Genomic DNA, 72,089 nt, shown 5'->3' with positions numbered 1-72,089 from the left:
TTTAAAAGACATTTTGGATAAGTACATGAAAGGTTTGGAGGGATATGGGGCAAATGGAGGTAGGCAGGACTGGTTTAGTTTGGGAACATGGTCGGTGTGGCATAGTTGGTCCAAGGTGTCTGTTTCCATGCTGTATGACTCGAGGTTAGTGAGCAAAATTAGGGCGCATGGTATTGGGGGCAAAGTACTAACTTGGATTGAAAGTTGGTTGGCTGACAGGAAACAAAGAATAGTGATAAACAGCTCCATTTCGGAATGGCAGGCAGTGACCAGTCGGGTACCGCAGGGATCAGTGCTGGGACCGCAGCTTTTTACAATATATATTAATGATATAGAAGATGGTATTAGTAATAGCATTAGCAAATTTGCTGATGATACTAAGCTAGGTGGCAGGGTGAAATGTGAGGAGGATGTTAGGAGATTACAGGGTGACCTGGACAGGTTAGGTGAGTGGTCAGATGCATGGCAGATGCAGTTTAATGTGGATAAATGTATGGTTATCCACTTTGGCTGCAAGAACAAGAAGGCAGAGTACTACCTAAATGGAATCAATTTAGGTAAAGGGGCAGTACAAAGAGATCTGGGTGTTCTTGTACACCAGTCAATGAAGGAAGGCATGCAGGTACAGCAGGTAGTGAAGAAGGCTAATAGCATGCTGGCCTTCATAACAAGAGGGATTGAGTATAGAAGCGAAGACGTTCTTCTGCAGGGCCCTGGTGAGACCACACCTGGAGTATTGTGTGCAGCTCTGGTCTCCAAATTTGAGGAAAGACATTCTTGCTATTGAAGGAGTGCAGCGTAGGTTCACGAGGTCAATTCCTGGAATGGCGGGACTACCTTACACTGAAAGACTGGAGTGACTGGGCTTGTATACCCTTGAGTTTAGAAGACTGAGAGGGGATCTGATTGAGACGTATAAGATTATTAAAGGATTGGACACTCTGGAGGCAGGAAACATGTTTCCGCTGATGGGTGAGTGCCGAACCAGAGGACACAGCTTAAAAATACGGGGTAGACCATTTAGGACAGAGATGAGGAGAAACTTCTTCACCCAGAGAGTGGTGGCTGTGTGGAATGCTCTGCCCCAGAGGGCAGTGGAGGCCCAGTCTCTGGATTCATTTAAGAAAGAGTTGGACAGAGCTCTCAAGGATAGTGGAATCAAGGGTTATGGAGATAAGGCAGGAACAGAATACTGATTAAGGATGATCAGCCATGATCATATTGAATGGTGGTGCAGGCTCGAAGATCAGAATAGCCTACTCCTGCACCTATTGTCTATTGTCTATTGATGCTGAAAGGTAACTGGTGATAGCCATGGGTCATACCTCACCAGGATAATGTGCATTAAATCAAACCCCACTATTCCTGGATTCATCACAAAAGTTAAAAACATTGTCAAGCTACATAAAGGCCTCAATTTATCTGTCTAATAGATGATCTTAAACAAAATTACAGGTCAAATTTCTGTGCTTAAAAAACACTACTATACATAGCAATAAATACATTCTTACCACAGGTAAACAACTATGAACTGTTAAGCAAACTTCATTGTCAAAATTCTAATACCTTCTACACCTTACCCCATATGCACACTTGAAACAAAGATTTGGAGATACCGGTGTTGGACTGGGGTGTACAAAGTTAAAAATCACACAACACCAGGTTATAGTCCAACAGGTTTAATTGGAAGCACACTTGCTTTCGGCACGACGCTCCTTCATCAGGACAATCACCTGATGAAGGAGCGTCGCTCCGAAAGCTAGTGTGCTTCCAATTAAACCTGTTGGACCAAAACCTGGTGTTGTGTGATTTTTAACTTTGAAACAAAGAAACATTGTTGTTGTGGAGAAAGGGAGAAAATTCTGTGGAAACAGTTCAATGCTACCAGATCTCAAGGTTTGATTAACAGAATCCTTTTGTTTCCCAACTCTTTTAGTTCTCCAAGCTTTTCCTTAAGATTTTTTCATTTTTTTACAGGAGGTACAGAGTGACTGTTTCACAAGTGATGAAGTCAGATTGCAGGTACTTTACTAGACACACACACACACACACTGATGATCTTTTGACATCACCACAAATCCATTCAGCAATCCGTTACCAGCTGAATCTCACTTTGTATGCAACCTTGGTACCTATGCCACGTCCTCTTATGCCTTCCTCCACTGCTTGCACGATGAGTTCTACTAATTGGTTTTTAAAACTCCAACAATTTCTCGTTCAGTCCTATGTTGTTGAATGGTCCTTTTCTCAATTCATTCCACAATCAAAAATAAAGTAAAATGTTTCGGTCTCCTACATACCAGTCTGACCAAGAAATTTAGTGCGAGAAAGGGGAACTTCACTGCTGTTTGAGTGTCTATAAGGATATTGTTTAGATAAAATGGATTAATCTTTCTCTCAGAGATTTGTAATTAGATTGTTCCAATTGTTCCTGTTTGATATAATTTGTGTGTTTTTGAAAAACAATCACACAGATTCATAGACACACAGTGCAGAGGAGGCCATTCAGCTCATCAAGTCTGTACCACCAAAAGTATGTTAAATCTACACAGATCACACTTTACAATGCTTGACCCGTAGCCTTGACACTTCAAGTGCTCATCCAAGTACCTTTTAAAGATTGTGAGGTTACTCACCTGTACTACCGTCCCAGACCACCAGCATCCTTTGGATGAAAAAAATATTTTCCTCTATTCCCTTCTAAGCTTCCTGCCTTTCATGTTAAAATTATTTTCCCTTATTACTGAACCTTCAGATGAGGTGTATAGTTGCTTTCTATATGACCTGAGTATGCATTTTATAATCTTAAACACCGAATCAAGATCTCCCGAAATGCTTTCTGCTCCAAAGAAATCAATCTGAGCTTATCAATAGTTCCAGAGTTCCCAAGTCACTTTTCATAGAAATCATAGCACAGTGTGTAATCATAGAATCCCTATAGTGTGAAAATAGGCCCTTCGTCCCAACCGACCCTCCAAAAAGTAACCCACCCACACCCTATATTTACGCCTGACCAAAACACCTAACCTACACATCCCTGAACACAGCAGGCAATTTAGCATGGCCAAGTCACCTAACCTGCACATCTTTGGACAGTGGGAAGAAACCCAGATAGGCGCAAGGAGAATGTGTAAACTCCACACAGTCACCTGAGGATGGAATTGAACCCAGGTCCCTGGTACTGTGAGGTAGCAGTGCTAACTAATGAGCCACCATACCACACTTCTGTTGACACAGATGAATTCCTCTTCTAATGTAAAAGCAAAATACTGATGATGGTGGAAAAAGACCATGTTGAATATACATTGTTATAATAAGTTATTCACCTGGGTGGGTGAGCAAGTTTGCGGATGATACGAAAGTCGGAGGAGTTGTAGACAGTGAGGAAGGATGTGGAGGTTACAGCGGGATATAGATAAGCTGCAGAACTGGGCAGAAAGGTGGCAAATGGAGTTCAATGTAGCTAAGTGTGAGGTGATTCACTTTGGTAAGAGTAATAAAAAGATGGGGTACTGGGCTAATGGTCGGATACTTGGTAGTGTGGATGAGCAGAGGGATCTTGGTGTCCATGTACACAGATCTTTGAAAGTTGCCACCCAGGTAAATAGTGCGGTGAAGAAGGCATATGGCGTACTGGCTTTTATTGGTAGAGGAATTGAGTTCCGGAGTACTGAGGTCATGTTGCAGTTGTATAAGACTCTGATGCGGCCGCATCTGGAGTATTGTGTGCAGTTTTGGTCGCCATACTATAGGAAGGATGTGGAGGCACTGGAACGGGTGCAGAGGAGGTTTACCAGGATGTTGCCTGGTATGGTAGAAAGATCGTATGAGGAAAGGCTGAGGCACTTGGGGTTGTTTTCATTGGAGAAAAGAAGGTTTAGGGGTGACTTGATAGAGGTGTACAAGATGATTAGGGGTTTAGATAGGGGCGACAGTGAGAATCTTTTTCCACGTATGGATTTAGCCATTACAAGGGGGCATAGCTTTAAATTAAGGGGGGGTAGGTATAGGACAGATGTTAGGGGTAGGTTCTTTACTCAGCGAGTCGTGAGTTCATGGAATGCCCTGCCAGTAGCAGTGATGGACTCTCCCTCATTATGGGCATTTAAGCGGGCATTGGATAGGCATATGGAGGATAGTGGGCTAGTGTAGGTTAGGTGGGCTTGGATCGGCACAACATCGAGGGCCGAAGGGCCTGTACTGCGCTGTATTCTTCTATGTTCTATGAAGTTTTTACTCCTCTTGTTCTTGTAGATTCTGCTCTGGAGAGTTTCTGAATTCTAGAAATCTCTATTTCCTCCTGAATTTTGTGTTTCTTTTCATAAATACTTAACTGTAAATTCTTCAAAGTCTTGCAACATATTGGGTATTTCTAGTTCAGAATCATTGGCCCTGATTTTGCGGTCAGTGGTGAATGAACAGCATTTGCTGCGATTCAGCTGGCTTACCCCTGCCCATATACCTATTGCAAGTCTTAATTTGTCAATTTCAGTTTCTGGGAATTTTTTATGGACAGCTACCTTTCAGAGAGCTATTTTGCTGGCAGTTGTTTTGCCCTTTAGTGTTCTCCCCCAACTTTCAAAATGTCCGATTATATATCCCAAAAATCAGATCGTTTCATTGGTTTGATGTCATCCCAAACTGTAAAATGCAAATTCGATTGAATTTTGGTATTTGGGACATAATTTAAACTGATTGACAGAATTTGAAATGTGTTTTTGTTCCATGGCAATGCAACTCCAGCTATTTTTTTTCAACCAAATGTTATATATTTAAATGGTTCAGTACACTGTGCTTTCTGTTCTTGCCAGCTTCCTCTCTCTCTTAAAGGTACAGTAACCTACACCTTCATAGCATATGTGATAATGCTCCATTGAAATAGCTTGGAATATTTTACTCCATTAAAAGTGCTATATTAATGCAAGTTTAAGTAGTTAAACATACTTATGTTTAATATAATACAGGTAAATATGGAATGCTATAAATTAAATCCAGACAGTAAGACAGGGAACAAGTTTAAACTTGTAACTGAAGTTTGCAAATGCATATTTAGGAAAGACACATTGAATAGACATCAACACTTCAATGTTCAGAGAGTGGATAATCACCCAGAAATCATTTAAGAAGTGGTAGACTTCACTCACATGAAGCGCTAGACATTAGCAAGATTTTCAACAAGGTTTTGCACCGTAAACTGGTTAGATCACATGGATTCCAGAGGGAGCTAACCAATTGGATACAATGTTGGCTTGAAAGTAGGAGACAGAGCTAAGTAGTAGAGAGTTGTTTTTCTGTTTGGAGGCCTGTGACCAGCAAAGTACTGCAAGGATGGGGGCTGGGTCCACTGATTTTCATCATTTATATAAATGATTTGGATACAAATATAGGAGGTATGGTTAATAAGTTTGTTGAGGACACCAAAATTGATGGTGTAGTGGACAATGAACAAAGTTATCTCAGAGTACAATGGAACCTTGATTAGGTGGGCCATGGGCTGAAGAGTGGCAAATGGATTTTAATTTAGATAAATGCGAGGTGTTGCATTTTGTTAAGGCAAACCAGGGCAGGATTTATACAGTAATGGTAGGACCTTGGGGAGTCTTGCCAAACAAAGAGAACTAGGGGCATGAGTGTGTTGTTGGGAAAGCACAGCAGGTCAGGCAACATCTGAGGAGCAGGAGAATCAATGAAATTCGATTCTTCTGCCCCTCAGATGCTGCCTGACCTGCTGTGCTTTCCCAGCAACACAATCTCAACTCTGATCTCCAGCATCTACAGTCCTCACTTTCTCCAAAGAGAACTAGGGGTGCAGGTTTATAGTTCCTTGAAAGTGGAGTTGCAGTTAGACAGGGTGGTGAAGAAGGTGTTTGGCACACTTGCCCTTGTTAGTTGGTGGACTGCATATAGGAGTTGGGAGGTAACGTTGCAGCTGTATGAGACATGGTTGAGGCCACTTTTAATATATTGCACTAATTTCTGGTTCCCCTGCTGTAGGAAAGATGTTGTGAAACTTGAAAGGGTACAAGAAAGATTTACAAGGATATTTTCGGGATTGGGGGGTTTTTAACTGTCGCGAGAGCTTAATAGACCGGAGTTTTTTTCCCTGGAACGTCGGAGGCTGAGGGGTGATCTACAGAGGTTTATAAAATTATGAGGGGCATGGATAGGGTGAGTAGCCAAGGTCTTTTCCCAAAGGGAGTCCAAACTAGAGGGCATAGGTTTAAAGTGAGCGGGGAAAGATTTGAAAGGAACCTGAGGATGCATGTATGGAATGAGCTGCCAGAGGTGGTGGAGGAGACAGGTACAAATACAACATTTAAAAGGCATCTGGATAGGTATACTCATTTGAGTACATGTCACAATGAAGCTAATTCTAATTATAATATGAATAGGAAGAGTTTAGAGGGATATGGGCCAAATGCTGGCAAATAGAACTAGATGAGTTCAGGATATCTGTTTGGTGCAGACAAGTTGGACAGAAGGGTTTGTTTTCATACTGTATAACTCTCTGATTCTAAGTGGTTCAATACAGTTATTGGGAGAGGGAGAGGGCCAGAGGAATATGTTGAGATAGATTGCCTTCATCTTCACATATCTTGGGAGCAGTAGCGAAAGCAAAGAGTAACAGGAATAACTTGGAAGAAATAGGTCAGAGCTCTCCTGCAAGATCATAAATGCTACCGTGATAAGTCACGGGCTTTTGTCTAACTGTGCCTTGAAGGTCCTTATCTTGGAGAATTACTTATGTAGCAGACTTCATGTGAAACTTCACCAAGATGTAGATGCAATGTGCCATAGACATTCTGATTATTTCATTTAAGTATATTCTCTTCTTAAAAGTCAGGGGACTCATCTTTCTGAAATAAAAGACTTGCATTTACATACTTGCTTTTCACAATGGCAAGCCATCCCAAAGTGCTGTAATGCATGAAACATATCAGCCTACTTGAATAAAAATTGCTACCAGAAACAGTAATGTTAAAATGACTGAGTGTGCTGATTTGGAGAAGATATAGAACATAGATCATTACAGCGCAGTACAGGCCCTTCGGCCCTCGAAGTTGCGCCGCCCTGTCATATTAATCTGAAGCCCATCCCACCTACACTATTTCATGTACATCCATATGCCTGTCCAATGACGACTTAAATGCACTTAAACTTGGCGAATGATGTTTGAGTGATAAACATCAGCCAGGTGACCACAGCCAATATCCCTGCTCTTCTTCGAAGTCATGCCACAGGAGGACGGACAGACATTTCAGTTTAACACTTTATGCAAAAGATTGCACCTTTGACAGATCAACATACCCTGAGTAATGGAGCGGAGTGTCAGCTTTGATTTTGTTTGGGCTCAGATGCGGGATTGGGACTTGAATGTGCAAATATCTAGGTTCTTCTGGGAATCATGTTGTCCACCATCTGATAAATTAATTTCATCATGATCGACCTCTCAGCTTTAATTTCCTCTGCCACTGAAGATGGGCAAAGATAATGTTCTCACCAATGCTTGTTAGTCTGCCTGTGAACATTGCATCACCAAAACTAATGCACCGATTCCAAAAAACAGAAATGGCAGAAAAGAAGAGCTGAATAGGTTTTGGTGAAGATTTGAATGCAAATCCATTAACAAATTGGGTATCTGACTTTTTTTTCAGATTGCTGTGACTTGTTTCATTCAGAATATTGTTGATTGTTTAGAATGTTGCGAATTGTCTTAGTAGTTGCAGTGGAATTTGTTATGACAGCCAAAACACTGTGGGGAGGTGATGGCCAAGTGGGATTATCACTGGACTGTTAATCTAGAAATGGATGTAATGCTCTGGGGATTGGGTTCAAATCGTGCCACAGCAGATGGTGGAATTTGAATTCAATAAATATCTGCAATTAAAAGTCTAATGGTGACCATGAATTCAATGTCAAGAAAAAAACCCATCTGATTTACTAAAAGTCCTTTAAGGAAGATAGCGTTTTCCTTCTTAGGGAAGAAAACTGCCACTGTTACATGGTCTGGCTGATATATAACTCCAGACCCACAACAATGTGGTTGACTCTTAACTGCCCTCTAGGCAATTAGGGATGGGCAATAAATACTAATCTAGATAGCAACACCCTCATCCTGTGAGATAATTTTTAGAAACAGAGTTTTCAGAACAGGTTAATGGATATAGATTAGCCTGAAACTTCCTATGTAACATGGAAGGTCTTAATCAAAATATGTGTTTTTCAGCTTCATATTCACAAGGCATTAGCTATGCAGGGGAAAGCTTCAAAAGCTATTTAATGATAATAATGTTGAGTTAACATAGGAAGGTAGAGGTTATGTACTCTACTGAGTGGTCATTGGTCTTGTCATAACACGAGGAAAATATTAGTTGTATCAAGAACAATGAAGGCTGCTGCGGTGAAATTTGTAGCAGAGATTTCAGTACGGATCGATGGATGTGGCTTGGCCTGAATCCCCCCAGTGAGATGGAAGCTGTTAATAATGATCTTTCTTTTTGGCAGCTTTGCATTTGCAAAGCACCAACCAGGTAGGGAAAAGCCTCAAGGAAGAACTGAGTAATTATAATTATGATAAGTTATCGCAGCAGAGATTATGCACTGTGTTGAGTGACATCTTCATTTGTACTATCATTGAATCAAGAAAAAGTTGGTTTAATTACAGGTAATGAAAGTATAAAGTGAAATGATGTTGTGCAATAGTATGAGCAATAACGCATACAGTAATTAGTAGGTTGGGCAGCATCTCTGGAAAGAACATAGAAGATAACATTGTCAAATGGTCCACAACCAAAACATAATCTTTATTTTCTCTTCAAGAGGTATTGCCTGATGCGCTGTATGTTTTCAACATTTTCTGTTTCAAATCTGTTTTTATTTTTCTTCTTTTTGCATGTATCGGGCACAGTGAAGAACAACAAGTGTGTAAATCTTCATTTATATTCCACAACCAGGAAGAAAAGAAACACCCGACAAGCAGTGCCCTTCTCAAAGGGCAATGCTGTGTGATCAAGCAGTGAAGGGGAGGGTGGAGTTAAATCAAAATAGAGTTGGACGGGGAAATAATACACTCCACTTCTTGCGGTGCCCACCTTTCCCTGAAAATCTCAAGAGTATTGGTGTCCTTCTCCCAGGCTCTGAGATAACCATGGAAGAGGGCAGGCAATTGGCCTAACGACCTCCTTTACGTCCCACTACCTGGACCTGTTTATGGTCAGTTTGGACAGTCCAGGAGTAGTCCCATGAGGAGGTCTACCCTCCACCCTCCGCACCGGGTACCCAAAAATCACAAGCATGGGACTGAAGTGCAACCAAAAACAGAGAAGGTTTTTAAGAAAATAAGAAAAGGAGTGTAGGGGCCCACACCCAATATATACATGGCGAAAGTGAGTATTGCAGATGCTGGAGATCAGAGCAAGATTACATTGGTGCTGGAAAAGCACAACAGGTCAGGCAGCATCCAAGGAGCAGACAAATCTATGTTTCGGACAAAAGCCCTTCATCAGGAATGATTCCCGATGAAGAGCTTTTGCCTGAAACATCGATTTTCCTGCTCCCCACTATATACATTGTCCATGGATTCCACAGCACCACAGAACAAGCAGTTGTGTTGGGAACAGTGCCCTTCACCCGACATCCCCAAGAGAAAGGGGGAGAACTCCCATGTAGAGAGCCCTCCACTGGGGATCCCCACTGCCCGCTGGCAACTGGACATGCCAAGGTAAAAACAATGACTGCAGATGCTGGAAACCAGAGTCCAGATTAGAGTGGTGCTGGAAAAGCACAGCAGTTCAGGCTGCATCCGAGGAACAGTAAAAGGTGTACGGGTGGTGGATGTGGGAAAAGAGGTGGATAGTGTGCAGTAGCGGTTGATATAGGGCATGCTGTTTTATGTCCCTAAAAGGAGTAAAACTAGTTTTAATTCTGCTGACACCCATCTGAAAGGTTGACTCAAAGAATTTCAAGTCCAATCCAACTGCTGGCCAGTTAATTTTATGTTGTAATTGATATTTATCTGACAACATAGCATGATGTCAAATAATCCACTTTAATTTTTGTGTCAATTATGCAATTAACAAGAAAACATTTGGGAAAAAGCATTGATCAAATCAATTGTACTCAATAAATGATGTATATCTCAGTACCAACATTTGTATCCAAAGAAATGGTGAGGACCATGTTTTTCAGAACAAAAGTTTTAGCATACTAAAATTTTAGTATGCTAAAATACAATTTTGAGTATCCAGTTGCACTGTGTAATTCAGTAATTTGCTACTCTACTGCTAGATACATCAGATCCTACCTTGGATACTAAGTCATTCAAATGTCAGTAGACAGTAGTTTGGGGTCAGTTTGTCAGTGAGCGAGAAAGGCTACAGAATGTGACATCTTGTTGCTGAAGTGCTGCTGATACCTGGCTCCATGCAGTTGGGACCAAGGACAGTCCATGGGCAGTAAAGGTCTGCTCGAAACAGCTCGAAAGCTGGAATTGTGTCAATGAATAGATGCAGCCTTGTGAAGCCCATTTGGATGCAGCATGGGAAGAAATATTGAATCACCAGGAGATTAAAAAGTGTTGGCTGCTGCATGGCTGAGAAGCTGGCACCATACCTGTGTTTAAGATGTGGGAGTACAGCCTGGTCAAAACAGTGTAAAGCAGACTCAAGAGCAGGAAGAAAGCCATGAATGTCTGGTGAGTTGCTGAGAATTCATGGGATGTGTCTTGACCGTATCTGCTATTTAATGTGCTCTGTTACCTCATAATTGTTCTACATGTTAGAGTATAAATTGTTTTTTATTCATTCATAGTATGAGGATATCACTGTTTAGGCCGGCATTTATTACCCATCCCTAATTATCCACAGGGCAATTTTGTTGTGTGTCTGCAGTTACATGTACGCCAGACCAGATAAAGATGGCAATTTCCTTCCCTACACAACATTAGTGTACCAGATGGGTTTTTCCGACAATCAATAATGGATTCATAATCATTGTTGCACTCCTAAATCCAAATTTTAAAAATTAAATTCAAATTCCACCATCTGCTCTGGTGGGATTTGAACCTGGGTCCCCAGAACATTATGTGGGTCTCTCTGGTTAACAGATAATACCACTCGACTGCCAGCTTCCCCAAAGTTGGATGCACATTGTAGATTGTTTTTCTTCGCTGACTTGATATAGTCAATTTTATTTTGTTTGTTCAAAACAGTAGAATCTCATAGCTAATTTATTTTAGGAAATATCTGGGGTTTCAAATTTTGTCTATCTTTAACCAAAACATTACTGTTTCTAACCAGTCACAACATAACTTTGGTGTTTTTGTCTGGGTTCATATTATTACAATGGAAGTTCTTTTTCCTTTATTTTGTTATTGGGATGAGGACATTGCTAGCTAGGCAGTATTTATTGCTCATCCCTAATTCTCCAGAGGGCAGTCAACCACATGACTGTGGGTCTGGAGTCACATGTAGGCCAGACCAGGAAATGATGGCAAAAACATGGAGGTCCTGGGCCTCCTTCCACATCCATCAAAGTTTTACCTGCACATCCACCAATATCATTTATTGTATCCGTTGCTCCTGATGCGGTCTCCTCTACACTGGGGAGACTGGGCGCCTCCTAGCAGAGCGCTTTAGGGAACATCTCTGGGACACCCGCACCAACCAACCACACCGCCGTGTGGTCCAACATTTCAACGCCCCCTCCCACTCTGCCGAGGACATGGAGGTCCTGCGCCTCCTTCACCACTGCTCCCTCACCACCAGACGCCTGGATGAAAAACACCTCATCTTCTGCGTCGGAACACTTCAACCCGAGGGCATCAATGTGGACTTCAACAGCTTCCTCATTTCCCCATTTCCCCTTCCCCCACCTCACCCCAGTTCCAAACTTCCAGCTCGGCACTGTCCCCATGACTTGTCCTACTGGCCTTCTTTTCCACATATCCACTCCACCCTCCCCCCCCCCCGACCTATCACCTTCATCCCCTCCCCCACTCACCTATTGTACTCTATGCTACTTTCTCCCCACCCCCACCCTCCTCTTACTTATCTCTCCACCCTTCAGGCTCTCTGCCTGTATTCCTGATGAAGGGCTTTTGCCCGAAACGTCGATTTTCCTGCTCCTCGGATGCTGCCTGAGCTGCTGTGCTTTTCCAGCACCACTCTAATCCAGGAAATGATGGCAGCTTCCTTCATAAAGGACATCAGGGAACCAGATGGGATTTTTCAACACTCGACAATGGGTTTATGGTCATCATTAGACTCCTAATTCCAGATTTTAAAAAATTGAATTCAAATTCAAATTCCACCTTATACCATAGCAGGACTTGAGCCTGGGTACCTCGAACATTATCTGGGTCTCTGGAGGAACAATCCAGGGATAACGCCACTAGGCCTTTGCCTCTCCTGCATTGTTGGAATGGGAGGAATATTTTTGTAATCACCTGTTTCAGATAGTAAAGAAGCCTATTTGAAATAATCCATGTAAGGAGTATACAAAGATTAATGTGGATGAGTGGGACGTTATCCATTTTGGTCAGAGGAATTGAAAAGCAACTTATTAGCTAAATAAACAGAAACATCAAAGTGCTTCGGTGAAGAGAGATCTAAGCGTCCTCATGCTTGAATCACAGAAAGCAAATGTGCAGGTACAACAGGTAATAAGGAAGGCAATATCATTTTGGCATTTAGGGCCAAAGGGAAAGAGTGTAAAAGTAGCAACACGTTACTCAATTGTGCAAGACATTAGTAACACTGCACCAGCAGTATTGCATACAATTTGGTCCCCTTACTTAAGAAGAAATGTAGTTGCATTGGAGGTAGTTCAGAGGACACTCACAAGATCTATTCCTGAGATAAGGAGTTTGCCTTATGAAAGGAGATTGATATACTCTCTGGAGTTGAGAAGAATGACAGGAGATCTAATTGAGAAAAGGGATTGAGATAGGGGATTGACAAAGTTGCCATCAAGAGGATGTTTCATCATGTGGGGCAAACCAGAAGGTCAAAATTTCAGGATAAGGGATCACAGATTTAAAGTAGAAATGTGGATAAAATACTTCTTTCAAAGGGTTGTGAATCTGTGGGAATTCACTACCCCAGAGTATAGTCGGTACCAGAACACTGAATAAATTTAAGAAGGAAATAGACAAAGCTTTAATGAGTAACGGGTTGAAGGGTTATGGAGAGGGGACAGAAAAGTGGGGTTGAGGGCAAGATAAGAGCAGCTATGATCATAATAAATGATGGAGTAGGCTTGAGGGGTTGAATTGTCTACTCCAGCTCTTAGCTCCTATGTTCTTCCATTATTTCTTTGAAATGTGCAAACTTAGCCTACAATTCCTGCCATCAGCGGCTGTCTGGGTTATTTCATTACTGAGCTTGATTTAGTGATTCAAAATATAAGAACAGGGGCCACTTAAGCCTGATACAACACTCAATTACATCATGGCTGACCATCTACTGCAATACCACTTTCCTGCACTATCTCCATATTCCCTGATGTTATTAATCTACATAAATCCATTCATTTCTGTGTTGAACATGCTCGATGATTATTCTTTCACAGCTCTCTGATGGAGAAAAATTCAAAGATTCACAATTCTCTCAGTGAAACAATCCCTCCTCACCTCAGTCTTGAATAACATACCCTTTCTCCTGAGATTATGTCCCCCAGTTTCAGACTCACCAGCCAGGGCAAAAGTCTTATATATATCTACCCTGTCAGAATTTTGTAAGTTTCAATGAAGTTACCCTTCATCCTTCAATACATTACGTAATACAGTCTCTTAAATCTCTCCTGAAAAAAATGATCCCACTAGCTCAAGGATTAATCTGGTGAACATCTGTTGCACTTCTCTATGACAAGTAATAACATTTTCTGATTCAGTATGTCGAGGTACCTACTAGAGAAGGTGCAAAGCTTGACCTACTCTTGGAAAATAAGGCAGGGCAGGTGACTGAGGTGTCAGTGGGGCAGCATTTTGAGGCCAGCAACCATAATTCTATTAGTTTTAAAACAGTGATGGAAAAGGATAGATTGAATATAAAAGTTGAAGTTCTAAATTGGAGGAAGGCTAATTTTGATGATATTGGGCAATATCTTTCAAAAGCTGATTGGGGGGGGCAGATGTTCACAGGTTGGAAAATAGGAAGCCTTCAAAAATGAGATAATGTGAGTTCAAATACAGTATACTTCTATTAGGGTGAAAGGAAAAGTTGGTAGGTGTAGGGAATGCTGGATGACTACAGAAATTGAGGGTTTAGTTAAGAACAAGAAGGAAGCACATGACAGGTATAATAGACAGGAGAGGCCGAGTGAACCTTACAAGAGTATAAAGGCAGTAGGAGTACACTTAAGAGGGAAATTAGGAGGGCAAAATGGGGACATGAGAGAGCTTTGGCAAATAGGGTTAAGGAGAATCCAAAGGTTTTTTGTAAATGCATTAAGGACAAAAGAGTAACTAGGGAGTGAATGGGGCCCCATTCGGTCCAACCCATCCATGCTGACCAGATATCCCAACCCAATCTAGTCCCACCTGCCAGCACCCAGCCCATATCCCTCCAAACCCTTCCTATTCATATACCCATCCAAATGCCTCTTAAATGTTGCAATTGTACCAGCCTCCACCACTTCCTCTAGCAGCTCATTCTATATATGTACCACCCTCTGCGTGAAAAAGTTGCCCCTTAGGTCTCTTTTATATCTTTCCCCTCTCACCCTAAACCTGTGCCCTCTAGTTCTGGACTCCCCAACCCCAGGGAAAAGACTTTATCTATTTATCCTATCCATGCCCCTCATAATTTTGTAAACCTCGATAAGGTCACCCCTCAGCCTCTGACCCTCCAGGGAAAACAGCCCCAGCCTGTTCATTCTCTCCCTATAGCTCAAAACCTCCAACCCTGGCAAATTTTTTCTGAACCCTTTCAGGTTTTACAACATCTTCCCAATAGGAAAGAGACCAGAATTGCACTCAATATTTCAACAGTCACCTAACCAATGTCCTTACAGCTGCAAAATGACCTCCCAACTCCTGTACTCAATAGTCTGACCAATAAAAGAAAGCATACCAAATGCCTTTGTCACTATCTTGTCTAACTGCAACTCCACTTTCAAGGAGCTATGAACCTGCCAGTCCACTTTCCCGATAAGTTCCAATCCAGGGGTTTGTGTTGTGCTGCTGGGAGATGTTTGGCCACTAGCCAGGGTCAGATAGGGGTGAGAAGCAGCGCTGGCGGGTCATATCACTCAAGGGAGTGGGTCATGTTGCCTTTGTTCTCAGGAGTTAAAGGGGCAAGGTGTCTGGGGCAGGGGTCGTTAGGCTAGTATGGTCACAAATACATGTTTTGGGTGATGATCAGGTAGGTGTGAAACATGTGGGGATGACAGAAAGGGTATCGACAAATGAGAGGGTTAGTTGCATAGAAAAGTAAAAATTCAGATCGAGAAAATATTTAGCCTTTCGAACCTGTTCCAACACTCAATAAAATCAATGCTGATCCTCTATATCAGTGCCAAATTCCTGGTTTCTCTCCTTTTCCGTAATGCCTGTAATAGCTAAAAACAATTATCAACCTCTTACTTGAATATACTGTGACCCAACCTCCACAGTCTTCTTTGGTAGTGAATTCCACAGGTTGACCACCCTCTAAGTGAAGAAATGTTTCCTCATCTCAGTCCTAAATGGACTACACCACATCTTGAAACTGTGGCTCCTGTTTCTAGCCTCCCCCAATCAGGGGAAGCAGGTTGCGTTAGGGGTCTCAGCAGCATGTTGACACTGAGGCTGAAAGCAGAAGAGCATTTGCTATCATTACAATCATGAAGCACATGCAATGTTGAGGAAAGCAACAGTCAACAGACTTGCAATGGGCAGGATCAGTGTGCCGACCTGTAAGAAAAGGGGCTACATCTGCAACTGGTCACTGGCTAATCACCATGAAACAACGCTGGCAGCAAACGTGTGGTACATTGGTCACATAAGTATGCAGGGTATCTACTCTCTGGCTGTCCGACAGCATTGAACCTCTCTGTGCATTGCAGCTCCTGTTGAGGATGTCCCTCAGGTGTTGACTCCTGTACATACAGATAGCAAACAGTAAGCAATATTGAAGGTGGGACCAGTGGGGGAAAACCGAAGGTGGCAGAATGAGCTGAAGCCATGTTGGTCCCACATAATGTACTTGTCACTCATTGTACACCCCAGACCATTGTGCCTTGTTAATGCCTAACGTGTGATACAGCATGGTATAATGGAACATCTAGAGCTGAAACAGAGACAAGGACACCAGATGAAGAGCATAAACCAAACATTCATGAAATTAAGTAACTACTTTTGCAATATTTTGTGGAAAGTAAGCTGCTTGCATAACATTGCTTGCCGTTAACTTCACATGTAGTACAATCTTCTCTTCCTCTGCTTCCTGCTGTGACACACTGAGCTTTCCAGTTCCACTGATGGGATGGAGGGAACCTGCTCCATGGGGGTCCCTGTCAGCCCTGGAGGTTTACTTGGACAACCATGGGGACTGAGTCTGGTCAGATCAGACATGCTGAAGGTCTTGATAGAGGCATTGACCATTCGTTGTTGGACATTCTACTGGTCGGAGAGAGGCAGGCAAGGTGAGGGTGCTGGGTCTGTCTTTCCATGGCAAATGCCAATTTGTCTATAGAGACAGACATATGGTTGCAGGATTGGCTGCATTACTGCAGAGTCTGTGCAATGACAAGCAGTGAACAGGTTGCATTGCTGCACCTTCTCCACTGTGAGGTCCAGTGCTCGTGTATATCCGCCTTCCACTGCTTCTTCTGCCCCCTGTGCATCTAGACAAAGTCTCGCATCACTAAGACCATGTGGTCTTCTCCTACATGTCGTCCTTCACCTGCCTGCAGCCTGGGGCATTTCGCCATCCACCTGCTGAGCTGTCAGTGTGTGGAATTCTTGGAGCATTGTGTGTGTGAGATCCCACACTGCGCGCCCTTGGGGAGCTCACTGAGATGTCCTCCTTGCGGCTGGAGGCAAGGTGGTGATCTAAGAGGTAGACTTGCCAAAGAGACCTGCGAATTCTTCCACATTCTCATCCTTGGAGGTTGCAGACATCCCATCTGTGTAGGAGGATGAGTGACCTATGAGACTCACAAGGCAGAAGGTATTATGGTCACTTGTTAGTTTGGCATTCGATGCATTGCAACAACCTCTTGGCTAACGAGCTGGTTGCCGTGAATGACAAGTTGCACTTAATCGGGTGTGGGACACAGATTTCTCCTCATCCACACGGGAGCAGTCCCTGTCTCCTCATCCACACTGGAGCAGTCCCAGCCTCCCCATCCACATGGGAGCAGTCCATGTCTCCGCATCCAAACGGGAGCAGTCCCTGTCTCCCCATCCACACGGGAGCAGTCCCTGTCTTCCCATTCCCATGGGCACATTCCCTGTCTCCCCATCCACACGAGAGCAGTCCCTGTCTCCTCATCCACACGGGAGCAGTCCCTGTCTCCCCATCCACACGGGAGCAGTCCCTGTCTTCCCATTCCCATGGGCACATTCCCTGTCTCCCCATCCACACGAGAGCAGTCCCTGTCTCCTCATCCACACGGGAGCAGTCCCTGTCTCCTCATCCACACGGGAGCAGTCCCTGTCTCCCCATTCCCATGGGAGCAGTCCCTGTCTCCCCATCCACACGGGAGCAGTCCCAGTCTCCCCATCCACACGGGAGCAGTCCCTGTCTCCCCATCCACATGGGAGCAGTCCCTGTCTCCTCATCCACATGGGAGCAGTCCCTGTCTCCCCATCCACATGGGAGCAGTCCCTGTCTCCCCATCCACATGGGAGCGGTCCCTGTCTCCCCAATCTCATGGGAGCGGTCCCTGTCTCCCCATCCACATGGGAGCGGTCCCTGTCTCCCCATCCACATGGGAGCAGTCCCTGTCTCCCCACCCACATGGGAGCAGTCCCTGTCTCCCCATCCACATGGGAGCGGTCCCTGTCTCCCCATCCACATGGGAGCGGTCCCTGTCTCCCCATCCACATGGGAGCAGTCCCTGTCTCCCCATCCACATGGGAGCAGTCCCTTTCTCCCCATCCACACGGGAGCAGTCCCTGTCTCCCCATTCCAATGGGAGCAGTCCCTGTCTCCGTATCCACATGGGAGCAGTCCCTATCTCCCCATCCACACGGGAGCGGTCCCTGTCTCCCCATTCCCACGGGAGCAGTCCCTTTCTCCCCGTCCACACGGGAGCAGTCCCTGTCTCCCCATTCCAATGGGAGCAGTCCCGATCTCCCCATCCACAAGGGAGCGGTCCCTGTCTCCCCATCCACAAGGGAGCGGTCCCTGTCTCCACATTCCCATGGGAGCAGTCCCTTTCTCCCCATCCACAATGGAGCGGTCCCTGTCTCCCCATTTCCATGGAAGCAGTCCCTTTCTCCCCATCCACACGGGAGCAGTCCCTGTCTCCCCATCCACATGGGAGCAGTCCCTATCTCCCCATCCACACGGGAGCAGTCCCTGTCTCCCCATCCACACAGGAGCGGTCGCTGTCTCCCCATCCACACGGGAGCGGTCCCTGTCTCCCCATTCCCATGGGAGCATCCCTGTCTCCCCATTCCCATGGGAGCGGTCCCTGTCTCCCCATTCCCAGGTGAGCAGTCCCTGTCTCCCCATTCCCATGGGAGCAGTCCCTGGCTCCCCATCCACACGGGAGCAGTCGCTGTCTCCCCATTCCCATGGGAGCGGTCCCTGTCTCCGCATCCACATGGGAGCAGTCCCTTTCTCCCCATCCACAAGGGAGCAGCCCCTATATCCCCATCCACATGGGAGCAGTCCCTGTCTCCCCATTCACATGGGAGCAGTCCCAGTCTCCCCATCCACATGGGAGCAGTCCCTGTCTCCCCATTCACATGGGAGCAGTCCCAGTCTCCCCATCCACATGGGAGCAGTCCCTGTCTCCTCATCCACATGGGAGCATTCCCTGTCTCCTCATCCACACAGGAGCAGTCCCAGTCTCCCCATCCACATGGGAGCATTCCCTGTCTCCTCATCCACACTGGAACAGTCCCTGTCTCCCCATTCCCATGGGAGCAGTCCCAGTCTCCCCATCCACATGGGAGCAGTCCCTGTCTCCTCATCCACATGGGAACGGTCTCTGTCTCCCCATTCCCATGGGAGCGGTCCCTGGCTCCTCATCCACACTGGAGCAGTCCCAGTCTCCCCATTCACATGGGAGCAGTCCCTGTCTCCTCATCCACATTGGAACGGTCCCTGTCTCCCCATCCACACGGGAGCAGTCCCTGTCTCCCCATTCCCATGGTAGCAGTCACAGTCTCCTCATCCACATGGGAGCAGTCCCTGTCTCCCCATCCACACGGGAGCAGTCCCTGTCTCCCCATCCACACGGAAGAAGTCCCTGTCTCCCCATCCACACGGGAGTGGTCCCTGTCTCCCCATTCCCATGGGAGCAGTCCCTGTCTCCTCATCCACATGGGGCACTCTCTGTCTCCTCATCCACACGGGAGCGGTCCCTGTCTCCCCATTCCCATGGGAGCAGTACCTGTCTCCCCATCCACACGGGAGCGGTCCCTGTCTCCCCATCCACACAGGAGCAGTCCCTGTCTCCCTATTCCCATGGGAGCGGTCCCTGTCTCTGCATCCACATGGGAGCAGTCCCTGTCTCCCCATCCCATGGGAGCAGTCGCTGTCTCCTCACCCACATGGGAGCAGTCCCTGTCTCTGCATCCACATGGGAGCGGTCCCTGTCTCCCCATTCCCATGGGAGCAGTCCCTGTATCCCCAATCACACAGGAGCGGTCCCTGTCTCCCCATTCCCGTGGGAGCGGTCTCTGTCTCCTCATCCACACGGGAGCAGTCCCTGTCTCCCCATTCCCATGGGAGCGATCCCTGGCTCCCCATCCACACGGGAGCGGTCTCTGTCTCCCCATTCCCATGGGAGCAGTCCCTGTCTCCGTATCCACATGGGAGCAGTTCCTGACTCCCCATTCCCACGGGAGCAGTTCCTGTCTCCCCATTCACACAGGAGCGGTCCCTGTCTCCCCCTCCACATGGGAGCGGTCCCTGTCTCCCCATCCACACGGCAGCAGTGCCTGAATCCGCATTCCCACGGAAAAAGTCCCTGTCTCCCCATCCACATGGGAGCAGTCCCTTTCTCCCCAACCACAAGGGAGCGGTCCCTGTCTCCCCATTCCCATGGGAGCAGTCCCTTTCTCCCCATCCACACGGGAGCATTCCCTGTCTCCTCATCCACACTGGAGCAGTCCCAGTCTCCCCATCCACATGGGAGCATTCCCTGTCTCCTCATCCACACTGGAGCAGTCCCAGTCTACCCATTCCCATGGGAGCAGTCCCAGTCTCCCCATTCCCATGGGAGCAGTCCCTGTCTCCCCATCCACATGGGAGCAGTCCCTGTCTCCTCATCCACACGGGAGCAGTCCCTGTCTCCCCACCCACATGGGAGCGGTCCCTATCTCCCCATCCACATGGGAGCAGTCCCTGTCTCCTCATCCACACGGAAGCGGTCGCTGTCTCCCCATCCACACGGGAGCGGTCCCTCTCTCCCCATTCCCATGGGAGCGGTCCCTGTCTCCGCATCCACATGGGAGCAGTCCCTGTCTCCTCATCCACATGGGAACAGTCCCTGTCTCCTCATCCACACTGGAGCAGTCCCAGTCTCCCCATTCCCATGGGAGCAGTCCCTGTCTCCCCATCCACATGGGAGCAGTCCCTGTCTCCTCATCCACATGGGAGCATTCCCTGTCTCCTCATCCACACTGGAGCAGTCCCAGTCTCCCCATCCACATGGGAGCATTCCCTATCTCCTCATCCACACTGGAGCAGTCCCAGTCTACCCATTCCCATGGGAGCAGTCCCAGTCTCCCCATTCCCATGGGAGCAGTCCCAGTCTCCCCATCCACATGGGAGCGGTCCCTGTCTCCCCATCCACATGGGAGCAGTCCCTGTCTCCCCATCCACACGGGAGCAGTCCCTGTCTCCCCATTCCCATGGTAGCAGTCCCTGTCTCCTCATTCCCATGGGAGCAGTCACTGTCTCCTCATCCACATGGGAGCAGTCCCAGTCTCCCCATCCACACTGGAGCAGTCCCTGTCTCCCCATTCCCATGGGAGCAGTCCCTGTCTCCTCATCCACAAGGGGCACTCTCTGTCTCCTCATCCACACGTGAGCGGTCCCTGTCTCCCCATTCCCATGGGAGCAGTCACTGTCTCCTCATCCACATGGGAGCGGTCCCTGTCTCCCCATCCACACGGGAGCAGTCCCTGTCTCCCCATCCACACGGAAGAAGTCCCTGTCTCCCCATCCACACGGGAGTGGTCCCTGTCTCCCCATTCCCATGGGAGCAGTCCCTGTCTCCTCATCCACATGGGGCACTCTCTGTCTCCTCATCCACACGGGAGCGGTCCCTGTCTCCCCATTCCCATGGGAGCAGTACCTGTCTCCCCATCCACACGGGAGCGGTCCCTGTCTCCCCATCAACACAGGAGCAGTCCCTGTCTCCCCATTCCCATGGGAGCGGTCCCTGTCTCTGCATCCACATGGGAGCAGTCCCTGTCTCCCATTCCCATGGGAGCAGTCCCTGTCTCCCCATTCCCATGGGAGCAGTCGCTGTCTCCTCACCCACATGGGAGCAGTCCCTGTCTCTGCATCCACATGGGAGCAGTCCCTGTCTCCCCATTCCCATGGGGGCAGTCGCTGTCTCCTCACCCACATGGGAGCAGTCCCTGTCTCTGCATCCACATGGGAGCAGTCCCTGTCTCCCCATTCCCATGGGAGCAGTCCCTGTATCCCCATCCACACAGGAGCGGTCCCTGTCTCCCCATTCCCGTGGGAGCGGTCTCTGTCTCCTCATCCACACGGGAGCAGTCCCTGTCTCCCCATTCCCATGGGAGCGATCCCTGGCTCCCCATCCACACGGGAGCGGTCTCTGTCTCCCCATTCCCATGGGAGCAGTCCCTGTCTCCGTATCCACATGGGAGCAGTTCCTGTCTCCCCATTCCCATGGGAGCAGTCCCTGTCTCCGTATCCACATGGGAGCAGTTCCTGTCTCCCCATTCACACAGGAGCGGTCCCTGTCTCCCCCTCCACATGGGAGCGGTCCCTGTCTCCCCATCCACATGGGAGCAGTCCCTGAATCCGCATTCCCACGGAAACAGTCCCTGTCTCCCCATCCACATGGGAGCGGTCCCTATCTCCCCATCCACATGGGAGCGGTCCCTATCTCCCCATCCACACGGGAGCAGTCCCTGTCTCCTCATCCACACGGGAGCGGTCGCTGTCTCCCCATCCACACGGGAGCGGTCCCTGTCTCCCCATTCCCATGGGAGCGGTCCCTGTCTCCGCATCCACATGGGAGCAGTCCCTGTCTCCTCATCCACATGGGAGCAGTCCCTGTGTCCTCATCCACACAGGTGCAGTCCCAGTCTCCCCATTCCCATGGGAGCAGTCCCAGTCTCCCCATCCACATGGGAGCAGTCCCTGTCTCCTCATCCACATGGGAGCATTCCCTGTCTCCTCATCCACACTGGAGCAGTCCCAGTCTCCCCATCCACATGGGAGCATTCCCTGTCTCCTCATCCACATGGGAGCAGTCCCAGTCTCCCCATCCACATGGGAGCAGTCCCTGTCTCCCCATCCACACGGGAGCAGTCCCTGTCTCCCCATTCCCATGGGAGCGGTCCCTGTCTCCTCATTCCCATGGGAGCAGTCACTGTCTCCTCATCCACATGGGAGCAGTCCCAGTCTCCCCATCCACACGGGAGCAGTCCCTGTCTGCCCATTCCCATGGGAGCAGTACCTGTCTCCCCATCCACACGGGAGCGGTCCCTGTCTCCCCATCCACACAGGAGCAGTCCATGTCTCCCCATTCCCATGGGAGCGGTCCCTGTCTCTGCATCCACATGGGAGCAGTCCCTGTCTCCCCATTCCCATGGGAGCAGTCCCTGTCTCCCCATTCCCATGGGAGCAGTCACTGTTTCCTCACCCACATGGGAGCAGTCCCTGTCTCTGCATCCACATGGGAGCAGTCCCTGTCTCCCCATTCCCATGGGAGCAGTCGCTGTCTCCTCACCCACATGGGAGCAGTCCCTGTCTCTGCATCCACATGGGAGCAGTCCCTGTCTCCCCATTCCCATGGGAGCAGTCCCTGTATCCCCATCCACACAGGAGCGGTCCCTGTCTCCCCATTCCTGTGGGAGCGGTCCCTGTCTCCTCATCCACACGGGAGCAGTCCCTGTCTCCCCATTCCCATGGGAGCGATCCCTGGCTCCCCATCCACACGGGAGCAGTCCCTGTCTCCCCATTCCCATGGGAGCGATCCCTGGCTCTCCATCCAAACGGGACAGTCCCTGTCTCCCCATTCCCATGGTAGCAGTCCCTGTCTCCGTATCCACATGGGAGCAGTTCCTGTCTCCCCATTCACACAGGAGCGGTCCCTGTCTCCCCCTCCACATGGGAGCAGTCCCTGTCTCCCCATCCACACGGGAGCAGTCCCTGTCTCTGCATTCCCACGGGAGCAGTACCTGTCTCCCCATCCACATGGAAGCAGTCCCTATCTCCTCATTCCCACGGAAGCAGTCCCTGTCTCCCCATCCACATGGGAGCAGTCCCTGTCTCCCCAACCACATGGGAGCAGTCCCTGTCTCCCCATTCCCATGGGAGCAGTCCTTGTCTCCCTATCCACATGGGAGCAGTCCCTGTCTCCCCATCCACATGGGAGCAGTCCCTGTCTCCCCAACCACATGGGAACGGTCCCTATCTCCTCATTCCCACGGGAGCAGTCCCTGTGTCCCCATTCCCACAGAAGCAGTCCCTGTCTCCTCATTCCCACAGGAGCGGTCCCTGTCTCCCATCCACACGGGAGCAGTCCCTGTCTCCCCATTCCCACGGGGGCAGTCCTTGTCTCCCCATTCCCATGGATGCAGTTCCTGTCTCCCCATTCCCACGGGCGCAGTCCCTGTATCCCTATCCACACTGGGGCACTCCCTATCTCCCCATCCACACGGGAGCAGTACCTGTCTCCCCATCCACACGGGAGCGGTCCCTGTCTCCCCATCCACACAGGAGCAGTCCATGTCTCCCCATTCCCATGGGAGCGGTCCCTGTCTCTGCATCCACATGGGAGCAGTCCCTGTCTCCCATTCCCATGGGAGCAGTCCCTGTCTCCCCATTCCCATGGGAGCAGTCGCTGTCTCCTCACCCACATGGGAGCAGTCCCTGTCTCCCCATTCCCATGGGAGCGATCCCTGGCTCCCCATCCACACGGGACAGTCCCTGTCTCCCCATTCCCGTGGGAGCAGTCCCTGTCTCCCATTCCCATGGGAGCAGTCCCTGTCTCCCCATTCCCATGGGAGCAGTCGCTGTCTCCTCACCCACATGGGAGCAGTCCCTGTCTCCCCATTCCCATGGGAGCGATCCCTGGCTCCCCATCCACACGGGACAGTCCCTGTCTCCCCATTCCCGTGGGAGCGGTCCCTGTCTCCTCATCCACATGGGAGCAGTCCCTGTCTCCCCATTCCCATGGGAGCGATCCCTGGCTCCCCATCCACACGGGACAGTCCCTGTCTCCCCATTCCCATGGGAGCAGTCCCTGTCTCCGTATCCACATGGGAGCAGTCCCTGAATCCTCATCCACATGGGAGCAGTCCTTGTCTCCCCATTCCCAGGAATCAGTCCCTGTCTTCCCATCCTGCTGAGAGCAGTCCCTGTCTTCTCCTGCGAGAGCAAGTTTCATTCCTTCACAATGGTTGGGTCCATGGTTATGTAGCAAAAGTGAGGATTGCAGATGATGGAAACCAGAATTTAGATCAGAGTGGTGCTGGAAAAGCTCAGCAGGTCAGACAGCATCTGAGGAGCAGGCAAATCGATGTTTTGGGCAAAAGCCCTTCATCAGGAAACATCTGGGGGGGGAGCTGGGGAGAAGGTAGCATAGAGTACAATAGGTGAATGGGGGTGGGGATGGTGGTGATAGGTCAGAGGGGAGGGTGGGGCAAGGTAGCAAAGAGTACAATAGGTGAATGGGGGTGGGGATGGAGACCTCTTCCCAAAGGTCCAGCAGAGGAGGACACCCCATCCGCCAGAACCCTCTCCAAGAAGCTTTCCCTTCTGTGACACCTCTCCTGACTTCTCCAAGATACAAGGGAAGCATGTTTACACTGTCGCAGTCCTTAGGGGTATAAATACACTGGGTGAAAGAGGTTCCAGTATTTTCACCCCAGTGGGTTCTATCTCTGCCCACATCGTGCCATTTTTACTCAGGGATGTGCACACTTCTGTTGCTTTTGGGGAACAGTGGAACGGCTGATTGTCATGTAGGACTTCAAGCCAGAGAAGCAGGTATATTAACATTGCACCACTCTGACCTCCAGCCAGAGGCTGACCATAGCAGGACTCAAAATTGTCAATAGAATGTCAGATAGTCTGTATAAACTACTGTGGTGAGATTGGGTAAGATAGCAGGTGGTTAGAGGAGACCTTTCTATATGTGATTTTTAATGACGGTGGTCAGTGATCATTGCTCAACACCATGCTACTGAGATTTATCCTTAAAGAATGACATGAGTGAAGGAAGGTCTTATCTAATTTAAATCTTATGGACCAAAGACCTCCTAGAGATCACTCTGCACGTTGTCATGATACTGGGTTTCATATCACACAATCTGTTCACATTCAGAGAAGTGAAGACCGGTGATGGGTCCTAGTTTGAAATATTTTGACGGACGTGATGCCATTCATCATGAATGATTTGGAGATGCCGGTGTTGGACTGGGCTGTACAAAGTTAAAAATCACACAGCACCAGGTTTTAATCCAACAGGGTTAATTGGAAGCACACTAGCTGGTGAACCACCTGATGAAGGAGCGGCGCTCCGAAAGCTAGTGTGCTTCCGATTAAACCTGTTGGACTATAGCCTGGTGTTGTGTGATTTTTAACTTCATTCATCATGAAGATAGTTTAGTCCGACTGGCAGAGATGGATAGCCCATGTTGCTAGATGTTAAGCAGCAGCCAGGGTGACAGATAGAAATGATTGAGTTTTTACAGCACACAAAGAGGCTATTTGGCTCATCATGTCTGTGCTAGTCAAACATCCACCTATTCTAATCCTGTTTTCCAGCAGCTGATCCTGTAGCCTTGTATGCTATAGCATTTCAAGTGTTCATTGAAATACTTCTTAAACGTTTTGAAGGTTCCTGCCTTGACACCTTTTTAGGCAGTGAGTTCCAGGTACCCATCCTCTGGGTGCAAAGTTCTTTCCTCAGATCGCCTCTCAACCTCCTGCTCCTTACATTAAAACTGAGACCCTTGGTTATTGACCTCCCTGCTAAGAGGAAAATTTTCTCCCACCTATCTATGCCCCTCAGAATTTTATACACTTCAAACAGGTCTCCCCTCAGCCTTTTCTGCTCTAAGGAAAACAACTGCAGCCTATTTGGTCTCTCCTCACAGCTGAATTGCTTCAGCCCAGTCAACATTGTTGTGATCCACCCTCTCTCGCGCACTCACTACTTCCCAACACTGTAGTGACCAGAACTGCCTACAGTCCCCCGCCTATGATTTAACTCATGTTCCGTACAGTTCCACAGCAGATGCGGCTCCAGCTGTTCTCTTAGGAAAGAGAAGAATCTATTGATGAATTTACTCTTCCCAAACGGATGAATGTGCATCACAAGTGAGTCAATCAGGACCATGATTCTTGGATCCCTTATACAGCTTCAACATTACAGCATCAATGTCCGTTCAAAACTCTCTGTGAAACCCTGTGAATCAACAACTGATGCAAGCAATAGATCAGAGTCTTCAGTTCCTAGTCAACGGGTTCGTAACAAAATCTCATCTGTGACATAAACAGTAATCTGAACTTTAAAGAACATATTCTGTAACTTTCTGGACAAAACAAACTCTGGCTTTGTTTAGGTTTTTTTATTTGTGCATTCAAATGTGACTGAATTTTTCAGCTTCCTCTTCAAAGTTTGTGTGAAGATTTGTAGCTCGGGTGCTCGTTGTTGTGGTTCTGTTCGCTGAGCTGGAAGTTTTTGTTGCAAACGTTTCGTCCCCTGGCTAGGCGACATCATCAGTGCTTAGGAGCCTCCTGTGAAGTGCTTCTTTGATGTTTCCTCCGGTGTTTATAGTGGTCTGTCCCTGCCGCTTCTGGTTGTCAGTTTCAGCTGCCGGAGCTGAAAACCACTACAGCGGACAGCTGAAACTGACAACCGGAAGCGGCAGGGACAGACCACTATAAACACCGGAGGAAACATCAAAGAAGCGCTTCGCAGGAGGCTCCCAAGCACTGATGATGTCGCCTAGCCAGGGGACGAAACGTTTGCAACAAAAACTTCCAGCTCGGCGAACAGAACCACAAAAGCTTCCTCTTTCTGTCATCAACTGACTGTGCTTTGGCAGCCTCATGAGACATTGGTTTGCCTCTTCAAGTTCAACTCTGTGTTAAACATTGCCTGGTATGGCTCAGTGTAGCCACTGCTCTACCTCAGCAATCTGCAATGTTTGTTGCAGAAGAAGACAGAGCGTTTGGAAGGTGAAGCATTCACTGACCTGTTTTCTCTGCACTCTCTCCTCAGCCAACTAACCTTGGAATACAGGGAGAACTAGCCATTTGGATACAAAACTGGCTCAAAGGTGGAAGACAGAGGGTGGTGATAGACAGTTGCTTTTCAGACTGGAGGCCTGTGACCACTGGAGTGCCACAAGGATCGGTACTGGGTCCACCACTTTTCGTCATTTATATAAATTATTTGGATGTGAGCTTAAGAGGTATAGTTCGTAAGTTTGTAGATGACACCAAAATTGGAGGTGTAGTGGACAGTGAAGAAGCTAACCTTGGATTACAACAGGACCTTGGTCAGTTGAGCCAATCGGCTGACAAGTGGCAGATGGAGTTTAATTCAGATAAATGCAAGGTGCTGCATTTTGGGAAAGCAAATCTTAGCAGGATCTGTACACTAAATGGTAAGGTCCTAGTGAGTGTTGCTTAACAAAGAGACCTTGGAGCGCAGGTTCATAGCTCCTTGAAAGTGGAATTGCAGGTAGATAGGATAGTGAAGAAGGCGTTTGATATGCTTTCCTTTATTGGTCAGAGTACTGAGTACAGGAGTTGGGAGGTCATGTTGCGGCTGTACAGGATATTAGTTAGGCCACTTTTGGAATATTGCGTGCAATTCTGGTCTCCTTCCTATCAGAAGGATGTTGTGAAACTTGAAAGGGTTCAGAAAATGTTTACAAGGATGTTGCCAGGGTTGGAGGATTTGAGCTAGAGGAAGAGGTTGAATGGGCTGGGGCTGTTTTCCCTGGAGTGTTGGAGGCTGAGGGGTGACCTTATACAGGTTTATAGAGTCATGAGGATAAGGAAAATAGACAAAGCTTGAGCTGGGGGAGTCCAGAACTAGAGGTCGTAGGTTTAGGGTGAGAGGGGCAACTTTTTCACACAGAGGATGGTACGTGTATGGAATGAGCTGCCAGAGGAAGTGGTGGAGGCGAGTACAATTACAACATTTAAAAGCCATCTGGATGGGTATATGAATAGGAAGGGTTTGGAGGGATATGGGTCAGGTGCTGGCAAGTGGGACTAGACTGGGTTGGGATATCTGGTCGGCATGGACGAGTTGGACCGAAGGGTCTGCTTCCATGCTGTACATCTCTATGACTCTATTTCTCCTCACTTCTATTCCTAGCGTGTGGGGTAAAACTTTATCCCTCATCAGCACCTCAAAAGTTTTGCCTGTCTATATCATTTTGCTGTTTGTGATAGTTGATACCTGTACAAGTTGGGAATCTCATTAACCAGTTACAACAGTAACTGCACTGCAAAGGTTCTGTACTGGTCGTTCTGCTATAAAGCAACAGTTGTTTTCCTCTGCAACCTCGAGCTATAGAAAACTGTGCTGTGGAAAACTGTAGAAAATCATGCTGTAGAAGGTCGCTAATACAAAATTGCAATGCCTGTTCAGCAGAAAGTTTGTGTTATCCAAACAATGCTCACAAATCATAAATCACATTATAGCAAATTTGCATTGACGAAACGTGCATTATAGCAGAGTGACCTGTGCATACGTTGTTTTGGAATGACTTCGAAGTGCCAGTGTTGGATTGGGATGGACAAAGTTAAAAATCACACAACACAAGTTATAGTGCAACAGGTTTATTTGGAAGCACTAGCTTTCGGAGTGCCACTCCTTCATCAGGTATTTTGGAGGTTAAGATCATGCTCACAGAATTTATAGCCAATGGAGTCCAGTGTCATGGAGATGTGATACTGTAAACAATTTTAATTTAAAACTTTCATCTTTTATAATGGGATATGCTGGCTTCTGTTCTTTGATAGGTAAATCCCAGCCTTCTTTTAAATTACACTCGCAAGATTAAAAATAACACAACACCAGGTTATAGTCCTACAGGTTTAATTGGAAGCTTTCAGAGTGTCGCTCCTTCATCAGATGATAGTGGAGGACTCAATCCTAAAACACAGAATTTATAGCAAAAATTTACAGTGTGATGTAACTGAAATTATACATTGAAAAATACCTTTATTGTCTGTTGAGTCTTTCATCTGTTAGAATACCATGACAGTTTCACTCCTTTCATGTGTAAATCACAAAACCTTTCTCTAAAAAGTTACATTCTCAGGTTAGCTGCTAACAATGGTTATAGCTAGATAATATGTTGAAGGTGTTAGCCCCCTGTGTTCTCTGTCTATGCCATGATGTTTAGATTGATTCTAATCCAAAAAGTGAGATAACAGAGTTTTACATGAATTCTTGCAGTTTTTGAGCAAAGTACAATGTAACTCTGCAAGTACAAATTCACCCCACAACGATGTATCTGGATTTGGTGGGGTGGTAGGTGAGGACCAGTGGGGTTCTGTCCTGGTGGCGATTGGAGGGGCGGGGTTCAAGAGCGGAGGAGTGGGAAGTGGAGGAGATACGGTGGAGAGCATCGTCAACCACGTCTGAGGGGAAATTGCGGTCTTTGAAGAAGGAGGTCATCTGGGTTATTTGGTATTGGAATTGGTTCTCCTGGGACCAGATGCGGCGGAGGTGAAGGAATTGGGAATATGGGATGGCGTTTTTACAGAGGGCAGGGTGGGAGGAGGTGTAATCTAGGTAGCTGTGGGAGTCAGTCAGTTTATAGTAAATGTCCGTGTTGAGTCGGTCGTCTGAGATAGAAATGGAGAGGTCTAGGAAGGGGAGGGAGGAGTCTGAGACGGTCCAGGTAAATTTGAGATCGGGGTGGAAGGTGTTAGTAAAGTGGATGAACTGTTCAACTTCCTCGTGGGAGCACAAGGTAGCGCCGATACAGTCATCGATGTAGCGGAGGAAAAGGTGGGGGTTGGTGCCAGTGTAGCTGCGGAAGGTGGACTGTTCCACATATCCGACGAAGAGGCAGGCATAGCTGGGGCCCATGCGGGTGCCCATGGCTACTCCTTTGGTTTGGAGGAAGTGGGTGGATTGGAAAGAGAAGTTGTTCAGAGTGAGGACCAGTTCAGTCAGTCGAAGGAGGGTGTCAGTGGAAGGGTACTGGTTGGTACGGCGGGAAAGAAAGAAGCGGAGGGCTTTGAGGCCTTCGTGATGGGGGATGGAGGTGTATAGGGACTGGATGTCCATGGTTAAGATAAGGCATTGGGGGCCAGGGAAGCAAAAATCATGGAGGAGGTGGAGGGCGTCGGTGGTGTCCCGAACGTTAGGTGGGGAGTTCTTGGACTAAGGGGGACAGGACCGTGTCGAGGTATGCAGAGATGAGTTCGGTGGGGCAGGAGCAGGCTGAGACAATGGGTTGGCCGGGGCAGTAAGGTTTGTGGATTTTGGGCAGGAGGTAGAAGCGGGCGGTGCGGGGTTGTGGGACTATGAGGTTGGATGCGGTGGATGGGAGATCCCCTGAGGTGATGAGGTTATGGATGGGTCTGGGAGATGATGGTTTGGTGGTGGGAGGTGGGGTCATGGTCAAGGGGGCAGTAGGAGGTGGTGTCCGCGAGCTAGCGTTTAGCCTCAGCGGTGTAAACATTGGTGCGCCAAACTACCACCACACCTCCCTTGTCTGCTGGTTTGATAGTGAGGTTGGGGTTGGAGCAGAGTGAGTGGAGGGCTGCACGTTGCGAGGGTGAGAGGTTGGAGTGGGTGAGTGGGGTGGACAGGTTGAGGCGGTCAGTGTCGCAGCGGCAGTTGGCCATGAAGAGATCGAGGGCGGGTAAGAGGCCAGCACGGGGTGTCCAGGTGGATGAGGTGTGTTGGAGGCGGGAGAAGGGGTCGCCAGAGGGTGGGTGAGAATCCTGGTTGAAGAAGTAGGCATGGAGGCGAAGGTGGCGGAAGAATTGTTCGATGTGTTGCCGCGTGTTGAACATCGTGTTTAACATCCCCTATGCTCCCGGATTAACCACGCGGCCGCTGCAGCAACTGTCGCCGCGAACCATGACGTCACTTCTGCCCCCACTGATCATGCAGCCTCCGTGATCACTGCCCAGACAACCGCCTCCACGATCGCCAGGAAGACCATCGCCGACAGATTCGTGGCCTCCGCGGGGTCCACAACCTCCAGGAACAACACCGTTTCTGCCGTCACCACAGCCACTTCCTCCCCGGGGTTGCCGTCGCCGCATCTACTTCCGCCCCCAGTGACGTCACTCACCTGCATAACGACCACGCCGCATGCGTCTCCGCCTCCACGCCGATCTCCGCCCCCACACCTAACCCCGACCCCACTCCCAGCTCCAGCCCCACACCAGGTCCTAGCTCCCAGCCCTGCCATATTTTCACCATCCCTCCAGACCTCCCCCTCTCTGAGGATGAAAGGTCAGTCCTTAGCAGAGGCCTCACCTTCATCCCCCTACGCTCCCGGATTAACGAGTTCAATCTCAGTCCCAACCCTCGGTCTCAGCACCGCCTTCTTGACCTGCAATCTTCTTCCCGACCTCTCCGCCCTCACCCCCTCTCAGGCCTATCACCCTCACCTTAACCTCCTTCCACCTATCGCATTCCCAACGCCCCTCCCCCTTACCTTTTATCTTAGCCTGCTTGGCACACCCTCCTCATTCCTGAAGAAGGGCTTATGCCCGAAACATTGATTCTCCTGCTCCTTGGATGTTGCCTGACCTGCTGCGCTTTTCCAGCAACTCATTTTTCAGCTCTGATCTCCAGCATCTGCAGTCCTCACTTTCTCCTCCTATTCCATGTACATCCATATGCATGTCCAATGACGACTTAAATGTGCTTAAAGTTGGCAAATCTAGAATCTAGTTTTAGGATATAAGACTTTTTTTTTAAATCTGAGAAGAGGTTTGGCATGGAAATTATTATTGGATAATTATCCAAAAAGAATTGTATGTTGCTGGGGAAAAGGGCAGAAAAATGGGACAAGCTAATTATATGATAGGGTAAACTTTCATTTTGTACCGAATCTGTATTTATCATCATCATCATCATCATTACTGGAACATATACGAACACAGGGATCACTGCTGCCTGATAAACCAATGCCTTAGTCATGGATCAGATATCCATACTGCAAGACTCTATGATGCTTTGTTATATTAGACTTTAAGGCTGCCCACATACTATGGGCAAGGTGTAGCTCCTGGCAGCTGGAAGTTGAGAAGTTGGCAGTGAGATGTTGCCTCCTGGAATATTTGAAGCCTTTGATGTTGATCCTTCAATAATTCTTAACCTGGATTTCAGTAAGCAATGTACTGACCTATTTCAGACATTGCAACACTAGAGTCTGTTCGGGCCTGTATCTATGGGAGGATGGAGACTTGATGGACAAGTAAGGAATGCACACCCAATGGAATCCTGCTCCAGATAAAATATCAAGACATAACCATCCATAATCCTCCGTTTAGTGGTGCTGGAAAAGCACAGCAGCTCATGCAGCAGCCAAGGTATAGGAAAATCGACGTTTCGAACAAAAGCCCTTCATCAGGAATAATCCTCCACTGAAGACCACATGAAAACACTCATGGTGTAAACACTGGCATCTGGTCAATACATACTCATGCCATGTGAGGCACCAATAAGTGTTGGAATTATCAGTTCATTATCCTATCTGGTATCTCCATCTGCTGGGCCCCAAACTGCAAAGGCAACAGCTGGCAGAAATGCTGAGATAAACAAAACTTTAAAGACCTTTGGGTGAGTACAACTATCCAAAATGCTCTACTAGAAAAATGGGATTTGCAATTCAAACAAAGTTCTTAAGATAAAAACAGAACCTTCAATAATAAAAAGTATGAACTGAACCTTCACAAGCAGCATCCCAGCTGCCTCCCCTATTGACCTACCAGGCCATTATTGTGCCACCTATTGGTCATGACTTGTACAGCACGGATGGCCGGCCCCTCCTGAAGACATTCGGAAACAGCGCCATCTGCTGATGCCTGGTTCCCGTCCCAAACGGCGCCACCTGGCGATCATTATTCGCTACCACAATTTGTTCCTCCCGAGACAGCGCCGCCACCCGGTGTCTCCACGCTATAGCAGACGGGTCGAGCGCCTCCTGTCGGTCCCCCTGCGTCGTTACCAGCAGAGCGGGAGGCGCCAAAGCATCGCCGTCGAGTCAGCCCGCGATCCGAGGCGTGTGCCCTGCCGCCTGGTCTCGCCGCTGAAATCCCTCCTCGCGATGTTCGTGGCCCGCAGTATCGCGGCCGACCACAAAGACCTGATCCACGATGTTTCCTTCGACTTCCACGGGAGGAGGATGGCGACCTGCTCCAGCGATCAGAGCGTGAAGGTGAAGAGGCCGAGGCCTAGGCCTGGGGCAGAGAGAGAGAGAGAGAGAGAGAGAGAGGGGGGGGGGTCCTGGGGCAGAGAGAGAGGGGGGGGGGTCCTGGGGCAGAGAGAGAGAGAGAGGGGGGGGGTCCTGGGGCAGAGAGAGAGGGGGGGGGTCCTGGGGCAGAGAGAGGGGGGGGTCCTGGGGCAGAGAGAGAGAGAGAGAGAAAGGGGGGGGGGGTCCTGGGGCAGAGAGAGAGAGAGAGGGGGGGGGGTCCTGGGGCAGAGAGAGAGAGAGAGGGGGGGGGTCCTGGGGCAGAGAGAGAGAGAGAGAGGGGGGGGGTCCTGGGGCGGAGAGAGAGAGAGGGGGGGGGTCCTGGGGCAGAGAGAGAGAGAGGGGGGGGTCCTGGGGCAGAGAGAGAGAGAGGGGGGGGGTCCTGGGGCAGAGAGAGAGAGAGAGAGGGGGGGTCCTGGGGCAGAGAGAGAGAGAGGGGGGGGGTCCTGGGGCAGAGAGAGAGAGAGGGGGGGTCCTGGGGCAGAGAGAGAGAGGGGGGGGGGTCCTGGGGCAGAGAGAGAGAGAGGGGGGGGTCCTGGGGCAGAGAGAGAGAGAGGGGGGGGTCCTGGGGCAGAGAGAGAGAGGGGGGGTCCTGGGGCAGAGAGAGAGGGGGGGTCCTGGGGCAGAGAGAGAGAGGGGGGTCCTGGGGCAGAGGGGGGGGCCCTGGGGCAGAGAGAGAGAGGGGGGGGGTCCTGGGGCAGAGAGAGAGAGGGGGGGGTCCTGGGGCAGAGAGAGAGAGGGGGGGTCCTGGGGCAGAGAGAGAGAGGGGGGGTCCTGGGGCAGAGAGAGAGGGGGGGGTCCTGGGGCAGAGAGAGAGAGGGGGGTCCTGGGGCAGAGAGGGGGGGCCCTGGGGCAGAGAGAGAGAGAGGGGGGGTCCTGGGGCAGAGAGAGAGAGGGGGGGTCCTGGGGCAGAGAGAGAGGGGGGGGTCCTGGGGCAGAGAGAGAGAGGGGGGTCCTGGGGCAGAGAGGGGGGGCCCTGGGGCAGAGAGAGAGAGAGGGGGGCCCTGGGGCAGAGAGAGAGAGGGGGGGCCCTGGGGTAGAGAGAGAGAGGGGGGGGGTCCTGGGGTAGAGAGAGAGAGAGGGGGGGGTCCTGGGGTAGAGAGAGAGGGGGGGGGGTCCTGGGGTAGAGAGAGAGAGAGGGGGGAGGTCCTGGGGCAGAGAGAGAGAGAGGGGGGGTCCTGGGGCAGAGAGAGGGGGAGGTCCTGGGGCAGAGAGAGAGAGGGGGTGTCCTTTGGCAGAGAGAGGGGTGGGGGTTCTGGGGCAGAGAGGGGGGGGGGGTTCTGGGGCAGAGAGAGAGGGGGGGGGTCCTGGGGCAGAGAGCGAGAGGGGGGTCCTGGGGCAGAGAGAGAGAGAGAGGGTGGTCCTGGGGCAGAGAGAGAGGGGGGTCCTGGGGCAGAGAGAGAGAGAGAGAGGGAGGGGGTCCTGGGGCAGAGAGCGAGAGGGGGGTTCTGGGGCAGAGAGAGAGAGGGGGGTGGTCCTGGGGCAGAGAGAGAGGGGGGGGGGGTCCTAGGCAGAGAGTGAGGGGGGTTCCTGGGGCAGAGAGAGAGAGAGAGAAAGGGGGGGGGTCCTGGGGCAGAGAGAGAGGGGGGTCATGGGGCAGAGAGAGAGGGGGGTGTCCTGGGGCAGAGAGAGAGAGAGGGGTTCCTGGGGCAGAGAGAGAGGGGGGGTCCTGGGGCAGAGAGGGTGGTCCTGGTGCAGAGAGAGAGAGAGAGGGGGGGGGTCCTGGGGCAGAGAGAGGGGGGGGGCGCCTGGGACAGAGAGAGAGGGGGGTCCTGGGACAGAGAGAAAGAGAGAGGGGTCCTGGGGCAGAGAGAGAGGGGGGTCCTGGGGCAGAGAGAGAGAGAGAGAGAGAGGGAGGGGGTCCTGGGGCAGAGAGCGAGAGGGGGGTTCTGGGGCAGAGAGAGAGAGAGGGGGGGGTCCTGGGGCAGAGAGCGAGAGGGGGCGTCCTGGGGCAGAGAGAGAGAGAGAGAGGGGGGTCCTAGGCAGAGAGTGAGGGGGGTTCCTGGGGCAGAGAGAGAGAGAGAGAAAGGGGGGGTCCTGGGGCAGAGAAAGGGGGGGGTCCTGGGGCAGAGAGAGAGGGGGGTCATGGGGCAGAGAGAGAGGGGGGTGTCCTGGGGCAGAGAGAGAGAGAGGGGGTCCTGGGGCAGAGAGAGAGGGGGGGGTCCTGGGGCAGAGAGGGTGGTCCTGGGGCAGAGAGAGAGAGAGGGGGGGGGGTCCTGGGGCAGAGAGAGAGGGGGATCCTGGGACAGAGAGAAAGAGAGAGGGGTCCTGGGGCAGAGAGAGGCAGGGTCCTGGGGCAGAGAGAGAGGGGGGGGGGTCCTGGGGCAGAGAGAGAGGGGGGGATCCTGGGGCAGAGAGAGAGAGGGGGGGTCCTGGGGCAGAGAGAGAGAGGGGGGGTCCGGGGCAGAGAGAGAGGGGGGGTCTTGGGGCAGAGAGAGAAATGGGTCCTGGGGCAGAGAGAGAGAGGGAGAGTGGGGATACGCACATGGAGAGAGAGAATGGGGAGAGGGAGATGGGGGGGAGAGAGAGAGAATGTGGGGAGGGGGAGATGAGAGAGAGAGAGAGAATTTGGGGAGGGGGACATGGGAGAGGGAGAGTGGGGAAGGGAAGATGGGGGAGGGAGAGTGGAGAGGAGGACAGGGGAGGAGGAGATGGGGGAGGGAGAGTGGGGAGGGAGACATGGAGGGGGATATAGGGGAGGGAGAGTGGGAAGGGGGACATGGAGGGAGAGTGGGGAGGGGGAGATGGGTTGGAGAGTGGGGGAGGGAGACAGAGAGTGGGGGAGGGAGACATGAGCAGAGAGAGTTGGGAGGGGGAGGGGGGGAGGGGGAGATGGGGGAGAGAGCGTGGGGAGGGGGAGATGGGGGAGAGACTGGGGGGAGGGATATGGGGGAGGTGGACTGTGGGGAAGAGAAAATGGGGGGGAAGGGAACGTGGGGAGGGTGAGAGGGGTATGGGAATAGGGGCACGAGAGGGAGAGGGACATGGGTGTAGGGAGAGGGTCATGTTGGGGAAGGGGCATGGAGGGGTAGGGAGAGGGACATGGGGATGGGGCATTGGGAGTGAGGATGTCATGGGGGTAGGGAGAGGGACAAGGGGTGGGACTTGGGGAGGAGAAGGACATGGTGTTTTAAAAAATTCTCAAGGTCAGGTTCGTAGGAGAGTAGTCTGACACAGAACAAACGACCAAGAGGCGAGTCTGCTAGAATATGAGCATTTTATTCCCCGCAGCGTCGCCACAACCAGGTCTCATACTTACAACGGGTCTGGCTTATACTCACTCTACATGTTACCGGAACTGGGAGCCGTCAGTTCTCGTAGAGCGGTTGCCAACAACCCACGCTCGGCGGTTAAACGTAACCCCGGAGCAGACTCCCGGGTCTGGCTTATACTCACTCTACATGTTACCGGAACTGGGAGCCGTCAGTTCTCGTAGAGCGGTTGCCAACAACCCACGCTCGGCGGTTAAACGTAACCCCGGAGCAGACTCACCGAACTGGAGACTTTTCCAGCTGATATACTCTTTTCCAGATATAAACATTCATGTGAACAGCAGAGCAAGGCTAAAAAACACATTCCATTCTGGTTACATACAGATAAGAAGATTCACACGGGGAGGTGTGTAATAAGATTCACACGGGACTAAGCAACACCTCCATTCCGGTTAGATTCACACATGTATTGGGACACAATTTTAACCCTTTCACCACACATGGCGAGAGGGACATGAGGGAGAGAGGGATGAAGGAAGAGGGAAATGAGGGGAGGGATATGGGGGGAAATGAGGCATGGAGGGGAGGGGGATTGGGAGAGAAGGAGAAATTGGGGTGAAAGTGGAGAGGGTGCCCCCCAAGAAGTAGAGGTTGTCACCTCCTTGGGAGTGATGAAAGAGGGAGCCTGGGGAATTGGAGGTGGGAGTTGTTCGCTTGCCCTCAACCAGCTCCATGGGTTCATTTTGCTTCACTGAGCCATTCCACTGACTTAAACATTGTCTTCTGGTCTTGATCAGTTCTGATGAAAGGTCATCGACTTAGTTTCCTCTTCTCATTTGTTACCTGACTTCCTGAGTTTTTTTGCTGCTTTTACTGTTGTTATTTCAATGAGTGAAAATCTTAGTGAATGTGAGTATTTATTGATTGAACCCCTATTGAACCAGTATGGTGAAGGCAATGGGAAGTCATTTGTAAGTCCCACAAAGAGGTCTGAGATGAATTAACAGGTTTTCTGTTCAGGAAGGGTGTAAACCTTTGCCCAATATACTCAGAAAGTCTTTTTGATGAATGTAGCTAAACTGGAAGGTTCGTTTTCAGACATTTCATCACCGTACTAGGTAACATCTTCAGTGAGCCTCCAGATGAAGCAGAGGTGGTGTAGCCTATTTTCTATTTATTGCGTTTGAGTTTCCTTGGGTTGGTGATGTCATTTCACTGTTCTTTTTCAGGGGGTGGTAAATGGGATCCGAGTCATTGTGTTTGTTGATAGAGTTCTGGTTGGAATGCCATGCTCCTCGGAATACATGAACATCAACTAGCCACAAAAAGACATTACCCACTCTCACTAGTATCCTTTCATACGGATGAGAAAGGACACTAGTTCGACTGAGACAACACATCCATCCAAGGACAAGCCAAACAGAGACATGCATGAGAAATCCTAGAAGCATGGCATTCCAACCAGAACTCTATCAACAAACACATTGACTTGGCTCCCATTTACCACCCCCTGAGAGAAAACGGAAATGACATCACCACAGGAAATGACATCACCAATCCAAGGAAACTCAAATACATAAATAGAAAGCGGGCTACACCACCAGTGCTTCATCCAGAGGCTCACTGAAGATGTTACTTAGTATGGTGACGAAATGTCTGAAAATGAACCTTCCAGCTCAGCAAGGAAACCTACATCCAGAAACTCAACCTGAGCTACAAATATTCTCAAAACTCGCTAGCCTTTTTAATGTGTAAGATAGGACAGTGATTCTCAACCTTTTCAGTATAAAGGCACACTTCAATGAGTAAAACAATTCCACAGCACACCCACATTTTTAATACTGCATGTGCGGTGTCAGAAGTCTATGCCTTTAATACTAAGACCGTGGAGCAAATCAGAAGCACAGACCAGCCTTGATGCTCAATGGTGCTGATTCCCGAAAACTTGACAGCACACTCTTCACTGTGTCATGACAGGTCAGTTGTAAACCACTGAGAACAGATACTTGTTATCAGTGCAATGTGGACAGACATCTCTGACTATTCAGGTCACCCTTGGCACTGCACACTTGTACCGCTTCATGTGGGGTTTGTACCCACATCTGATTCAGAAGTGAGAGTGCTATTACTGATTTAAGCTGTGGAATGGATTTGTGTGTAGGGCACATAAGGCCAAAAGATAGAAAATAGGCATAATTTAAGCTATTCGTTGAATCTACCATTCGACTGAATCATGATTGATTTCTCCCTCAATATCATTTTCCTGCAGTCTCTATTTCCCTTGATACATTAGATTTTGGAGATTTGTCATGTTGTCTGGTACTTATAGATATTGTAATAGAGAGATTGTCCAAAATTAGGAATCGTGTAAGAAAATCACTAAATGCAATAAAGAACCAGATAGATTATTTGAGGTAACGCGGTGCATTTAAGGGGAAAAGAGATATGCGCATGAGGAAAGAAGGATAAGATCATGCTGATAGTGCAAGATGAAGTAGAATGGGTGGAGGCTCACACCAGTTCGTCCAAAAAAATGAAGGTAAACTACAGTGTTTTAGTGATTACATATTTTGTGTTGTAATCTATAAGCAATTGGATGGCATGTTGGTTCAGTGATTAGCACTGCTGCCTCACAGTGCCCAGGGACCCATGTTTGACTTCCACCTAGAGTGTCTGTTTGTGTGGAGTTTGCACATTCTCCCTGTGTCTGTTTGGGTTTCAGTCAGGTGCTCCAGTTTCCTCTCATAGTCAAAAGAAGTGTGGGTTAGGTGGGCTAGCCATGAGCAATGTAGAGTTACAGGGAAAGCGTAGGGGGTTAGGTTTGGGTTGGATATTGTTCAGAGGGTTGGTGCAGACCTGAATGACCTCTTACCGCACTGTAGGGGTTCTGTGATTCAATCTATACTGATTTAATATTACGCTGTAAATAGCAAATTTAGTGTCAAGGATTTTTTTTTGATTAGGTTAGATTCGATGCCCTCCAGTGTGGAAACAGACCATTCAGCCCAACAAGTCCACACCAACCCTCTGAAGAGTAACCCACCCAGACTCATTCCCCTACCTTATATTTACCCCTAATTAATACACCAACACTATGAGTAGCAACACTTCTTATTTTTTTCACATCGCATTGTTCAGTGTTTGAGAAAAAGAGATTGATTAGCTTATGAAGTGTGACTCTCAATTGCAAGGTTATTAGATTGTGTCAGGAGATCAAGATCTCTTACGTTTTCAGTGTCTATTAGATCTTGTTGATGTCATCTGATAAGAATAGATCTTCTGACCTACAAACTGTTCAGAGCTCCCACATTGTTAAGTGAACGTTGAATTGAAAAGAATGGGATATCTTTGACCTCCAGTTCTTCCCAGATTTCCTTTGGCTAAATTCCATTCATTTATTCCATAGGGTGCTTACTCCTAGCTTTTTTGAAGAGTTTAGTTGTATAATATGTTGCTGGACATGTGGGATTGGAAGGGACAAAGTTGCCCTCTCATGAATGCCTGTGGGGAAGCACCTGGTTCACCATTCAGGACAAGCTACAAAAATCATTTCCATTGGTTCATCAGCAGTCATGGTTTCTAGTTCAAAATATTTTGTATGTCTGTGAATCCATTGGGTTTTAAAAAAATAAATGTTGCATTGGTTTAACAGGTGTGGGACAAGGGTGAAACTGGGGAGTGGCACTGCACAGCCAGCTGGAAGGTGAGTTCATGCTGCCAGAGTGTGGAGGCACCAGAGTAATACCATTGTGTTTTGTCTTCACGCTATTTATGTTGGCACATACCAATTTGCACCTCTGTTTAATGTCCATACGTTTACACTATTTAAACTCTTAGGAGTTCTGAACTTCAAAAAAATCAGACTCCATAATCTCTCACTCAGAAACAGCCATTCTTTCAACTTGTTTCACCAAATGTTGACATTATTTGAGGAGTAACTGAGTTGAGTTCACAAGTGAAAGCAGAAGCTAAATGGTGGGTGTAACAATATTCGACAGTGGTAATTTTTGAAAGTCTCTGCAGAGAGTGCTGTCACAAATAAAAACTAATCAGTTTACGTGAGGACTACTTCGCATTGTTCAACTCTGTAAAACCTCTGAGCAACTGACAATATAATAACCTTGGTAATCAGAAATTCAGATTACCAAACTGTTCAAGTTAATCATAGTACTACAATCTTTTACTGACAAAAAGAGCTTTACTGTTGATGGTTTTTAGTTTTGTATTTTTCAGGACAGACGACCAAATTTCAAAGGAAGTGACAATTTGTAACATCATAGTGACATAAACTGTGAACTGTTCTATTTGAAATTTGGTATTCTTGCAACTGCACTGATGAATGCAAGAAAAGTGTCAACAGTCTGTCCCTTTTGAAAGCAGTACTTCATTCTGTATTACCAAACAACTATTAACCATTGTTCTTTTGATGATTTGACTTCATAATAAAAAGGCTCCCTTCAGACATATTTCTTGTCAAGAACAGGAATCAGCATGCCTGTTTAAAAGAATTTAGAATATAACAATTAGAACTAAGTATTTATTGTGTAGACTATAAAAGAATATATTGTAGTGTAGTCCAGTTCGGAGAAAATATACTTATGTGCAGCTGATATTGTTTTGCTTCCTAGTGCACAAGGGCTATATGTGAGTGGTGATTGTTCCTCAAATCAATTTCTGTCTCTGTCAGCATGTAAGGAAGCCACACTCAATATATAGCATCTGATTGTGGGGAATAAGCAGTTTTAAAAAACATCATCTTACCACTTCGGTGCAAAGTTGATCATTCCAGGCTCTTCCACTCCTTTGTCATAGTTGTGGCAAGTTCACTGGGGAGTAGAAATACATTTTACTGCAAATAATGTGAAGTTGAAAGACTTCTGTTGGAAAGATGATTGAGATGAAGCAAGAATAATGCATGGGAGAAAAAGAATAATGATATAAATAGAATCAGAGCATCGGTGGCATGCAAATATACTTTCTCTTATATGCTGTACTGCACTACAGTATATTCCTTTATATTTGATGCAGTGGATACGTTGTTATAATTGTTACATATCCTTAACAGAATCAGGAGTCCACACAGTCCTTCACACATGCACTGGATCCAGTCAGATAATGGTTAAATTTCTCCATGGACTTCACTTACCCGCCTGACCTCTGTATCTTTGATTCTCTTAATATTAAAACATTTGTTACTTTTGGTTTTGAAACAGCAACAGAGAATTCTGTCTGTTTGAGTGAGTGAGGAAATTTTTCCTCAATCCTAAATAGCAAACTTGAGGCTATGACATTTTAGCCAGTGGAAATAGCCTCGGAGATCCACCCTATTAAAACCTTTTAAGTACTTTTTGGTTTCAATTAGATAGTCTCTTTTCTAACCTCTGAAGACTATAGCCCACCACTACTTGATCACTCCTCATCAGTCTGTAATGTCACGTGAGAATTGACGTCAACTGGTGTGCACCAGCTGAGTAAATGATCTATATCTATCATGTAACATTGTATGATTATCATTCAAATTAAGATACTTCCCATTAATACCATTGTACAGTATTTTGTACAATCTGTTTTGTAGACACACAGTGGGTCAGTGTGGCGAGTGACATGGGCCCACCCTGAATTTGGGCAGGTGTTAGCGTCCTGCTCCTTTGATCGGACAGCAGCTGTATGGGAGGAGATTGTGGGTGAATCGAATGACAAACTACGAGGACAGAGCCATTGGGTGAGTTTGGATATTTTCATAACTGATGCTGTTGGGTTTGTTGGTTTTGGTCTGATGCTGTATTTGCAATGGATGTGGAAGTGACAGTTTTACTACACTCCCAGTCTCCGAAGCAACTAATCCACCAGACATTCAACAAAAATTCAAATTCTAATGCTCAACATGTTATCTGAAGAGATTTTAACAAATGACAAAACTAAACAAGTTAAATTATAATTTATGTGGTTAGCGAAATGGTCAGTAATGTTTTATATTATTTGATAGTTGTAGGTTGAAAGCTGACTGATGAATAGTAAACAGCAATAGTTATCAAGTGAAGTGACAAAAGAGAACTTGCTTTTCAACAGCACGTTCACAACCTTGCGGCATCCCAAATAACCATCGTGGTAGGTTTGAAGAGCAGTCATTTTTTAATGTAGAATCTCTGGAAACCAATTTGTATGCTATCAGTCCCACAGACAGCAATGTGACAATGACCAGATAATGTTTAAATTGTAATTAGTTGAGAAATAAATATTGGCAGGTACTCCCCTTCTTCAAAATAGTGCCATGGAATCTTTTACATCCACCTCAGTTTAACATCACATCTAAAAGACAACAGTCGAGCACTGCTTTAATATTGTACTGAGACATCAGCACAAATCTTTCTGCTTAGGTTTTTTGAATAAGATGCCACATCTTCCCCCTCAGAGGCAAGAATGGTGTACCCAGTCACCCTCCTATTTGTCCAAGTTATCTATTAATACCAATTTTAACCAGTCCAATACAAGTTAGATCAAGTGCTGTCAGTGATGGCAACTGCTGGCAGATTGCTGAGACAGAATATTTTAAACATTGTGCAGTTAAGCTCGGGACATGGGCTCTAACATGAACATGGAACAAGGTGAAAATTGAATTCAGTAATACAAAACAACCCCCCCCCCCTCCATTATCTGAATGAGACGGGTGGGGAGTATTTTGTTCATACAGCTGAGAGTTTGGATAACAGATTGTTCAGATAACGGATAGCATTTTTACAGGACCTTAAGATCTTGTTCGGATAATCTGAAATTCAGATAATTGTTGTTCGAGTAATCGAGGTGACCCTGTAATCTGGAATTAAAACTTCGATATGGAGAACAAATGCTGGCCTGGCCAGTAAATATATTTTTTAAAATTACCACTTGCATGAAGAATAGCTCCAGGTATGATATTGGAGTGGTGCTGGAGCCATTGGAGTAAAGAATGTCAGAAATAGGAGCAGGAGGAGGCGATTTAGCCACTCTAGTCTGTCCCACCATTGTATAAATTCATGGCTGATCTGTCCTAGTCCCTGTTTGCGTGCCACCTTCTCATAGCCAATATTTCCTATTCACTTCTTTAAGTACTTTCAGTGATCTTCCCTCCACAATTTTTCAGACATTCACTATCCCCTTGGAGAAGAAATTCTTTCGCAACGCAGATTTTAATGAATATCACCTTACTGTATAACTATCCCCTAACTCAAAATTTTCACCCTAATGAAAACATCTTCTGGACATTACTGTCAAACTCCCAACTGAAACTAGTACTTTTCAGTAAGATCACAATACATCTTTTCCATTAAATGAATAACTATGCGGATGAAAGAAGGGAAAATGAGAGTATATTGCAATGAAACAAAAATAACAACTCTTGTCCGTATCTGTGTCCACATTAACAAGCTCTTAAGTACCTATCTCCAAACAGGTTAAGAGGACTACACTTGTAGACAGCAGAACCTCAGTGACTGATGTGAAATTTGCTCCGAAACACATGGGTTTGGTTCTGGCCACCTGTTCTGCAGATGGAGTTGTGCGGATATATGAAGCCCCAGATGTTATGAATCTCAGTCAGTGGTCATTGCAACATGAGATCTCATGCAAATTAAGCTGCAGCTGTATTTCTTGGAATCCTTCCAGGTAAGAATGTGTGGATATTCCTCCTACACTTGGTGCTTCAGAATATTTTAAACACATACACCATTTGCAGATAAAATAGCAGCTCCAGAAGAGTTAACTGATAATATAAAACAAAAATCTGAAACAAAAATAGAAATTTGTAGTGAAACTTAGCAGGTCTGGCAGAGTCTATGGGAAGAAAACAATTAACATTTCAAGTCTGATGACTCTTCATCAGAATCTCTTTAGGTCAGCACAACATCACGGGCCAAAGGGCCTGTACTGTGCTGTACTGTTCTATGTTCTATGTTTTGGTTAATAAAGAGGATTTTTATTACTTGTACACAACTAATCAAAAGTCTCTTTCACATTCAGAATAAATTTATATTGAACTGCTATGGAGATTGTTCATAAAGTTGATTATAGGTCTTCCTTCTGACGCTAACAGGAAGAGTAGGGAGAAGAATTTAAGTTTAAACTAGATAAACATTATGGAAAAAGGACCAGAACTTATGCTGATAGGAAGAAATGAAGAGTCGAAGGTGCATTTGGAACATGCTACTGTCTTAGCTAGTTGGGCTGAATGGTCTGTTTTTGTGTTATCAGTACTCCAAATTGTAGTATGTATACCATCAATTTAAACAAAGCAAACCATATTTACATGGCTAATGTCCATTTACAAAGATTTGGCCAAAATGGTGTGATCATCTTTGCATCTTGTACAACTTTCCTAACAGGTGGTCAGCTTCCATGAATTTTATTCTGGCATCTTTTCCAGTTGTTTTCTGTTGACATTTGACCTCAGAGTATTCACTGCCAGTTGTGTAGCAAGGTTAAAAACTGCTGCATTTCCCTGCTGATATCTCTCACTTGGAAAGTATGGCAACCAGTTGTGCTGTGCCAGCTCATTGAAAGAACTAACCAACACAGTCCCTTCCTGTTTCACTGTCATCCTGCAATTTTCTAATGTCTATTTAAAAGTTGTTACTGAGTCTGTTCCCATCACATGTTCAGGCAACACATTTCAGATCACGACAACTGTAAAGGGAGTTGGAGAAAAAAAAATTCCTTGTCACCCATCTGGCTCTTTGAGCAGGGAAAATTTACATAAAATGTCAACTTAGTTTGGAATCTTAATCCCGAATGAAAGTGCATTTTACAGATTTCTAACAGAACAGTCAAGCTTCCTGTTTTGGAAATAGATCTTTTGATTGCTTTTTCAGCCAAGAGTTCAGCTTTAAATCTTTTTCTTTTGCTTCTGTCCTTTTGAAAATATTTTACCACAATATTCTAGCACAGTGAAAGTTATCAGTGAGAATTACTACTTGTACGTTTAATTACTTCATTTGTAAACAGGGCTAATAATTATCTCAATTTTTTTCTAATAATTTGCTTCGCAGTTCCCGCTCTCATCCCCCTATGATTGCAGTGGGCAGCGATGATAGCAGCACAAATGTTGGCGGAAAAGTTCAAATTTATGAATACAATGAAAACACCAGGTAGGATATGCTTCATTGGATGAAAATTGACTTTTTCTCCATTTTACCCCATCCTCTCCCCATTGCCTGTGTGTGTTGGAATAATGTTCCATGAACAATGACTGTCTGTTAAGGTGTGACCCAAGTGGCTGATTCTCATGTCTAAACTTAGATGGAGAGCATCAGTAGCATTCTGATATAGAGGAAATGCCCCTTACTAAGTCAGATTCTGCATGTTACTCATCTCAAAGAGAGGCAGGGAATGTATGCCGGTGTCTGTTGCGCAGGTTTAAAATTAGGAATTTTGGTTAGGTTTGTCTCCCCATTAGCTTGGGGCCTCTGAAATAAAATGTAGATTATCGCAGTGCTGTCCCAACTGAGATCTGCTTAAAGCATGGGTTATTGACTAAACTTGAGATCTTTCTGGTCTCTGGTGCACAGCTCAAGATCCTCGACAAAATAGGAAGTTATCTTTGCTATCATGTGGAATTATCTGTTCCTATCCCTGTGAGCTCTATTTGGACTATTGCAAAGAAAAAGTCAATAGGAGACCATCAATAAATAAATATTACAGGTAACAACCTGAAATTTTACTTTGAGGTAAATTCCCTGACATTGTTAATACAGAGGCTGGAGGTGTGCTCCAGGTTCATAACTCCACAGGTCACAACACAAACTAAAAGTACTTTTCCCAGTTACCAAAATGATCAATTAAATACCATAGTTGTATCAAGTTATACAATTAAAATATCAGTAAACCACAATTCTCAATAAGCACAATAGTTGGCTTATTACCAAAACAAAAATTACTGAATGAAGATGCAATATTCAGTTAACATACAGTGCATATGTCACCAAAATACATGCACAAAGATGCTCTTGCTCTCTGTCTTGGGAAAAGAGCAAGATTTATCTGCAGAGATTGGCTTTCTGAAACAATAAATATGCTGGCCAAAGGGTTACCCTTGAACGCAAAAGGATGATTTTTAAAAGATTCCGGCACCTGTTGCTCTTTTCTGGCATGTGTGGCCAAGTGACTAATTATGCACAGTTGTCTGAGGAATCTTTCTTGCTCAGGAAATACAATTTTGAGAAGTACTTCCAACCATTCTTTCAGAAGACCAGATAGATTTCATCATGAACAAGCGAGTTTTCTTTTCAGAAATGGGAGAGATCAGCTATGTAGCCTTGCCTCAAAGGTTTCTTGTCTCCAACTAAACAAGAGGTACCAAAACCACCCAGACACTATTCAAACAGCCCCGCGCAGTTTTACTAGCAGTTATCACCAGTCATGTGATTTCTAGGAAGTTTAAACCTCGTCTAAATAAACTACTCTAGGTATTTCCACAAAACCTGAAATAAATCAATTTTTCGAAACTTATGTTCTCCAAAAATATTCAATAAGATGTATCTTCAAAATGTATCTTTCTGAAATACTATGTACTGAGCAAACACGTTAGATCTATAATATTGTGAGCTGTATTTGTCTTTAGTTTAAAAAATAAATTATTTTTCTGTAACGTCTCTTGAACAGTTGGTACTACTGTTTACATGCAAGTGGATAATGTATGAAATTAACATGTTTCACTCAGTATCCTCATAGCTGTAACTGTCAGGTGATAGGTTTATGAGATGTTAAGATTTATTATCCTCTTTGATTGTGGAGTGACCATTGAAGGACCTTGAAAAGCTAGCTGGCATATAATGGCCAATTCCCCTATGAATTCGAATTTGAGTTTCTGCTTTGTAGGTATGACTGAGCAGAAGAACATAAATAGAAAAAAGAGCAGGCCATTTCATCCCTTGAGCCAACTCTGCATTCAATATGGCTGATCTGTTTGTGACCTTAACTCCACTTTTCTGCCTGCTCCTCCCACCACACAAAAAAACTTTGACTCCCTTGTGGATCAAAGTATCACTTTCCTCACAGCAATCTTAAATAACGAGCAAGAAAATGGGAGGAATTATCTGCACGTCTTGCTAGTCACTTGTTATGCAGTCTACATGTCTATTAAATTCATTGGGTATGTCTAAAGCAGCTGAAAATGTGTTGCTGGAAAAGCGCAACAGGTCAGGCAGCATCCAGGGAACAGGAGAATCGACGTTTCGGGCACAGGCCCTTCTTCAGGAATGAGGAAAGTTGTCTAAAGCAGCCACTATTGGAGATTTTTGTCATCTGTCTTCTCATAGTCTTCACCCTTGGAAAGAATACTAAAATCGTGCAGCAATATTTTCCATTTGAGACTTGAAATGACAAGAAAATGCAAACAAAGAAGTATAAATGATTATGAAAACTGATTTGATATTTGTGTTTTGTATTTAGGAAATATGCAAAAGCAGAAACCCTAATCACCGTAACCGATCCTGTGCATGATATTGCATTTGCTCCAAACCTTGGACGGTCTTTCCACATCCTTGCAGTCGCAAATAAAGATGTTCGAATTTTCACATTAAAGCCTTTAAGGTGGGAGTTACTTCAGTCTTAATTTCTGACTCACTCACTGTATTTAATGTGCTCAAAGCAAATCAGTATTTTAGATGCACAACAGAAATAACTTGCAACAACCTTGTATCTGTCAAGGCATTCTGGTGTATTGTTAAGAATTTGGAATTGTTGCCAGTGGTATTTGCAGCAAGAATATTCCCAATAGTTATTTTGTGAGTGGCAAATACCAGTGATATATAATACAGAAGCAAAAAAACACATTTGGATGCTGGTAATCTGAAATTAAAACAGGAAATACCAGGACTGGCAGCATCTGTAGATAAAAGCAAAAATTAATGTTTCAGATCATAGAGTCATACAGCATAGAAACAGGCCCTTCGGTCTATGTGGACCAATAAACACCAAACTAAGCAAAACTCATTTACTTGCACTTGATCTATGGCCTGCTATGCTCTGGAATTTTAGGTACTCACTCAGATGTTTTTTAAAAGTTGCAAGAGTACCTGTTCTCTCAGGCATCATGTTCCATCCTCTGGGTGAGAAAAGAATTTTCTCAGATCTCCTCTGAACTACGTAATCCTCACCATAAACTTATGCCCTCTGCTATTAGACACTTCTACCATGGTGAAAAGATTCTGTCAACTCTGTCTATGCCTCTCATAATTTTGTTTATCTCAATCAGATACCCCATCAGCCTGCTGTACGCCAGAGAAAACAAACCCAGCCTACGCAGTGCCTCCTCAGAACTGAGACCTTTCATCTCAGGCAAAATCCTGGTGAATCTCCTCTGCACCCCCTTTAGTGCAATTATATTCCTCTGATAGTGTGGTGGCCAGATTGCGCACAGTATCTGGCCTGACCAATGTTTCATAAAGTTGTAAGAATACTTCCTTGCTCCTATATTTTACACCTTGGCTAATGAAAGCAAACATCTCATTTGCCTCCTTCATCACCCTGTCCACCTGTGCTGTAATGTTTTTTGGACTTGTACAGCAAGATCCCTCTCTTCTACGCTCTTCCAGCAAAACTGGGAAAAATTAGAAATTTGTGAAGTCATTTGTATGATAAAGGTCCTATTGGTGCTGTATTTAAAAAAGCACAGTAATTTCAGGGCAACATTCTTGCTGGAACGAACGCCACAGCAACAAAAAAAACTGTGCAACTAGTGATCACCTATTACTTTTCAAACTTGTTCTATCCCACATCACAGATCTGCAATATTAACAGTTTTTCTCTCTGCAGATGCTGTTGGACCATTATTTTTTGTTTCTGTTTCAGGTTTGCAGTATCCAAGTGGTGGAATGAAGGAAGTGAGGAATTCACCTGAGGCGGAGGGCCGTGGAGTTCTCAGGACTCGAAAACATTATAGTGATAGAGAGGATGATGCCATGGAGGGATTTTAAACAGGATCAGAGATTTAAAATCTGGGGTGTTGTCTGACCAGGAGCCAGAATTGGTTGAGAAGCAGATAGATGAATTTGATTTGGTATAGGGTAGGATATGAGAAGCCGTACTTTCGAAACCATATGGGAGATTGATCTAGAGTGTATTGGAATAGTATAGTGCAGAGGGACAAAGAAGATGGTTTCATCTGCAAATAGCTGAGGCTGTTTAGAGATAGTGATATTAAAGATGTGGAACTAGATGCTATCAAAATGGACAGACTATCGAATTGGAAGCTCAGAGTTAAAAAGGACAAAAGTTGCAAATTATGGGTTCAGCCTAAGACTGTGGTCTACGACGGAACTACATGACAAGGGCTTAGATATTAGCTGTAGACCTTTGGAAGACCAAAGCCAATGAAGCAGTTCAGAAATATGGTCAATGTTGTGATATAGGACTAATCTGATTATTTAAACTGACACACAGCAAAGTTTTAAAAAGCACACCTTTATCATTGTCTTTTCCCTTAGAAAAGAATTAAGTGGTTCGGGAGGGCCAACAAGGTTTGAAATCCAGACAGTGGCCCAGTTTGATAACCACAACTCGCAGGTATGGCGTGTAAGCTGGAACATCACTGGTACGGTCTTGGCGTCCTCTGGAGATGATGGCTGTGTCAGATTATGGAAAGGTGATCTTGAATTTGAAAGCATGCTTAGATTAATGTCAAATGATTAGGTTGCTTGTGTACTATTGTAATGATTCATAGTTTTAGCTGATGATTACGATTTGCTGGATTAAGTGCAAGAATAAGATTAGGTGGATGCTTATCACTAAACTGATGTTATTTCACCTTCCGTTTTGTTTCAGAATTCTTAGCTTGGTACACAGGTGTATTCTCACATGAGCATTAAACATCAAAATATTATTACATGTTTTGAAGTAACATGACATTTTTGGTTGTTTTGATGATGCAAAAATGTATTATTTTAACCTTTTTAGATTTTACACTGAAAGCTGGTTGAGAAAGACCAAAAATACTTAAATAATTGGTCATTAATGGGTCACCCCATAAGATTATCATTGTTGTTAAGAGACCAACAAACTGAAAGAAGATCTGTAGCTGTCAAAGTTTAGGGGTTCATGATCACAGTTACTTAATGTCATCAGTCAATCATTTGTTAGGAATTCTCAGTGTATTAAGTTTGTTAACAAGCAGCAATTTTGGATATAAACACATTATTTAAATTAGACAAAGGAAATAAATAACCCATGACAGATGAAAATGCTTTATTGATCCTGAAACCATTCAGAGGCAGGATTCCAAAGTGATGGATGTTTGTCCCCAGTGTTTCGCAGTCTTTAGTGGTAATAGACTTTTGTCCTTCCCTTGGGCTGATGCAGAGGAACTCCTGGTCTTCTCCTGAGAATGTGATGACTCATACTCTGGACACTTTCGACCTCATTTTTCTCTCCCTTTCTTCCCCCCTCCTCCACTATCACAACCACCACCCCTGTTAACCTTGCTAGCAACTAATGATGTGTCAATCACTTGCCTTTTGGCCAGTAACTATGGGGCAGCTACTCATGACATTGGGATGACGGTTATCCCTTTGCCCATCTTTATTTACAGGTTAGATGTCATTTTTTTATAAAAACAAAAATTCCTATTTTCTGAAACTGCATTGATGATAAGGTACACATAGCACTAGTTCATAAAAACATTGTGATCCTTTGATTCTTGTGACCTTTCTTCTATCTTCCTTTTGTCTTTGTACTCTAGAAATTTATATTCGAGATGTTACTACTTTAACAGCTGTTAAATACCAGTAGTATCTCACACTGGAAAATTCAGTTTGAAAGGGACCCTAATTTCTTTAGTCATAGAGATGTACAGCACGGAAAGAGACCCTTCCATCCAACTCGTCCATGCTGACCAGATATCCCAACCCAATCTACTCCCACCTGCCAGCATCGGGCCCATATCCCTCTAAACCCTTCCTATTCACATACCCGTCCAGATGCCTTTTAAATGTTGCAATTGTACTAGCCTCCACAAGTTCCTCTGACAGCTCATTCCACACATGCACCACCCTGTGTGAAAAAGTTGCCCCTTAAGTCTTTTTTATATCCCCTACTCCAGGAATAGACCTTGATCTCTCCACACTGCAGGCTCCCTGCCTCTATTCCTGATGAAGGGCTTTTGCCCGAAACGTCGATTTTCCTGCTCCATGGATGCTGCCTGACCTGCTGTGCTTTTCCAGCACCACTCTAATCCAGACTCTGGTTTCCAACTTCAGCAGTCCTTGTTTTTACCTTGTCTATTTATCCTATTCATGCCTTTCATGATTTTATAAACCTCTATGATGTCACCCCTCAACCTCCAATGCTCCAGGGAAAACAGCCCTGGCCTATTCATCCTCTCCCTCCAACCCTGGTAGCATCCTTGTAAATCTTTTCTGAAGCCTTTCAAGTTTCACAACATTATTCCGATAGGAAGGAGACCAGAATTGCACGCAATATTCCAAAAGCGGCCTAACTAATGTCCTGTACAGCTGCAACATGACCTCCCAACTCCTGTACTCAATACTCTGACCAATAAGGGAAACCATGCCAAATGCCGCCTTCACTATCCTATCTACCTGTGAATCTACGTTCAAGGAGCTATGAACTTGCACTCCAAAGTCTTTTTGTTCAGCAGCATTTCCTAGGATCTTATCATTAAGTGTATAAGTCCTGCTAAGAGTTGCTTTCCCAAAATGTTTACATTGAATTTTAAAACACCAGGTACCAACTGGTTGTTACTTTTTCCTCATTTATAGTTATGCCCCTGATCTGTAATCTAATTTTAGACATGCTATTTGATTTTTCATTAATGGAGTAGTAATATACTTCCTTATTTTGCATTGCAAAATTTTAAATCAGGTGTACACAAAAACCACGTTCTTCTATACATTTGTTTTTCTGATGCCTATTAATCTGGGCTTTCTCAGTTCTTCATACAATGTATCTATTGAATTGCTCCATCGTACAGACCAGAGTTTGCCAAAACAGCACAACACTTAAATCATAGTTCCTTTGGTTTTGGAACGGAGGAGATGCTGGGATTCCACCTCCTTACTGATAATCAATAAAGGTAGCTAGAAGTTAACATTGATGGCCATGAAGAACTAGCAACAAAGAAAAACCTACTTACATTTGCCATTTTACAGGCAAGATAGAAACTGATGACATGTCTCAATAACAATAAGGGCTCAACATCTGTGGAAGGGAGATTGAGAATGTGGAATTTGGTAAGAAGCAAAAAGAATATCATTAAAAGGCAGAGGATGCTCATTATAAAGAAAAATACTGTATGGGAGAACAAGTGGATGTTTAGAACATAAAGCTAAGGGAGATTTTCCAAAGTAGTTTGCCAGTTTTTATTTTGCTTTGATTCTATTTATCATTCTGATAAGATTCAATCTATGGGCCAGTGTAACTGATCTTGAAGAGAATTGATTTGCTGAAGAAAGGATGAAGTTGGGCTTCTCTGCCTGCCGCTGAAACCTCCATTCATGCTTTTGTTATCTGCAGATTCAACTATTCCAGCACTGGCTTCCCAATTTTCATTCTTTGTGAAAATCAGATCAGACTTTAAGTCCCTGACTGACTGATCCTTATTCGTTGCTAGTCCAGCAATGCCTTTAATTAATTTTTTTAATCCTTGTATCAATTCTGTTTATGGTCTTATGCCTTCCCACCACGCCCAAAAATCTGTCTGATCTCCTCCAGCTCTACATTTCTTTGAGAATCTACACATCTTTAATTCGGGCATTCCTAATTTTCTTAGGCACTCCATTACTGGTGGGCTAGATCCTAAATTCCAGAAATCTCTCCTTATCCAAACTCTGCTATTTAGAAATCAACTTTTTGAATAAGTTTTTGCCTCGCTACTTTCTTGTCTGTCAAAGTATCAAATATTGTCTCTTAATAACTCTGTGAAATGCAACAATAACGGCACTACTTATAATTTGGCCATCATTTGAAAACACATTGAACCATCCACAAAATGTATGAAATGTTAATTTGTTTACAAGGGTTCATGCTTAATATCTACTGTAAAGTGAAATTCCGTTTCTTTTTTTTCAGCTAACTATATGGACAATTGGAAATGTACTGGCATTTTGAAAGGGGATGGAAGTCCTGTAAATAATGCTTTACTCCAACAGCCAATGGCAGGTCTTGGTTCTTCAGCATTTAACAGTGCCACCTCACAGAATGCACTTAATGGAGCATCTTCTGCAGGAAGGTAGGTTGGTGGTGCCTTCAGTTCAGAAATGTTGATGAAGATTCGCAGGATACACATACTGTGTACAGTTCTGGTCACCCTGCTATAGAGAGGATATTATCAAATTGGAGAAGGTTCAGAAAAGATTTACCAGGATGCTTTTGGGACTGGAGGGTTTGACTTACAAGGAGAGGCTAGATAGGCTGGGATTTCTTTCTCTGGAGCGGAGGTGGTTGAGAGGTAACTTTGAAAAGGTTTTTAAAGACATGAGGTGCATGGATAAGGTGAATACCAAAGCTCTTTTCCCCAGGGTTGGGCAGTTCAAAATTAGGGGGCATATCTTTAAGATGAGAGGAGAAAGATTTTAAAGGGACATGAAAGTCAGTATTTTCACACTGGTTGGTGTGTGGAATGAACTACCAGAGGAAGTGGAAGACACAGTTACAATATTTGAAAGACATTTGGAAAGGTACATGAATAGGAAAGTTTTAGAGTGATATGGGCCAAATACAGGAAAGTGGAACTAGTTTAGTTTGGTTGGCATGGACGAGTTGGACTGAAGGGTCTGTTTCCGTGCTGAACGGCTCTATGACAAAGCCACTATTTGGAAGTTAATACATTTCATTTGATTATTTTTAGGATTGGCTAGGGTGGCTTTACACTATGGCAATAGAACAAGGGGATCCCGTAGATATGCTGACCAAGTGTGAAATCAGGTAGTAAATACAGATTGGGTTTATGATGTAAACATTGCTTTTATGCTGGTTTTGGACAAGAAGCTGCCTTCTGTGAAAAAAAGATGAAATTGATGTACCCTAGAAACATAGTAATATGTAGGGGAGTAGGACATTCGGCCCTTCAAGCCTGTTCTGCCAGTCAGTACAATCATGCTGATCAACCAACTCAGTGCTAATGACCATCTTGCTTGACATGGGCTGATGTAAGAAACTTGCCATTTGGCAAATTGAGTACTGTGGTAAAAACAATGACTGCAGATGCTGGAAACCAGACTCTAGATTAGAGTGGTGCTGGAAAAGCACAGCAGTTCAGGCAGCATCCGAGGAGCAGTAAAATCGACGTTTCGGGCAAAAGCATTCCTGATGAAGGGCTTTTGCCCGAAACGTCGATTTTACTGCTCCTCGGATGCTGCCTGAACTGCTGTGCTTTTCCAGTACCACTCTAATCTAGAAATTGAGGACTGTGGCAAGCTTTGTTCATGAAACAAGGTGCTGTTATTGCTTTTATTTGAAACTATTACTCCATTTAGTTTGTACATTCGATCTTTTGCAGATTTTTGTGTGATAGAGTCAGTTTTTTAAAAATGTATCACATAGTTATAAAAATAAATCTTCCTGAATAAGTCTCCAATCCTTGAGCATTAAACCCCAAAATGAACAGGTTCTGTTTATAAATTTTTAGTTTGTTACAAACAATTTCTTTCAAAAACACAGAATATAATCATTGCCATAAATCATATTTCTTCACCATGAAGTCCGCAAGATGAGGAATCGACAGGAACTCTTATTCTGTGAAAATGGTTGTGTATGGTATCCATAACTGATGTTGTTTCTTCTTGAAGTAGTGATGCATGTAACACTGAAATGCATCTGAAATAATGAATGTCTAAACTAATAAAAGAACAGAAACAATATAACAAAGTATGTTTTCAAATGCTTGGAACTAGAAACCATCCTCATGGCATAGAATACTGTCTGTTCACTTAAATGTACACCACGGAGATTAAAATATTTTAATTTTTCTGGTTTAAGTAAACCAAATCCCAAAATTATCTGTGTGAGACAGCAATAGTGAAGTGTTAGATTTATTGTAGATCAGCATTATTGCCTTAAAGAAACAATAAAACAAAACCTAAATATCAAAGAAAAAACAGATAGAACATTTCTTATTTAACTGGAAGTGTCAGAGGATGGTTGAGGTGAAACATTTCACATCTTCCAACATATCTGGAGACACTTCATTGACAGCATTTATGAAATAGAGTAACATCATATAACATCTTGTAGATTACCAATTACAATCTGCTCAGCAGTTTTTTTTTTGAGCTGTGTTTTGTATTCAAAGTGAAGAAAATAGTTACAGGTTTTTCTCTGGCCAGTAATCTTCTTTGGTTCCATTTACTTGACAGTGTCAAGTGATGTCCAAGTCCAACTGACTGCAAATTTAACCTCCCGATTCCTTCCTTTTTTGAGGATTCTTTGGTTAAGTATGGAAAACTGTAGGGGCAAATCATCTTTAATATGTGACATGGAAAATTACTTCCAAAATCAATCCAAAATAGTATGTCACCCCTTCAGAAGTACTGCATTTTTGAATTTGAGTTTGCTGTACTGTGATGCAGGTTAGCAATTGTGGACAGTTCTTTCTATCTACAAGATTTGTATTCAGTTATCACAATTTTTGGAGCAATTGACAAAGGATTTGGCTTTCTTTATTCAGCTGTCAGAATTAAAATTGCACATTAAATGTTATTATCTCCAGCCACTACCACCTCGACCAAAACATTTACTGAATAGAAAGGATTACAAACATTTTCAAATTTGAAATGTGGTACATATTCATTTTTTTTTCCTTTTAGGAAACCTTGATACATCTTGCCTTCTGCACATATTATGCCCTTTTCAACAGACAGAAAACTCAGCTGATCTCAAGCTAACTGGAATAACTTTGCTGTTTTGCTGCTTGTTGCATGCACACGGAATGAAAAACGAACTCCCTTATCCCCTCCCCAACGTCATCTGATATCAATTGAGGCCAACTAGCAACCTGCTTACTAATAATCTTGGATGGAAGGCTTTACAAAATAGAAATTTTTGCCCTATTTGTTAGTGTTTCTTTCCTGAATAAGTTTGACATTGTTCTTGAACAGTTGACTTCAGTGTGCAGGAAAATTTGGAGAAGCACGTGTTGTTTTACCTTACAGAAGCTCGGAAGAACTCTATTTTTGCATCTCTGTAGCCATGTAAATACATTAAGTTGATGGTAAATTACTTCTTTTGTAAAAACAAAATTAATAAAACCACTGGAAAAGGATTAAGGCTGAAGGAAAATACAATTTAACTAATTTGATTTTGAGATGCGTTAATTTTCATTCTAAACAGCAACTACACACACAGTAACACCACACATTCATTGAACTCTAATGTCACCCGGGAACGTACCCATAAGGATATACAAACCCAAACAGACATGTTCTGTTTTTATTATTGTGGGACCAGTATTCTATGTGTTCTAATTAGAATTTAATAAATTAAGAATCACATTGACACAGCTTTGTGTGTGTTTGTTTTTTTTTCGGTGTTGTATTTTAGCTTTTGTTTTGTTTGCACTATCTGTTCTAACACTGATGCATAAGCATTGTGTTTACATGATAATGGAGGAACTGTTTAAAAATACAGATGAGAGGGCATTGGAACTATTGGATAGCATTTCCTTCCTGTGGTCTGTTTGCTGAACCATGACCCAGTGATTTATTTTTATTTTCAGGCATTTAACTTTCATTTTCTTATATTCACCACTTATATCTTTGTCTTCTGTTCTTTTTCTCCCATTTTATTCTCTCACCTTTGTATTCCCATCTACATTGTTTCAGGTATTTCTTTCCCCCTTTGGATCATGCTCGGGCTGGATCAAGATGGTCCAGTTATGCCCAGCTTCTTCCTCTTCCTCCTCCTGTTTCTCTTCCTCCTATGGCAGAACAGTCTTGTGATGCTGATACAACTCACCTTCAGTATCGTAACCCTCACAGTCAATATTCCTGCAGAACTCTCAATTCCTTGCCAGAGAATGAAGGGTTGCAATAAAAAGGCATACTTATGCAGAGCCGGTGATTGTATAAGTTTCTGCTAAGTTAAATTTACACCCTTCCTCACTTCTTTTGAAAAATGTTCTTTGTACTGTAGATAGTTTATTGGGATTCTAACACTCATAAAATGTGTCAATAATCTGATGTTGAATTGTCTGTCTCAGTTACCCGAATAGGTCCAAAATGTTTGAGTGGAAAGCTGGCTTTGACACCTATATATGATAACGAACAGTTAGTATGTCAAGTTAAACTTACAAAATTATGTGCCTTAGAAGTGTCTACTGTTAATGGATTTTTAATGAAGATTAACTTGTATCGTAAAGGAATTCTGAAATAAATATTTAATTTTGAAATAATCAGTTGTCATATATGTAATTTTGGTGTTACAGTTGAGAGAAAATTCTGTGTTTAACATGCGTTGCCAATCTAAAACAGAGTGGTGCATGGTTGTTTAGTAAGATGACCATATCTCTGAGCTGAAATAGATCTCGCACAGTCAGTATTTTACTAAACATTTGTACGGGTAGTGGTAAGAAATTGCATTTAAGAATGAATGGAGTGTCAAATTATTTTGTGAAAAAATAAAGAACAAAAACAATTGACTCGATTACAATATGTATTTGCATGCATAGGTGGGGGAAATGTTAGTAGTTAAGTCATTGTGTGGCAATTTTGTTCTTTAATAGCATAAGCTATTTTCAAATGATACATTTTCATAAAATCCAGTGTGAAAGCAGGCCTTTCAGCCCGTCAAGTCACAATGCCCCTCCAAAGAGCATCCCACCCAAACCCTGCCCCTACCCTATTCCTGCATTTCTCATGGCTAATTCACCTGGCCTGCACATCCCTGAACATTATGAGCAATTCAGCATGGCCAAGCCACGTAACCTGCACATCTTCAGACTGTGGAAGGAAATCCGTACCTGGAGGAGACCCACACAGACACAGGGCAAATATACAAATTCCACACAGACACTCACCTGAAGGCAGAATCGAACTGTGGACCGTGGTGCTGTGAAGCAGCAGTGCTAATCACTGAACCACTGCCTCATTTTAAAATGAAGTGATTTTGGGATGACAGACTGGTAGTGTGCCAGTGTACTGAAGGACTTGATTTAATTATACCTATTTGCAATTTGTGCTGCAAATGAAAATGACACATTTCATTGATTTTTCAAGAATTCAGTGAGTACTGACAGTAAAATTCAGAAATCTAAGACTTTATTCAGAGCTGAAAGCATAGGATGATCTAAACATGAGTCAAGTACATTTTGGATGTCAATAAATCTGGTGGTCATACAATTGACATTAACTAATGAGAAGTAGCTAACTAAAATAATCTATTCCTTCCAAAGTAATTGCATTTCTAAAGTATAGTAGGCCCTCAGATTTTTTTCCCTTCCAAAGCTAACATCTTTTTCCTGTATTGAGCTTTCCAATGAACCTTTAAAATAGCAATACAAAAAAACTATTAAAATTAAGTGAACTGATGGATTTTAAAATGGTCTGCAAATTGATTATACTTGCATAGACAAGACATTTTTACTGTCATGAGTGAAAGATGAAGTTGTTCTTCACTGTAAATAATTTGGATAAAGCCAGCAGAAGCTCAAAGACAATACAAAGAAAGATATGCAGGGATTTCAGACATGTAACAGAATGAGGTCTCAACGAAAACAGAAAATGCTGGCAAGTCATGTTAAAATTGTACAGGACGTTGGTTCGGCCGCATTTGGAATACTGTGTACAGTTCTGGTCACCACATTACCAAAAGGATGTGGACGCTTTGGAGAGGGTGCAGAGAAGGTTTATGGTATGGAAGGTGCTAGCTATGAAGAGAGGTTGAGTAGGTTCAGTTTATTTTCATTAGAACAAAGGAGATTGAGGGGGGACCTGATTGAGGTTTACAAAATCATGAAGGGTATAGACAGGGTGGATAGAGACAAGCTTTTTTCCCAGGGTGAAGGATTCCATAACGAGAAGTCATGCTTTCAAGGTGAGAGGTGGAAAGTTTAAGGGGGATACATGCGGCAATTACTTCACACAGAGGATGGTGGGCATTTGGAATCCGTTGCCAGCAGAGGTGGTGGTGGCAGGCACGGTAGATTTATTTAAGATGCGTCTGGACAGGTGCATGAGTAGGTGGGGAGCAGAGGGATACAGATGCTTAGGAATTGACCGACAGGTTTAGACAATATGTTTGGATCGACTCAGGCTTGGAGGGTCCAAGGGCCTGTTCCTGGGCTGTAAATTTTCTTTGTTCTTTGTTGGATGATAACTGTCAACTCTTGGCACTGATATTTCACCTATCTGGAGCAAATCATCCTCTGCTATCCACTCAATGTCATCTTTTTGGGTGGCACACTGGCTCAGTAGTTAGCATTGCTGCCTCACAGCACCTGGGTGCCAGGTTCAATTCCAGCCTCGGATGACTGTGTGTGGAGTTTGCACATTCTCCCCGTATCTGTGTGGGTTACCCACCCACAGTCCAAAGATGTACAGGTCAGGTGAATTGGCCATGCTAAATTGCCCATAGTGTTAGGTCAAAGGGAAATGGGTCTGGGTGGGTTACTCTTTGTAGGGTCGGTGTGGACTGGTTGGGCTGAAGGGCCAGTTTCCACACTGTAGGGAATCTAATCTAAAATTCATGTAGTACTTTAAAATCTGATTTCAGATATGGCCAACTCACCCACAGAAGGAGGAAATAGCGGCAGATGGGCAAAGACTGTTTCTTAGAAAGAAAGGGAATATATCGAGTACAGATCACAGTGAAATTACATTATAGTAACAGATGTCAAAATAAAACATGATGAAATTAATGAAAAAGGGTTATACATGATTCAGAGAATGTGAATAGTGAAAGCAGAAGGGTGATATGTTAATGCAGCAAAGAGCACATATACTGCATTTTAACATAACTGCTTCAAAAAAAATGTTGTCAAACAAAAATGGATACTGAGCCACATAGTGAGAGGCCAGAATAACTCAAATTAGCGCATCTTCTATGAGCGAGTGTCATGTAAAGGAAAGGCATATTGACATCACGGTTGTGGATCACCCTACTCAATTTTATGAATAGACAATTCCAATTCCAAGAAACCTGCATTCCCATGCTCCTCTCCAAGAAGAAAACTACCCATCAACCCATTCAACTTCACCAACACCCACAACCAGAAAGAACATAGGTGCCATGATTAAAAGTTGCAAATAACCAATCAAGGTTATTTTAAGTTTTATGGTAGTGAATTTTCTGACCATCTATCTACACCCTTGTCAATATGCAGCCTATTGCCACCTCCACACATAGACTTGGTTCATCTGTTGTTGAAAACTCTCATCCATTTGTTTTTCATCTTTATTCTTAATATCACAGTACACTTATAAACAGCCTCCGATGTTGAGCCTACAAATATTTGTAGTCTTGCGGAACATAACTGGCTCCAATTTTCATTTACCCATTACCCATTTTCACTGATGCTATGTCTGAAAACACATCAAATATAAAACCCTCTTTTTAAAAAATGCCTCCATGTCCTTACTTATCTCTGAAATCCCTCCGAGCCCTACAATGTTGCAAGATATCAATGCTTATCTAATTAACATAGAACATTACACCACAGTAAAGGCCCTTCGGCCATTGATGTTGCGTCGACCTGTCATACCAATCTGAAGCCCATCTAACCTACACTATTGCATGTACGTCCATATGCTTGTCCAATGATGACTTAAATGTACTTAAAGTTGGCAAATCTACTATCGTTGCAGGCAAAGCATTCCATACCCTTACTACACTCTGAGTAAAGAAACTACCTCTGACATCTGTCCTATATCTATCACCCCTCAATTTAAAGCTATGCCCCTCGTGCTCGCCGTCACCATACTTGGAAAAAGGCTCCCTCTGTCCACCCTATCTAACCTTCTGATTATCTTATATGTCTCTATTAAGTCACCTCTCAACCTTCTCTCTAACGAAAACAGCCTCAAGTCCCTCAGCCTTTCCTTGTAAGACCTTCCCTCCATACCAGGCAACATCCTAGTAAATCTGCTCTGCACCCTTTCCAAAGCTTCCATATCCTTCTTATAATGCGGTGACCAGAACTGTACACAATACTCCCAAGTGCAGCCGCACCAGAGTTTTGTACAGCTGTAGCATGACCTCATGGTTCCAGAACTCGATCCCTCTATTAATAAAAGCTAAAACACTGTATGCCTTCTTAACAACCCTGTCAACCTGGGTGGCAACTTTCAAGGATCTGTGTACCTGGACACCGAGATCTCTCTGCTCATCTACATACCAAGAATCTTACCATTAGCCCAGTACTTTGCATTCCGGTTACTCCGACCAAAGTGAATCACCTCACACTTGTCCGCATTAAACTCCATTTGCCACCTCTCAGCCCAACTCTGTAGCTTATCTATGTCTCTCTGTAACCTAGAACATCCTTCGTCACTATCCACAACTCCATTGACCTTAGTGTCATCTGCAAATTTACTAACCCACCCTTCTACGCCCTCATCCAGGTCATTTATAAAAATGACGAACAGCAGTGGACCCAACACCGATCCTTGCAGTACACCACTGGTAACTGGACTCCAGGATGAACATTTCCCATCAACCACCACCCTCTGCCTTCTTTCAGCAAGCCAATTACTGATCCAAACTGCTATATCTCTCACAATCCCATTCCTCCACATTTTGTACAATAGCGTACTGTGGGGAATCTTATCGAATGCCTCGCTGAAATCCATATACACCACATCAACCGGTTTACTCTCATCTACCTGTTTTGGCCTCTCAGCCATTTATTCACTCTGCCATTAATGGCTGTGCCTCTTGGCCCTTTGTCAGTTGGCTGTGCATACGTTCAGATCGGCATATACACGGTGTCACAACCAAAACACTGTTAAAGTGAAAACGCTGCAGCAAACACAGCAACACTATGATCAGATAAGATATGACTACCCCCCACCCCTCAATCTATGCTGATAATGTCAAATGTGGCTTAAAATATACTTACAAATAAAGATACATGGCCAAGGAATGTAAATCCTAAACTTAAGAAACTAAAGTGTCTAATCATATGCACAGAAATTGCATTGAAGAGTGCAGAAAAGCATGCCAGGAGCACTACCAGGCATTCCCAAAAATGAGGTGTTAACCTGGTGAGGCTACCAACACAGGATTACTTGTGTGCCAATTGCTACCAAGCAACGCCACAACCATTGATCAAATCTGAACTCTGCAGTCTTGCAACATCAAATGGTGAGCAGTGGTGGGCAACTAACTCACCAATGGAGGAGATTCCACAAACATCCCCAACCACAAGAATGGAGGATCCCAGCACATCTGTGCAAAAGAGAAAGCTGAAGCAGTCACAACAACTATCTGTCAGAAGTGCCAAATGAATGATTCATCTTTCTTCCTCCAGAAGTCTCCAGCATCACAGATGCTAATCTTCACCAAATTCAATTCACTCCACATGATGTCAAGAAATGGTTGAAGGTACTTGATGCTGCAAAGGCTATGGGCCCTGACAACATTACTGATGGTACTATTCAAGATTTATACTTCAGAACTTGTTGTACTCTAGCTAAGCTGTTTCAGTACAGCTACATTGCTGGTATCTACCCAAAGGTTGCCCATATAAGATAATCAGAAGGTTAGATAGGGTGGACAGAGAGAGCCTTTTTCCAAGTATGGTGACGGCGAGCACGAGGGGCATAGCTTTAAATTGAGGGGTGATAGATATAGGACAGATGTCAGAGGTAGTTTCTTTACTCAGAGAGTAGTAAGGGTATGGAATGCTTTGCCTGCAACGATAGTATGTCCTATACACAAAAAGAGGACAAATCCAACCTGGCCAATTATGGCCCACCAGTCTACTCTTGATCATCAGAAGGTATCATAAAGGGTGGTATCAAACAGCACTTGCTTAGCAAAAACCTGCTCACTGATGCTCAGTTTAGGTTCCTCCAGGGCTACTTAGCTCCTGACCTCATTAGTCTTGGGTATAAACATGGACAAAGAAGCTGAATTTCAGAGGTGAGTGACTGTCCTTGACATCAAGACTGAATTTGAGTGTGGCATCAAGAATCCCTAGCAAATCTGGAGTCAATGGGAATCTGGGAGGAAATTCTCTGCTGGTTGGAGCCATGCTTTGCACAAAGGAAGATGGCTGTGATTATTGAAGATCAGTTATCTCAGGTCCAGGACATCTGTGCAGGAGTTCCTTGGGGCATAGTCCTTGTCCCAACCATTTTCAGCTACATGATCATCAATAATGTTCTAGCACTAGATCCCTCATTATTTGAATATAGGGATTATATACCTATATAGGCAGTTACCTTATATAGGCAGTCAACAATTTGTAGGGAATTTCTTATAGTATATTGAATTTGTTTGAGGGGAGTACAAAAGCAAACAGTCCTTAGGGTTCATGTGTATAATTCTCTGAAGGTGAAAATTTGGCTACAAATCATTCTTCAGACTGCATTTGGACTATTGTGTTCAGTTCTGAGCACCTTATTTAAAGAAGATGTAAAAGCTCTGTTGAGAGTGCAAAGGAGATTTATAAGAATACCAGGAATGAAGAGTAATTTTAGACAGAAGGGAATATTAGAGAAATTGTACCAATTTTCCTTGGAGCAGTGAAGGTTGGGAGGTGCTCTTATTGAGGCATTCGAATTATGAACAATTTCGACAGGGTAAAGAATGGTATTCTTTTTCCATTAGTTGGTATGTCAGTAACCAGGGGTCACAATTTCAAGACTGCCAGCAAGAGAGCTAGGAGTGAAATGAGGAGAAACTCAGAAAGTTAGGATTTGAAATGTGCTGCCAAGAATAATGGTAGTGGTAGATTCAAAACAAGGTTTCAAAAGAGAGCTGGATACATACGTGAAAGTGAAGAATTTCGAGGGCTATGGAGGTAGGCTGGATAATGGGACAAGTTGGGTAACTCTTGGGAGCCGGTACAGGCATCATACGTTGATATATTTCCCTCCCCACCCCTTTCCGCCTTCCACAAAGACCGTTCCCTCTGTGACTACCTGGTCAGGTCCACACGGCCCCAACAACTCACCCTCCCATCCTGGCACCTTCCCCTGCCACTGCAGGAATTGCAAAACCTGCGCCACACCTCCTCCCTCACCTCCATCCAAGGCCTTAAAGGAGCCTTCCTCATCTATCAAAGTTTTACCTGCACATCCACCAATATTATTTATTGTATCCGTTGTTCCCAATGTGGTCTCCTCTACACTGGGGAGACTGGACGCCTCCTAGCAGAGCGCTTTAGAGAACATCTCTGGGACACCCGCACCAATCAACCATACCGCCCTGTGGCCCAACATTTCAACTCCCCCACCCACTCTGCCGAGGACATGGAGGTCCTGGGCCTCCTTCACTGCCGCTCCCTCACCACCCAACGCCTGGAGGAAGAACGCCTCATCTTCCGCCTCGGAACACTTCAACCCCAGGGCATCAATGTGGACTTCAACAGTTTCTTCATTTCCCCTTCCCCCACCTCACCCCAGTTCCAAACTTCCAACTCAGTACTGTCCCCATGACTTGTCCTACCTGCCTATCTTCTTTTCCACCTATCCACTCCACCATCCTCTCTGACCTATCACCTTCATACCACCCCAATCCACCCATTGTACTCTTTGCTACCTTCCCCCACCCTCCTCTCTGACCTATCACCTCCATCCCCACCCCCATTCACCTATTGTACTCTCTGCTACTTTCTCCCCACCCCCACCTTCCTCTCATTTATCTCTCCACCCTTCAGGCACTCTACCTGTATTCTTGATGAAGGGCTTTTGCCCGAAACATCGATTTTACTGCTCCTCGGATGCTGCCTGAACTGCTGTGCTTTTCCAGCACCACTAATCCAGAATCTAGTTTCCAGCATCTGCAGTCATTGCTTTTACCATCATACGTTGAATCGCCTCCTTCTGTACTGTACATTCTATGATTCGACATTAAAAAGCATAATTGGATAAAGTTCATTGGATAAAGAAAATATATAATCATGACAATTGGGGTAGGTTCACCAATGCCAGAGGACAAATGTTGGTGTCAAATGTGTTTATCTAGTTTAAGCTGTGAAGGCAGCATTGTGTTCTCTAGGCGAAGTGTTAGGGAACTCTTCCCTGATCATTCTCCTCTTCACAGGTCCAAATTCCATCGAGAGAAGACAGCTCACTGAGGACAGCACTCTGTCCCTGAACATTTGTTGATATACCCAGTTTCTAGGGACTGATATTTGACATTGTGTCAATCAATTGTCTGAATCCTTTGAACAAGGAAATTGCTTCCTATTATAGTTATTTCAGTGTGTTGGAAGCAGAAGTTGTGCTTCCAAAACAGCAAATATCTCCCCCACCACTCCCTTTGGTCTCTCTGTTTATTTTGCTTTTTTTTTGTTTTTTTATCAAATTATTTGATTCTCCCTCTCCACTCCTTCATTCTGCATTGAAACTATACTGTTCTCTGTGACCAGGATTGAGAGACCCAAAAGTTGTGTTGCCTGCCTGGTACTTGGGTTCGTAATAGCCATGTGGACTGCAGAGGAACTTGGAGTGGGAGGGTAAGGATCCAGTGGTCGAGGTCCACATAGGTACCAATGATATAGGTAAAACTAGGGCAGAGGTTCTGTTAAGGGCATATGAACAGGAGTTAAATTAAAAAGCGGAATCAAAACGGTAATTATCTCTGGATTACTACCTGAGCCACGGGCTAATTGGCACAGGGTCAATAAGATTAAGCAGGTAATTGCATGGCTCAAAGATTGGTGTGAGAGAAATGGGTTTGAACGCATGGGACATTGGCTGTGAAAGAAGGGACCTATTCTGATGGGACTGTCTTCATCTAAACCTGGCATGGTCTTGGTGAATCGCATAACCAGGGTTGTTGACAGCGCTTTAAACTAAACGGGTGGGGGGAGGATGGTGTGGTGGTTTCAGTTATGGAAAACCCAAATTAAAGGAGGAGGTAAGAGTGCAGAACTCAGGAGAGGTTATTAAAATCGCCAGCACAGACACAAACAGTGTACAGAAAGGATTGGCAATCAAACTTCAAGCACACAGGTCAAATGAATGGCAATGAGAACTCAGATGGTAAGTACAGGATTGAAGATGTTATATCTGAATGCACACAGTAAAAGGATTATGGTAAATAAGCTTGTGGCACAGATTGGCAGGTATGACGTGGTGGGTATTACAAAGACGTGGTTGCAAGGGGATCAGGACTGGGAGCTGAATATTCAAGGATATGTATCCTATCAAAAAAAAAAGCAGGTGGGCAGAGGAGGTGCTGTTGCCTTATCAGTAAGAAATTAAATTAAATTGATGGTGAGAAACGAAGTAGGGGTCTGATGATGTAGAATCTGTGTGCATAGAATTGAGAAACCACAAAGGTAAAAAAGCAACATTGTTGGAGTTATGTGCAGACCTTTAAATAGTAATCAGGAGCCTGGGGTGCAAGATACACCAGGATTTGAAAAGATGAGTAGGAAAGGCAAAGGTACAGTGACCATGGGGGATTTCAATATGCAGGTGGACTGGGGAAATCAGGTTGGGAGTGGATTGCAAGGAAAGGAATCTGTGGAATGTCTATGAGGTGACTTTTTGGAGCAGCTTGTGGTGGAGCCCACTAAGGAACAGGCAGTACTGGATTCAGTGTTGTGCAATGAGACAGACTTGATAAGGGAGCTTAAGGTGAAGAAACCCTTAGGAGGCAGTGATCATAATAGGATTGAATTTACTGCAATTTGAAAGGGAGAAGATAGAAGCAGAGGTAATGGTATTACAGCTGAATAAAAGCAATACAGAGGCATGAGGGAGGAACTGGGTAGAATTGACTGGGAAAGGAGCCTAGCAAGAAAGACAGTGGAACAGCAATGGCAGGAGTTTCTGGGGGTAATTCAAGAGACACAGCAGAGATTTATCCTGAGGAAAAAGAAGCAATGTACAGGGAGGATAAGGCGACCATGGTTGATGAGGGGAGTCAGGGATAGCATAAAAGCAAAAGAGAAGGCATATAATGTGGCGAAGGGCAATGGGAAACTAGAGGATTGGGAAGCTTACAAAGTTCAACAGAGGGCAACAAAAAAGAAATAAGGAATGAGAAGGTTAAATATAATGGTAAGCTAGCTAGTAATTTAAAGGAAGACTGTCAGAGTTTATTTAGATATATAAAGGACAAAAGAGAGGCAAAAGTGGACATGAGGCTGCTGGAAAATGACACTGGAGAGGTAATAGTGGGGAAGGAGGAAATGGTTGAGGAACTGAACAATTCGTCAAGTCAGTTTTCACAGTGGACAACCCAAAAGTAATATCCCAAACATTCAAGAGTGTGGAGGAGGGGGGGGGGGCAGAGCTAAGTATGGTGACCATCACCAAGGAGAAGGTCCTAGAAAAATTGAATGGCCTGAAGGTGGATAAGTCACCTGGACCAGATGAACGACACCCCAGAGCTCTAAGGGAGATAGCTGAAGAGATAGCAGAGGTGTTAGTTGTGATCCTTCAGGAATCACTAGAATCAGGGAAGGTGCCAGAGGACTAGAAAATTGCTAATGTGACAACCGTGTTTAAAAAGGGAGTAAGGCAAAAGATGGAAAATTATAGACTGATTAGCTGAACCTCAGTCGTGGATAGGATCCTGGAATCCATTGTGAAGGATGAGATTTCTGAATACTTGGAAGTATATGGTAAAATAGGGCAAAGTCAGCATGGTTTCACGGAAGGGAGGTCATGCCTGACAAATTTGCTAGAATACAATGAGCAGGTTAGACCAAGAAGAGCCAATGGATGTTATCTACCTGGACTCCAATAAAGCCTTTGACAAGGTGCCGCACAGGAGGTTACTGAGTAAGATAAGGGCCCATGGCATTACAGGCAAGGTGCTAACGTGGATAAAGCTTGGATGCCTGGCAGAAAGCAGACAGTGGGGATTAAAGGGTCCTTCTCAGGATGGTAGCTGGTGACAAGAGGTGTCTGCAAGGCTCAGTGTTGGGACCACAATTTTTCACTTTAAACAATAATGATCTTGATGAAAGAACTGTGGGCATTCTGGCTAAGATTGCATATGATACAAGGATAGAGGGACAGGTAACATTGAGAAGGCAGGGAGGCTGCAGGAGGATTTGGACAGGTTAGGAGAGTGGGCAAAGAAGTGGCAGATGGAGTACAACGTGGGAAAGTATGAGGTCATGCACTTTGGTAGGAAGAATAGAGGCACGGACTATTTTCTAAATGGGAGAAAATTCAGATGACTGAAGTGCAAACAGACTTGGGAGTTCTTGATCAGGATTCCCTCAAGGTAAACTTGCAGGTTGAGTCAGTAGTTTGGAAGACAAATGCAATGTTGGCAATTTTTTGAGAGGACTTGAATATAAAAGCAGGAATATACTTCTGAGGCTCTATAAGGCTCTGGTCAGATCACATTTGGAGTATTGTGTGTGCCATATGTCACAAAGGATGCACTGGCCCTGGAGCTTGTTCAGAGGAAGTTTATGAGAATGGTTCCAGGAATGAACCAGATAACTAAATTTTTGGTTTATATTGAAAACTCTTAACAAAACTCGTACTCAATAGGGGAAGAACTTGTAATGCAGGTAATAGAACAATCCTGATACATTTTCATGTATACCACACTGAGCAGGTTAGAATGTATGAAACTCAGCTCCCTAATCTTGACTGTTTTGGAAGGTGAATGTCTCACTACCCATATAAGCTAGGAAAACATGAAGGCTGAAACTGACATAGTAAAAAAGTTGGAAGATGTTCATGTATGAGTGAGAGAGAGAAAACATTCTTCTGTAAATTACATTCACTGACCGAAGGGTTCAAGGGACATTGAGAGAGAGAGAGAGAGAAGACGGAAGCTGGTGGATACATTAACTCTTTGTGGTTTGATTTGAGTGAAGACTGGCTTGTCATGGATTGAATGTTTGTGTGTTGTTCCCTGGAGCTTGAGATCTGGGAATATTATGATTTTAATTTGCATTCTGGATATCTAAGATGATTTTAAAAGAAAAAGCCATTTTGTAGGACAATGATACTGGTCATTGTTGGCTGAGCAAGGTTACCTCATGACCTTTTCCACATAGTTTAGACTAGTCTCCTGTTATAATGTACGAGCCAAAGTAATTGACCATTTGGCCTAGCTTGATTAAGATTTCGCATTTTGATGTGCATGTAGCTTAATTAGTCAAGCATACTCAGACCTATCAATGAGTTTCTCTTCCTCTGCAAACTTTTGCCATTTTATTGCTGCTTATCTGATTAAGGACATGCGGCGTTTTTGTAATTTTAATACCAAATTCTGTATAAAGACAGCTTGTTTGCAGCAACAAGGAGGGTAGCCTGAGAGAGCTCTTAGGGGTAAGAGCTAATCTGCTAATGATTTTAGACCCTTAGCTGAAGCCTGGCTTACAGGTATCTACGTCATAGTGTAACATTGATGCCATTGGTAAATAAAGGTAATAATTTAAACTAAACTGTCTATAAGAGTTTTATATTCCAGAGTACCACAGAGTATGATCTCTGGTATGAACCATGAGAGGCTTACAGGTTGAGTCTATCAGGGATCCCCTGAGCCGTCTCAATTAGATACTTTAACAATTTGGCGCTGTGAGCAGGTTCCAGCAAGGGAAACGTGTGAGTGAAACTGGAAAAGAGAAGCTTCATCTAAAGGTTGGAATCAAGACCAACGGGCCCACGAGATAAGGTTATATCTTGGTTGCTCTCTGTTTGCATTTTTGTGTGCTACTTCCCCCATTTCACTCTCACATACACTGACAGAACCCCGAATGAGATTGTTTAGATAGGCACTAAAAATAGAGGTAAAAACAATGACTGCAGACGCTGGAAACCAGATTCTGGATTAGTGGTGCTGGAAGAGCACAGCAGTTCAGGCAGCATCCGAGGAGCTTCGAAAGAAACCTTGCAAAGGCAAGAGACAATGGTAAGAATTTTGTGAAGGTACACAATAAATAGGATAAATATGAGTGAGACCTTAGATAAGATAGAGGGCAAATGTCCCTTAACAGAGGTAGTGAGTATGTATCCTAAGTATGAGAAACCATTAAAGGGAATATCAGGTGCAACTGCCTGACAGAATAAGGACTGGCCTCTGGGAGGCATGCATGATCTAAAGGTACTTATGAAAGTTGAACAAGAGATATGGAAAAAAGGATGTGAGAGTAAAAAGAAAGAAGCCATATCAGAAAAACATAGCTCAAGGAAAATGGGAAAAACCCAGACAAAACTGTATTGAAAGGCGTATCAGTCCATTAACTGAGGAAGGATTTGAATTAGATTGGACAGAACTAAAATGCAAATGTGAAGCACATGACTTAGAAACAGAATTGGAGTTGGCTAGAGAAAAAATAGCAAAAAATAAAGAAGGCAGAGAACCACAACCTAATCTGAAATTTCATGGGGCCCCAAAGAAAAGGGAAACTGGTAAATAAAAATCAGGCTACAGCTGCAGCCACGCAGGACCAGACAGACAACAAGGACAACTCCTTATACTCCACCTATCCCAAAGACCCATTATTAGAGGACAATGATTCTCCTGCAAGTGAGGAATTTGAATCTGATTCGGTGGTAGAGATCTTTTATTTTGCCTCCCCCCGCCTCCCACCGTTAACCGACTGCTTCTGGTTCCCCTATAGGGACTTCCCTTAAAACCCACCTGTGGTACGACCAAAGCAAACACACACTATGAAACAAAAACATCTAAACACCCCTTCCTATTCTGAGGATGAATGTGCCAAGGCACATACCCTTTTTTTCCTCATTTGCCTGTCCTGTCCAGCATATTGAGAATTCGGATGATCAAAGTTACCATAATCCAATTGCCACCCGCTCCAGAAATTAACTAAAATTAAGACATGAAGGGAACCCTGATAAGGCAGTTTTGAGTGCCACTGCCCCACCACAAATGAGTCCGAAGACATTGATGAATTACAGTCAAAGTGTAGGGACCTTAATGTTAGTCCTTGCACTCACCCTGATATGAAATGGCTAAGGGGAAATTTCCTGACTAGAAGAGTCCCTAAACCACTTGCC

The 72,089-nt window shown here is 45.1% G+C and overlaps 1 protein-coding gene and 1 long non-coding RNA gene across 4 annotated transcripts in view; both read left to right on the top strand.

Annotated features, from left to right (window-relative positions):
• Positions 1–9,104, top strand: part of LOC148150490 (uncharacterized) — a 21,037-nt gene extending 11,933 nt beyond the window's left edge. The window contains exons 3-4 of the long non-coding RNA XR_015757053.1: positions 1,978–2,022; positions 8,909–9,104. This is a non-coding gene — a long non-coding RNA (uncharacterized LOC148150490). The remainder of the gene's footprint in view (positions 1–1,977; positions 2,023–8,908) is intronic.
• Positions 9,105–33,547: 24,443 nt separating this feature from the next.
• seh1l (SEH1-like (S. cerevisiae)) lies at positions 33,548–58,623 on the top strand. Of its 3 annotated transcripts, none has more exons than XM_043687697.2 (9): positions 33,549–33,754; positions 40,652–40,702; positions 42,575–42,721; positions 44,429–44,640; positions 46,020–46,118; positions 48,421–48,561; positions 50,457–50,614; positions 54,055–54,214; positions 57,804–58,623. In XM_043687697.2, exons 1-9 carry the CDS (start codon positions 33,644–33,646, stop codon positions 58,012–58,014), a joined length of 1,290 nt encoding a protein of 429 aa, XP_043543632.1. In that variant the 5' UTR covers positions 33,549–33,643; the 3' UTR covers positions 58,015–58,623. The 3 variants fall into 3 exon arrangements, with proteins under 3 accessions (XP_043543633.1, XP_043543632.1, XP_043543634.1); XM_043687699.2 differs by lacking the exon at positions 57,804–58,623 and adding an exon at positions 56,790–57,481 and having other exon boundaries at positions 33,552–33,754; XM_043687698.2 differs by lacking the exon at positions 40,652–40,702 and having other exon boundaries at positions 33,548–33,754.
• The last annotated feature ends 13,466 nt before the right edge of the window (positions 58,624–72,089 follow it).

This window comes from Chiloscyllium plagiosum, unplaced genomic scaffold, assembly GCF_037043375.1.
Source record: "Chiloscyllium plagiosum isolate Xiang-an unplaced genomic scaffold, Cpla_swu_hap1 HiC_scaffold_4, whole genome shotgun sequence".
NCBI lineage: Eukaryota > Metazoa > Chordata > Chondrichthyes > Orectolobiformes > Hemiscylliidae > Chiloscyllium > Chiloscyllium plagiosum.
This window is presented reverse-complemented; position numbering and strand designations above follow the sequence as displayed.

What these genes read in the sequence shown, in the direction of transcription:
- seh1l (XM_043687697.2), top strand. Translation starts at nt 33,644, where the DNA reads ATGTTCGTGGCCCGCAGTATCGCGGCCGACCACAAAGACCTGATCCAC. An exon ending in GAATACAATGAAAACACCAG is followed by an intron (nt 46,119 to 48,420) that starts GTAGGATATGCT and finishes TTTTGTATTTAG; the next exon opens with GAAATATGCAAAAGCAGAAA. An exon ending in TTCACATTAAAGCCTTTAAG is followed by an intron (nt 48,562 to 50,456) that starts GTGGGAGTTACT and finishes CTTTTCCCTTAG; the next exon opens with AAAAGAATTAAGTGGTTCGG.